This window comes from Malus sylvestris, chromosome 6, assembly GCF_916048215.2.
Source record: "Malus sylvestris chromosome 6, drMalSylv7.2, whole genome shotgun sequence".
NCBI lineage: Eukaryota > Viridiplantae > Streptophyta > Magnoliopsida > Rosales > Rosaceae > Malus > Malus sylvestris.
Window position 1 is genome coordinate 16,471,502 of NC_062265.1, and position 72,089 is coordinate 16,543,590.

General features: G+C 39.5%; 3 protein-coding genes and 1 pseudogene across 7 annotated transcripts; 1 reads left to right on the forward strand and 3 right to left on the reverse strand.

Moving 5' to 3' along the window:
- Window positions 1-11,032: 11,032 nt before the first annotated feature.
- LOC126625470 (subtilisin-like protease 4) lies at window positions 11,033-13,226 on the forward strand (annotated as a pseudogene).
- Window positions 13,227-18,628: 5,402 nt separating this feature from the next.
- LOC126624932 (uncharacterized) lies at window positions 18,629-20,637 on the reverse strand. The gene is made up of 3 exons (XM_050293977.1): window positions 20,472-20,637; window positions 19,878-19,993; window positions 18,629-19,593 (listed from the first exon to the last, which is right to left on the reverse strand). Exons 1-3 carry the CDS (start codon window positions 20,583-20,585, stop codon window positions 19,107-19,109), a joined length of 717 nt encoding a protein of 238 aa, XP_050149934.1. The 5' UTR covers window positions 20,586-20,637; the 3' UTR covers window positions 18,629-19,106.
- A 4,821-nt stretch (window positions 20,638-25,458) lies between these two features.
- On the reverse strand, window positions 25,459-36,545 carry LOC126624963 (uncharacterized). 5 transcript variants are annotated; one of them, XM_050294026.1, is made up of 11 exons: window positions 36,356-36,545; window positions 30,584-30,686; window positions 29,814-29,867; window positions 28,466-28,693; window positions 28,133-28,355; window positions 27,953-28,029; window positions 27,675-27,862; window positions 27,503-27,552; window positions 26,897-26,953; window positions 26,032-26,081; window positions 25,459-25,935 (listed from the first exon to the last, which is right to left on the reverse strand). In XM_050294026.1, exons 4-11 carry the CDS (start codon window positions 28,492-28,494, stop codon window positions 25,857-25,859), a joined length of 753 nt encoding a protein of 250 aa, XP_050149983.1. In that variant the 5' UTR covers window positions 28,495-28,693; window positions 29,814-29,867; window positions 30,584-30,686; window positions 36,356-36,545; the 3' UTR covers window positions 25,459-25,856. The 5 variants fall into 5 exon arrangements, with proteins under 5 accessions (XP_050149983.1, XP_050149978.1, XP_050149981.1 ...); XM_050294021.1 differs by having other exon boundaries at window positions 28,133-28,384; XM_050294024.1 differs by having other exon boundaries at window positions 28,133-28,384; window positions 29,641-29,867.
- Window positions 36,546-51,229: 14,684 nt separating this feature from the next.
- LOC126625471 (uncharacterized) lies at window positions 51,230-54,131 on the reverse strand. The gene is made up of 4 exons (XM_050294560.1): window positions 53,851-54,131; window positions 52,985-53,047; window positions 51,370-52,668; window positions 51,230-51,254 (listed from the first exon to the last, which is right to left on the reverse strand). The coding sequence occupies exons 3-4, from the start codon at window positions 52,662-52,664 to the stop codon at window positions 51,230-51,232; spliced, it is 1,320 nt and encodes a 439-aa protein (XP_050150517.1). The 5' UTR covers window positions 52,665-52,668; window positions 52,985-53,047; window positions 53,851-54,131.
- Between the last annotated feature and the right edge of the window lie 17,958 nt (window positions 54,132-72,089).

A 72,089-nucleotide genomic window follows, 5' to 3' on the forward strand; every position in this document is an offset into this window, starting at 1 on the left:
TCTTGCTTGTATCTCTATTATGCAATTCATGTAGGGAACTTGTGGGGAATGCTTTGGGTTGTTGTATGCAATCATCCAATTCCATAACTTTAGGAAACTCTGAGGGTTAATTAGTGCAATTCACGGTTAATCTGGGGCGTTGAGGATTCATAGTTTATTGAAAAGCAATTGGAAATCGTTTTGTATGCAAGTGTGACATGTGGAGAGAAGAACCTCCTAGCTAGCCAATCATCCATCTAATTCACCAAATTTCGTTTAAAATCTGTTCAAGTCTTTCTTGTTTAATTTCATTTAATTTTCGTCCAAAACCAAACCCCCTTTACTTTATAGTGTCTAACTAGTTAGAATATGTTTTAGATTGTGTTTTTAAGTGTTTTGAGTCAAGAAAACCCAAAAATTCGTCCAAAGGAGTGTTAGAGTTCAAATTTGCCCAGTTTGTGTTTTTAGGCAGATTTGAGTGTTTTTGGGCTGTTTTGAGTCTTTGGAGTTGTTTTAGTGTTTTCTAGTTTAGTTTTGCATTCTTTGAGTCTAGTTTAGTGTTTTAAACTTTGTTTTATGTTTTTGAGTCAGTTTTAAATGTTTTAGCAATCCCTCCCAATCGCCGGCCTAGAACGATCCCTACTTACATACTTTGCTACAATTGAGAAAAAGAGGGTTTAATTTGTGTGCTTATATATTTTGCACCAAATTTTTGGCGCCGTTTCCAGGGATTAGCAAAGTTGCTAATCCCTTGGATTTTTTATTTTGTTTTGTTTTAATTAATTCCAGATTCTAACCTTGTTTTTTTTTCTTGTTTTAAGGTACTAGTTTATGACTCGGAGTTCTCATCCAGTTCGTGAACATATCTTGGACTTTGACGACGATTTCGAGCGAGAGTTGAGACGAAAGAGGAAGAATCCAGAACCTAGTGCATCAAGTTCACATTTAGAGGTCGAATCTGAGTTTGAGGAGGAGGAACCCACGGCAAGAGTGGGTGAAGTAGTGCAAGACATGGCAACGGACAACCGAACGATCAAGGAGCTTTCCGCTTCAGGAGTAGATAATGTTGCACCCCTATGCATTCAATATCCCACGGCTACTCAAGGCAAGACCGAAGAGTTCGAGTTAAAGTCAAGCTTGCTGCACCATATTCCATATTCCGAAGTACCATGGGTTGTCCATGAAGGATCCCAACAAGCACTTGAAAGAGTTCGAGGTGGTGTGTTCAAGCATGACTCCCATCAACGTCGACGGGAGCATATTGAAGATGAAGGCTTTTCCCTTTTCTCTTATGGAAAAGGCAAAAGATTGGTTGTATAAATTAGCTCCCAGAACTGTCACATCTTGGGAAAACATGAAACGGGCCTTCTTGGAGAAGTTTTTCCCAACTTCTCGAGTCATTCTTCTACGAAAAAGGATAAGTGAAATACAACAAGATGAAGGTGAATCTTTTCCTACTTATTATGAACGTTTTAAATCTCTTGTTGCTTCTTCTACAATACTTTTACGAGGGGCTTCTACCAATTGAACGTCAAATGCTAGATGCCTCAGCGGGAGGAGCCTTGGTGGACAAGACCCCCACGGCTGCAAAGACATTGATTGCTAATCGAGCATTGAATGCTCAACAGTACGAAGGTGTTGGACAAAGGAGCACCCCACGGCAACACCAAGTGAATGAGGTAAGTGTTATTTCTGAACTTCAAAATCAAATGGCTAACCTTACTACTCTTCTTTCTCAGGTTGTGAAGGGACCAAAAGTACAAAATGTGGCTGCTTGTGGCGTGTGCTCTATGTAAGGACATCTCACGGACAAGTGCCCACAATTGATTGAGAACGGAGGGTGGGAGACACTCAATGCCGTGGGTTTTGGGCAGCAATACCAACAAAGAAATGATCCCTTTTCTAATACGTACAACCCGGGATTGAGGGATCATCCAAATTTCAAATGGAGAGAACCCTAACAAGGTCAACAACAAAGTGCATTTAGGCAACAACCCCCGGGTTTCTATCAAAAACCATTTGCACCCACACAACCTCAAGCACAACCCGCCCAAAACAAATTAGGTTCGTCTATTGATAATGATCAGATTTTTCAATTATTAACTTCTATGGCGCAAGGTATGCAAACTAGGGACAAAAAGGTGGACGAGTTGGAGAAACAAGTAGGGCAAATTGCGGAGTTCATGGGACAATTTCGAGGGCAAGGCAAGTTGCCTAGTTCAACCGTTGTGAATCCGAAATGAGGCTTTGAATCTGCCAAGGCAATCATGCTAAGGAGTGGAAAAGAAGTTGGAACTAATCCACAACCATCTAAATCAGCCCAAAGAGAGGACGAGAAGTTGCAATTCGAAGAGGAGGATCAAGCCAAGGCAACGGCAAGGAAGGAAGCACCCTTGCCGTAGCCTCCTACACCTCCTAATCCATCCAATCCGTCCACCATAGGTAACAAAGTTCCAATTCCAATTAATTCTAACGTTATTCCTCCAAATGTACCCTTTCCCAGCAGATTTTTGCAAGCCAAGAACTAAGAGGAGGAAAAAGATGTTCTGAAGACGTTTAGAAAGGTGCATGTCAATATCCCACTCCTTGATGCTATTAAGCAAATCCTTGAAGTATGCCAAGTTTTTTAAGAAGCTTTGTACAACAAGAAAACGTATTCGGGAGAAAGAAGTGGTACATGTAAGCGAGAATGTCTCTGCAATGTTACAAAGAAAGCTGCCACCTAAATGCAAAGACCCCGGTAGCTTTACAATTCCTTGTGTTATTGGCAATACTAGATTTGAGCATGCTATGCTAGATTTAGGTGCATCAATTAATGTCATGCCATATTCTGTTTATGCATCTATGAATCTAGGAGAGCTTAAAAATGATGGTGTGATTATTCAATTAGCCGATCGATCTAATGCATATCCAAAAGGAGTGTTGGAAGATGTTTTGGTGCAGGTAGACCACTTGATTTTTCCTGCAGATTTCTATGTGCTTGATATGGAGGATTCAGCCCACTCTTCACCATCACCACTTTTACTTGGATGACCTTTCATGAAAATGGCTCAAACCAAGATTGATGTGGCCAAGGGAGCAATAACTATGGCATTTGGTGGTGATATGATTAACTTTAAGATTTCTGAATATGTTGAGAATCCTAATGATGTTCATTCTTGTTGTGCCATTGATGTAATTGAAAATATAGGGCATGAATGTTCAACAATAATCAAGAAGGATGTTTCTCGCACCACAATCAAGGAAGGACTTGGAGTAAAGCACAAAGAGCACGCCCCTACCTTCAAATCACCAAATCTGGCCGAGAGTATCCCTTGTGCATCTGTTCAATGTGCTGCCACTTCATTGCAACACATGGGTGAGCCATTTTCTCCAATTTCAATTCCCATTTCAAATAATAGGTTGTTACCTTGTTTGGTGCAAGTACCTAGGTGCATTCAACGTAGTGGGAGAGTTCATGTTGATTTAGGGAAGCAAAACACCAAAATCAAGAAGGATCATTATCCCCTTCCATTCAAAGATCTAAAGCATGAAGTGGTTCGTATGACAAGTTGTAAAGGAAGCACCCCTCCATGTCGTGGGGTCCAATAAAGCTTCACAAGGAGTATCGTCCGGCTGCAAGACGTTAAAGCAAGCGCTACTTGGGAGGCAACCCATGCATTCAACAAAGGAAGACCTAGGAACCACTCCAATTCCAGATTTGCATTCCTCAACCCCTTCTCTTTGTTGTTATTTCGTTTATGTCCTGTGGAATTCTTTAGTTGCTGTTTGCTTATTTATGTTTTGTTTGTGTGAGTTTATGCTTGAAACATTGAGGACAATGTTTGATTTAAGTGTAGGGGGTAAATAAGTGCTTTTGATGCAAATTCGTAGGATTTTATCACCCATAACTTCCAATATTGTTCGTTGCTATTTTTAAGTGGTTTTTAAGCTGTTTTGATGCATTTTAGTGTGTTTTACATAAAAATCCGAAAATCCTAGAAAAAAATTGAAAAATTGTTTTGAAAAAAAAAAACAAAAAGAGTTGTTTTGATTTGTTTTTGTGTATTTGTTTGTGTCTTAGGGTACCTTCCAACACAATGATGAGGATTCGGTTTTTAATTGCATGAATGTTAAAGAGAGTTATAAATATGGATGAAAGTTTGATTTCCTCTTTGGTTTATGCTTGGTTGTGGTTATAACTTATGAATTCACATGCAATCATAAAGGAAAAAAATTAGTTTTTGTAACATGCTTGAAGGAAGGAACTCAAACTAACGCTACAACCTTGTGAGACTTGAGCCTAAACGTTTATTTGGAGAGTTAATAATCTGTGCATTGTTGTTTTTTAAAGTCGTTGCATGATCTCATTATTCTTTGCTTGGTTACTACTTAGAAGGCGTTTAATCATTTAGTTCCAAGTGCTAGAACTCATGCCCAATTCATTCAAAGCATGCTATTGATTTGCATAACACATATTCAAGATGAAGTTGTGTAGTGACCACCACCAAAGCCACATTGCCGTGTGCCCTAATTCATTATATGTTTAAGTTTAACCCCGTTGAGCCTTGTGTAGCCTATATTCTTTGTTAACCCACACTATCCTCACCTAGCCTAGATTAGGACCATCCATATCCTTGTTCTTGAAGCATAGTAAAGCACGACTCAAGATGAATTCCTTTTGATCAATGTATTGCAGAAAACAAGTGTGGGGGAAGGGATGTGTGTGTGCCAAAGATTTTCAGGTGGCACGGGTAGAAAAAGAAGAAAAAAAATTCGTGGAAAATAGAAAGAAGAAAAGAAAAGTTGTGAAAAGTATGGAAAAGAGTGAAAAAGATGTGAAAACAAGCTCTAAAGTGTGGTTGTTGAAGAAAGGGTCCAAAACGCTTGAATTTGGCCTTAAGTGTTGCATGAATCTTCCCTTTGTGTTTAAAAGTTGATTTCTGCATTCTAAAGTGAATTCTAAGTTTTAATTTCATTACTTTGCTTGCTATTGCTTTAAGAACATTTGTTATCCCTATCCTTTCTTTGTTAGCCATTACCCTTAGCCCCGTTACAACCCTTGACTTCTATTTTGAGTGTTATGTGTTTCAATTTGTGGAGTTTGAATTTGGTATGAACATATGGTGTCACTGGTTCTCTCATCTAAGTAGTAGCATTCCATTCATGAGATCATATCTAAATGCTTACTAACTCCGGAAATTGCTTTCTTTGTTATACATATATGTGAGCGTTCGTTTTCATGTCTACATCAATCTTCTCACATATAACTAGTATAGGGTGTGTAGTTAGAAAATCTGAGTGAAAATTAAGTGCATATCTTGTAAGGAATTGAGCAAATTCTCTAAGGCATGTTACTACATTCAAAACATCATTTTAATTGGTTAAATGTGAACTAGTAAGTGGTGACTATGATTAAGTATGTGCTCAAGTGTGAAGCTGACTAAAATCTGTAGGGATGATGATTTTTAACATGTCATGTGCGTTGGGAATCCCTGAGGCAAACGTTGGAAGGTTTAGGTTTTGTTTGTTTGTTTTGTTTCGTTTTGTTTTTCTTTTGTTTCTTTGTTTTGCTCGAGGACTAGCAAAAGCTAAGTGTGGGGGAATTTGATAGGAGCATATTTATGCGACTTAATGAGCTTGTTCTTGTGCATTTTAAGTTGTGTTTTCTTAGTTAAATTAGTCTTTTAAGCTATTTTCATGTGTTTTCAGGTTTTAAGGGCAAAGTATGCAAAGTAGTGCATTTTGGAGCCTTTTGGAGCAAAATTGAGCTTGGAATGGATATCACATGCTTGGAACGAAAGGAATGGACGAGATTGAAGGAGTCCTAATTGAAGAAGGATTCCTAATCAATAGAGGAGTCCTAGTCAAAGATGGATTCCTAGAAGAATGAGGATTCCTACTCAAACAAGGTTTCCTACTTGAAGTAGGAAAGTTAAGCCTAAAGTTTCCTATTTTGGGTTGATCTTTCCTAAACATAGATGGCCTGAAATTCCAGCAACATTGAAGGTTTCCTAAGCATTTTTGGACACAAAGAAAGGTTCTAGAACATTTTCCTATAAGTGCCACACCAATTTCAGCAAGGAGACCCTTTTTCCTTGCCTTGCAAGGCATTCTAGAAGCCTAATCCTTTCTTATCTAATATGCCGCACCTTTTGGCCTTTTCCCTTGGGGATTCTGATTGTTTAAGCCTTTTTCCTTGTGGATTTGGATATTACAAGTCCATATCTGATTTCCCTAGGGTTTTATGTGCCTATATATATTGTTATTTATGCCTTGGTTGAACTACCACCTTCCATACACATCAATTCACGCTAGAAACATCTCCCCATTCTCTGCCGCAGCCACCACCACCATTCTTCCATAATTCCTGACCAAAACCACCCCTTGCCGCACCACCCATCCATCCTAAACACCACCATACTATCCCCCATCCATTCAACACCATCCATAACCCCAAAACCTGTCCCCAGGCTTTATGCTGCAATAAGGAGGAAGGAGAAGTTCATGGATGCACCTGCTGTCCAAGTTGGCGCGTCTAGGTGTTGTCTTTCTTTGGATTTCAATGTTTAAATTTATTTATCTTTGCTTTGTGCGTATGAGGAACTAAACCCCCCTTGGCTAAGGGGGGATTCAAAACCATGTTCATGCTTGCTATATAATTTGATTACTTTCAGTTGCATTTCATAAGTTGTGAATTCAATTTGCTTATCTATATGAATTAAAACTGATTTGTGTGTGTTGGTTGAGAGTGCACACTTAATTTTCATGCATAAATCTGATGCTAGGATATAAGGGATTTTCACCTAATCGTTATGAATTTATATTCAAGAGTAGTAAAGGTTGCTAATCACAATCGTGTTTAGTAAATTCTTGGAATAAGTTTCATGCAATTCATAGTAACAAGTGCCTCGTCAATGCTTATGATTTTCATAGAACTTAATGATTCTTGCTTGTATCTCTATTATGCAATTCATGTAGGGAACTTGTGGGGAATGCTTTGGGTTGTTGTATGCAATCATCCAATTCAATAACTTTAGGAAAATCTTAGGGTTAATTAGTGCAATTCACGGTTAATCTGGGGCGTTGAGGATTCATAGTTTATTGAAAAGCAATTGGAAATCATTTTGTATGCAAGTGTGACATGTGTGGAGAAGAACCTCTTAGCTAGCCAATCATCCATCTAATTCACCAAATTTCATTTAAAATCTGTTTAAGTCTTTCTTGTTTAATTTCATTTAATTTTCGTCCAAAACCAAACCCCCTTTACTTTATAGTGTCTAACTAGTTAGAATATGTTTTAGATTGTGTTTTTAAGTGTTTTGAGTCAAGAAAACCCAAAAATTCGTCCAAATGAGTGTTAGAGTTCAAATATGCCCAGTTTGTGTTTTTAGGCAGATTTGAGTGTTTTTGGGCTGTTTTGAGTCTTTGGAGTTGTTTTAGTGTTTTCTAGTTTAGTTTTGCATTCTTTGAGTCTAGTTTAGTGTTTTAAACTTTGTTTTATGTTTTTGAGTCAGTTTTAAGTGTTTTAGCAATCCCTCCTAATCCCCGGCCTAGAACGATCCCTACTTACATACTTTGCTACAATTGATAAAAAGAGGGTTTAATTTGTGTGCTTATATATTTTGCACCAATATCTAAAGTGGGTTTCTTTTAAGCATGGTATACAAACCCAATATCTGTCAATGTTTAATTGACATGTTCGCAAAGGATCTAGAGATAATATTACAGTCTGAGAATAAGAGGTAAAATCAATTTTCCTAATATAAATATACCAGCCTCTTCTTAGCAAGGATCTTGTTCCATTGTAATGGGACTGTAAACACGAAAATTCTGTCTCGAATGAAACAAGAACACGTGTACAAAGTAGATTTGTATTGATTTGAATTTGTAGGTTACAATCTCTGTTTACAACTTTTCCTCTAACTCAATCTTCAAATTTGATGTAGATGCATGATTGTTGATCCAAGGGTAACGATGACTTGATCTCAGACGAATGGTTGAACGATTGCTTCAAGTTTTATGCTTGAAAACAACGCGTGGATGATCTTCACCTCAAGGGTGCGGCAAAGGTGGTGTTTGATGCGGGATTTCATTGCTTCAAGGGTCTTGGCGACTTGATCTTGAAACGAACGTTGTTACAAGTTTATAAGCTTGCAACAAAGTCTTGAAGGAATCGGCACAAGTGCTTGTTGATTCTTCAAGGGAGTGCTTCGGCTTTGGTTGGGAGAAAGCTTTGGCTTTGGTTGAATGTTATTCGAAAAGAGCTTTGGCAGCGTATTAGTCTTCAAAGGTTTTGCAGGTTCTTTTATGTAGAGATTTTTTCGACCCCAATGCTTGTGGGAGGACCTTGTATTTATAGGCTTCTCAAAGCTTGCCTTTGGGTGGATTTGACCTTGATTTGTGTCTTGATTCTTCCATGGGAGAATTTAGGCATGTTTTGTATCTTAATTTCAACCACTTTACTCCTTTGGCTAAAATTATAAGGCCTTGTTGCCTATTTTGTGAGTAATCTTCAATTCTTGCTTGTTTTATGAAGATGCCTTAACTTTCCGGTTTTAGGATCAATCTAGACCTTTTTGCCAAATTTAAGGGATTCTCCCTTGTTTGCTGAGTTTTTTGGGAAGTTTTCTACTTCGTTTGCTTGATTTATGTCACATGGAGCTTTGCGATGCATTCTTTGTATGCAACGAAAATTACATGTCTACAGGGACCATAGGGTCCTCATAGGGATCATGTACTTACTGAATAGAACCCCTATAATCTGGAGCAGAAAATGAGAGAAACAGTAAAATACATAAGAAGTCCTATATTATATATAGCACTACGATGGTATTATTCCTACGATGGTATTATTCCTATTTTGTTTTTGCTAAACGGGATCCCTACTAAGAACTCCCAATTATATATAGCATATGTAAAATATGTTTTATTATGATCTAACTATTTTGTGAATGCAACACGAATTCCTAACATTAGATTTGAGACTACTAGGTAGAACTGAAAACTTAAATAAAATCACAAAGTGTAGTATTGTACACTATGGAAAAATCCCATCTGCATAATTCCAAGAAATAGTTGGCAATTTGTGGAAGAATATGTACAAAATACGTACATAAATGTATAATAAAATACCCTGGGCCCTGGCTCAAAGAAAATGATCAAAGGTCTGTGAATGCTGTCAATTTCAATATTTTGAAAGGCGAGGTTTCATGGATAGCTCTGTCTAGACAAAAGTCTTCACCTCAAAAGATCTAAATAATTTTAATAAATATATATATATATATATATATATATATATATATAATATAAAAAAATGTAATACTTTATAAAACAAATGTTAATTGTCTTTTAAAAAAGCAATCAAATTAATCAACAATTTTCCTCAAAAAAAAAAAAAAATCAAAAATCAACCAAATAGAGTTATACATCCCGTTTGGTGGGTTGGATGAGATAGGTTGTTATCAATTAAATACACTTGAGTCCAGTTCATTGTTTGTTGTGTCAAAATGTGAGATGAACAATATTGGACATAATTGGTTATGAATCCACAATAAAGTCTGTTATTTAACCTATTTTTATACATAGGTTACAAGTTCCTGCTAACTCAATCATATCCCTAAGACTCAATCACGTCCAGCTCACCAAACGGAGCCCTAGAGTATTAAGTAAGTGTCTATTTATATGTATATGAGAGTAAAATTTGAGTGGGATACATAGTCTTAAAAAAGAGAAATGAGAATAATATAATGTTTTTTTAAGAAAAGAATAATATAAAGTTAAAATACAATAAAAACAAAAAGATGTTTTATCTTTTTTATTTCGTGGGTTGTCATGAGAATATCCAAAAAAAATGCTTATCTATTCTAAAAAAATAATAAAAACAAAAACAAAAAGATACTTATTTATCTATTTTGTATATGAGGAAAAAATAATATGAAAAAAAAAGGAGGAATAGAAAAAGATAGTGGGGTAATAAATGTCAGTGAAATGGGTCAATTTAAGTTTTAAGGAGAAAAAAATATAAAAAAATCAAAATAAAAAAACGAAAACCCTCACAAGTGGCCCTTTACCACAATAGTGGAAAGATGTTAAGCCTTGCATGACGGCATGAGTCAATTCCGTCAGTGGCTAATATAATATCTAATATAACAAAATCTATCGTTTGACTAAAAAAAAAAACCCCTCGTCTTCTTCATCTTGTTAGCTGGCCACCCCAGCTTTGCAACTTCATCTTTTTCTCGGCATCCCAACTCTGCAACTCAAAAAATTATGAATTATGCAAATTAAACAAGAAAAAGGGACGCTCTAATAGGCGTGCCTCAACCACGTCTAGGCAAGTTTTTGCCTACTCCCGATGGGCAGAGGTGATTTAATGGTCGCCCCGGCCTCCATAGCCGTCTAAGCACGCCCCATTTTAAAACACTGGTAAACTTTTATGTCAGTGAACCAAGCCCTTTGACCTAAGCTAATCCAGACAACACTGAAATTACAGTAACTTTGAGAATGCAGAGAAACCAGTAATTCATCAAGAAATGACTTCGAATGCAATGCATTTGGCATGTCTAATATCTATGAGATTGATGCTAGTGACAAAACATAACAAAACAGAAAAGGACAGCAACGTCTAAGTACCGTCCAGTTCACAACATAAAAGGTTAGGAAAAATGGACTCATTCAGTCAATCCTTGAACTGGTCAGACATGCAGTAGTAGCATAGAACTAAACAAGCTAGGCAAGATATGCAAATAAAGCATTACCACTTGAAGTAAAAATAAAACTTGCACAGATCCGTGTTGCCGCCTTGGGGAAAAGTAGAATCACTAAATAAAGTTCTCCAAATAAAGTTCTCCGTGGGACAGAAGACAATATTAAGGCAAGAATAGGAAAAAGTTTAAAGGGAGCCAAACCATAAAGCTCCAACATATATATTGCTAAGCTTCTGTGAAAATGCCGGCCAATTCTTTGCTTCCTTCAACCATATATGATGCTTTCCTGAGACTATCAACTCATAACAGAAACACATGCATCTTCTAATGTCCTTACGACTTCATTCAATAGAGATTTGTTCACCATGGCTGTGATCCCTTTTCTTACTCTCATTTTCATGGCTCAGAAAAATGAGCTCTCACTAGCAACCATTAAACCAAGCAATTTACAGACATACATTGTCAATGTAAGGCAACCAGAGGGCAGAGTTTTTGCTCAAATAGAAGACCTGAAGAGCTGGCATGAATCTTTTCTGCCCGTTACCACGGCAAGCGCAGATGAATAGCCACGCATGCCTACTCGTACCAAGAAGTGATTAGTGGTTTTGCTGCTAGACCAACTCAGGACGAAGTAAAAGCAATGCAGGAGATGGATGGCTTTGTGGCAGCACATCCTAAAAGAGTAGTTCATCGGAAAACTACACACACCCAACTTCTTGGGGCTGCACCAACAAACCAGAATACGGAAGGATTCAAATTTTGGGAAGGGAGTGATCTTGGAGTGCTGGATGGTGGAATTGAGCCCATCCATCCTTCATGTAGTGGTGCAGGAATTCCACCTCCACCCACTAAATGGAAGGGGAGGTGTGACTTTAATGCATCAGACTGCAACAACAAATTAATTGGTCCAAAGGCTTTCAATATTGCAGCTGAGGCCCTGAAAGAGAGAAGCCTGAGGAACCGATTGATATAGACAGACATGGGAAACACAAAGCAAGTATAGCTTCTGGTGCTTTTGTGCAGAATGCTGATGTTCTAGGACATGCCAAATGTATGGCAATTGGGACACACCTCATGCCTACCTAGCAATGTACAAGGGGTGCTTCAGAGGCTAATATACTAGCTGCACCTGAAGCAGCTGTTCAGGATGGTGTTGACATGATCTCAATCTCCCTTGGTGAAGATTCAGTTCCATTTTTCGAGGCAGCATTGCAATCAGCTCATTTGCGGCAATCCAAAAAGGAATATTTGTAAGTTGTGCAGTTGGAAATTCTGGCCCATTTAACGGCACAATATCTAATGAAGCCCCCTGGATCCTAACAGTTGGAGCAAGCACCATAGACAGGCATATTGTAGCCACAACAAAGCTTGGAAATGAAGAAGTATTTGATGGTGATCTCTCATTGAGCCAAGAGATTTCCCTTCAACATTAATGCCTCCTATTTATGCTGGATAAATGGTAATGATTCTGCACTGTGCGCTCAAGGATACCTGAAAGGTCTCCTTGTTAAAGGCAAGGTAGTTGTGTGAGCAAGGGGGAGGAATAAGAAGAATTGCTAAGGGAGAGGTGAAAAACGCTGGAGGGCTGCCATGATTCTTTTTAATGAAGAAACTGATGGTGTGAGTACTTCAGCTGATGTTCATGTTCTTCCCGCAACAGATGTGAGCGCAACACCAGCAGCAACAATCTTATTCAGAGGAACTGCAGTCAGAGACTCATCTACTCTGGCTGTTGCTTCCCTCTCTTCAAGAGTCCCTAAGCTGGCAAATCCAGGTATTCAGAAACCAGACTTTATTGGACCAGGTGTGAGCATTCTTGCTGCATGGCCATTCCCTGTTGACAATACCACAAACTCAAAGGTCAATTTCAACATAATTTCTGGAACTTCAATGTCATGTCCGCATCTCAGTTGAATTGCTGCTTTGCTTAAGAGCTCTCACCCTTGCTGGTCACCAGCTACCATTAAATCTGCTATAATGATTTCTACTTACCTTCTAAATTTGGAAGGCAAACCTATTCTTGATGAAACATTTAAGCCTGCAGATGTTTTAGCCACCAGTGCTGGCCATGTCAATCCATCAAAGGCAAATGATCCAGGATTAGTTTATGATATTCAACCAGATGATTATATCCCTTATCTTTGTGGCTTGGGCAACAAAGACGATGAAGTATCATTGCGCACCGACAAATACAGGGCTCAAAGGTATCGAGCATACCTGAAAGAGAGCTGAACTATCCTTCATTTTCTGTCACATTGGGACCATCTCAGACATTCACGAGAACTCTTACAAATGTTCGCGAGGCATATTCATCTTAAGCAGTCAAGGTTAATGCACCAGAAGGAGTATATGTGAGTGTCAAGCCCAAAAACACTTAACTTTGCAAAAGTGAACCAAAAGATGTTAGTTCTCAGTGACATTCATCCGTTTGGTTCAAAAGGCAAAGCTGGTGAATTCACTCGAGGATTTCTGGCATGGGTATGGGTTTCTGCTAAATATCTTGTTAGGAGTCCGGTTTCTGTTAAATTACAGTGTGATAGATCCCTCGATCAACCTTAACCCAGAGAGGCCATGAGAGGACTCGAAAAGAGAGAATGACAAAAGAACTTGGATATTATTTCATAAACTGTTTTCTGTTTCTTACAAACCCAACCATATAGCAACTTTCCCAACTACTTTCACCTAATTACAGCTATACTAACAACTGTATTACAAGTATTACAGCTTCATCACTCTGATGATGACATCTGGCACAATCACAATTGCTTTATAACCACTATTAGCTACTAGAAATCCCATCAGAATCCTAACATTACTCCTGTGTTAACCACTCTGCGGTCTAAAATAGCTTCTAGTACAGGTTCATCGGTCATTAAGCCAGCATCTTGAACTGTTGGTAAAGGAATAGTAGTAGTGATTGCAGTTCCCAGCTTCTTTTTGAGACATGAAACATGAAAAACTGGGTGGATCTTAGAATGACTTGGGAGTTTCAACCAATACGCCACAGGCCCAACTCGATCAAGAATCTCAAAGGGACCATAGAATCTAGGATGCAGCTTATGAAAGGGATGCAAGGCTAGTGACTTCCGCTGGTAGGGAACCAATCTGAGATAGACAAAGTCACCAATTGCAAATGATCTCTCAGTTCAATGTTTGTTTGCTTGAGTTGTCATTCGTTCCTGAGCAGCTGCTAAGTTGGTCTTTAACAAAGATAAAATTCGAGTCCTGTCTTTCAAGCACTGATCCACCACATCAATTTTTGTTGTACCAAGTTCATAGAGTGGAACATGTGGTGGTGGCTGTCCATACACTATTTCATAAGGTGTCATTTTAGCTGCAGAATGGTATGAGGTGTTATAGCTCCATTCTGCCCAAGGGAGCCATGTCAACCATTGCTTGGGTTGCAAGCTATATAAACACCTCAAATATGTTTCCAGACATCTATTTAGAACTTCAGTTTGTCCATCAGTTTGAGGATGGAAACCTGAACTGAGACAGAGCTTGGATCCTTGAAGTTTAAAAAATTCCTTCCAAAATGAGCTCATGAAGATTGGGTCTCTATCAGATACTATGGAAGTAGGCATTCCATGCAATTTAAACACCTGATCAATAAAGACTTGTGCCACTGAATGTGCAGTATATGGATGAGATAAGGGTAAAAAATGTGCAGCTTTTGAGAATCTGTCAACAATGACAAATATATCTGATTTACCCTTGCAGAGAGGGAGTCCAGTGATCAAATCCATAGCTACATCAGACCAAATTCTTTGTGGGATTGGTAGTGGATTAAGAAGTCCAGCAGGTGCAAGTGTCTCATACTTATTCTTCTGACAAACATCACATCCAGCAATCAGTTCTTTAATATTGTTTTTCATACCCTTCGTGGCCTGCAGATGGAGTACAATGGTGTTCTTCAAATATTCTTGTCTTCCATGGACTTGTAGGACTAACAACAATCCTATTCTTATACTTAAAAAATCCATTATCAAGCTGGTACTTAAGAAAATTTAATGGAATCAAATCTGAGGTTTTGTGTAAAACAGCTTGAGACTACTGTAAAATCCAGTCATCTTTTTCGACATGCCTCCGCAGATCGTCGAGCCAAGACATATAAGGATATGATAAGGCAAGTAAATCACTGTCAAAGTTTGTGCAGTTTAGTGTGACTGAAGCAACATTGCTTTGATCAGTACCCACAACCATGCTTGAAGCCATAGCAATTTCATTACCTGGACCAATAGCTGAATTATCCTGAGAATTGAACATTCTAGATAATGCATCAGCTGCTTTATTGTCACTACCCTTTCTATACTGGATTTCATAATCAAATCCCAGTAACTTGGAAGCCCACTTTTGCTGGAAAGAAGAATTAGCTCGGTTCTGGAGAAAATATTTGAGGCTGTGATGGTCTGTCTTTATAATGAAATGGTTTCCCAGTAAATAGGACTGCCACTTTTTAATTGCATGAACAACAGCTAACATTTCTCTTTCATATGCAGATGTTTCCCAGTAAATAGGACTGCCACTTTTTAATTGCATGAACCACAACTAACATTTCTCTTTCATATGCAGATAGTGCCTGATTCTTTGGTCCTAAAAGCTGACTAGTAAATGTTATAGGCCTGCCTCTTTGCTGCAAAACTGCCCCTATCCCAGTGCCTGAAGCATCACTTTCAATAACAAATGGTTTTGAAAAATCCGGTAGTGCTAAGACCTGAGGAGATAACATTGCGTTTTTCAGTTCTTGAAATGCACCAGTGGCTGCAGAACTCCATTTAAACCCATCCTTCTTAGTGAGTTGAGTCAGAGGTCCACTGATTCTTCCAAATTGAGGAATGAACTTCCTATAATAACCAGTTAAGCCCAGAAAACCCCGTAAAGCTTTCACAGATTTAGGTAAAGGCCAATCTGCAATGGCTTGCAATTTGGAAGGGTCAGCAGCTACTCCATTCTGAGAGACAATATGGCCTAGATATTCAATTTGCTGTTTCCCAAAAACACACTTAGATAGTTTCACAAACAAGTGGTGGAGTTCGAGTATACTGAGGGCAATGCTTACATGCTGCAGGTGCAATTCCCAAGAAGCACTATATATCAGAATATCATCAAAGAAAACTAAGATCAAGTTCCTCAAGTAAGGCCTAAATATCTCATTCATTAAGCTTTGGAAAGATGCAGGGGCATTTGTTAAGCCAAAAGGCATAACGAGGAATTCATAATGTCCCTCATGAGTTCTGAAAGCAGTCTTGTCAATATCTGTGGGGTGCATACGAATTTGATGATAATCGAACCTAAGATCTAGTTTAGAAAAATATTTTGCACCAAGGAGCTCATCCAATAACTCATCAATCAATGGTATAGGGATTGTGAGGAGATTAAGTGCCCTATAATCCAGGCACATCCTCCAAGTACCCTCATTTTTCTCCACCAAGAGCACTGGAGAAGAGAATGGACTATGGCTTGGCCTGATGAAACCTGATTCCAGTAACTCCTTCACACATTTCTTTATTTCAGTTTTCTGGAATGGACCATACTTGTAAGGTCGAGCACTAGGTGGTTTGCATCCTTCCAACAAGGGTATTCTGTGATCATGTGGTCTGGATGGAGGTAGCCCAGATGGGCTTTGAAAAATAGGTTGATACTTTGCTAAAAAAACTTGCAGATCATTATCTTGGTTAGAATTCAACTTAGAATGAGTAGATGGAACTGTGTTGTCTGCACCAACTTGCAAAACAAATAAGGCAGCTCCTAGGTAATGTTCATGGGTGAGTAACTTGTCCATTTGCAAGGAAGAAATGGATTGAGGTTCTTGGGGCTGAGGGCTTGATATGGAAAAAGTAGTGGTGCCAACTACAAACTGCATAATCATTTTATCAAAATCCCATAGTACTGGTCCTAATGTTCTCAACCATTGTATGCCCAAAACAATATCACAACCACCCAAGGGGAGAGCATAAAAATCAAGCACAGTTGCATAATTTTTGTATTTGAATGGAAACTTAAGCTAAACATCCAGTGCTAGTGAGGGATCCCCCATTTGCAATCTTCACAGTAAATGGGTGTGTGGTATCTAGATGACCCTTTAATTGTTTGACCAATGAGATATCAATGAAATTATGTGAACTACCTGAATCTACCAGGAAAATAGTAGGACAATTGAGTACTAACCCACTGATTTTCATTGTTCGGATGGACTTTGGAGCAAGCATTCCATAGAATGCACAAGCGGTTACCTCAGGCTCTTCATTGTCATCAGAGTGATGCTTGATAATGTCTCCATTTTCGTACACATCTATGAGGAGTATTTGTCGTTTGGGACCAGCACACACATGCTCTCTTGAAAACTTTTCATCACAGTTAAAACATAACCTATTCTTCCTTCAAAATTCAATTTCTGCTGCTGTTAAGCGCCTGAAATTCCCATTTCTTGAAGAATTCTCAGTCTTTGGCATGGTGGTGATATCAGATAACTGTGTTGGACTGAATTGAGATGCAGATGAAGTGTTTCTTGAAAAAGATCGAACCTTCAATTATGCCAGTTTGGCATCCACTTGTTGGGAGTAAGCAATGGCAAATTTCCGTCATGGCAAATTTCCGTCATGAACATCAAATGGTCGCAGGATCTTGACGTCATGGCAAATTTCCGGTTTCAAACCCCCGATGAAGTAGCTTTTCAAAAGTCCAGGGGTCATTTCCACCGTGCGATTTGCCAACCTCCTGAATTCCATGATATAGTTTCTGAGTAATCCAGATTGGCGAAGTTTCACCAAATTTTCAGTGCAGTCCATAAGGTCAGATGAACCAAATTCCCTGCAAAAGATCTTTGTAAAATCTTCCCATTTGGGGTAGTTCTTGACGCAGTTCACCCATTGAAACCATTGAAGGGCTTCATTTTCCATATGAAAGGAAGCCATACGAACTTTCTTGTCTACTGCTGGGATATCAAAGTAATGCTCCGCCTTGTAAATCCATCAAAGAGGATCATCCCCTTCCTGGAAGCGAGGAAAATCCAATTTTACTAGAGGTGGTCTTGGTTGAAATCCTGAATCGTGACGGTTGAGATTCTGGGTTCTTGAATCGTCAGGCAGATTGGGGTCAGAGCGAGTTGCATCTGATGAATCTCCTAGGCAACCCATTTCACATTTGTCTAGAAAATCACGATGAAGCTTCTCAATTCGAGCATTCGAAGAATCTTGACGCCCTTCCATGGCATCGAACCTTTGGAGTAGTGTGTTGACAGTGCTGTTTATCGCAGCAAGATGATTCTGCGATTCCATAGCTTTCTTTGTTGATGCACAAATCATACGGCAGCAGAGAAGGGATGGAGAAATCAGTACTGGCTTGATACCAATGATAGATCCCTCGATCAACCTTAACCCAGAGAGGCCATGAGAGGACTCGAAGAGAGAGAATGACAAAAGAACTTGGATATTATTTCATAAACTGTTTTTTGTTTCTCACAAACCCAACTATATAGCAACTTTCCCAACTACTTTCACCTAATTACAGCTATACTAACAACTTTATTACAAGTATTACCGCTACATCACTCAGATGATGACATCTGGCACAATCACAATTGCTTTATAACCACTAGTAGCTACTAGAAATCCCATCAGAATCCTAACACAGTGACTATTGGATGCATATCGTATGGTGGTCACATTGTGACTTCTTGTGTTATCAAACTTTATGGAGTTGTGTGTGATCAAACATTCATATACCTACTCATTTCCTTATGTTTCCTTCAGTAACATGGCAACATTTTAAAGCAGATGACTACTGAGAGAATTTAAGTCTAGGACAGAAATAAACCTCACATACAAGTTACCAGAGATGGAGAAATCTTGGATCTGCTTCTAGTCGAAAAAACAATTAAAAAGGTAATATAGTAATAAAGTTAACAATAATAAACAGGATCTTGAAAGAGACAAAAGCTGCAAAAAATAGATGCCAAAGAATAAAAGGTAAAGAATAATCGCATAACCCAGTGCACTCTCTCACATCTAACTTGGATTTTATGTTAGTTTTTCAGTAAAACAGTGCTGATAGAAATCTAATTACTAATTTAACTTCCACTGGGATGACTCTCCTTACCTAGATGTTGAACACTGTCAGCAAAGAATACATATAGGAAATGAGAAGAATCCTAGCTCAAGAATGATAAACATTAGATTTCCTGTTAACTCACACATCGAGTCATCAGGTCTACATCTAAGGAAGCTAATACTTGTGAATACACTAAATACCCAGGAGGCAGATGCCCACATGCAATACAATGTCAAGCATTCTACCAAGGGAATTGCAGAGAAACTTTCCCATTGTAGGGACTCAATATAAGATTCATTAAGCAGTTACCATAGATTGAACCTCGACTGCATTGTCTCTGAATTTGATGTTTAAATAGTAACGGTGAAAACTGAAATGCATGAAAACTCATCAACCAAAACCTGGAGGCACATCAGGGTCCTCATCACTACCATCACATGCCTGCTTGTGCTCCATGTCTGTAGAAATGCCAGGTGCCATTCTGTTATCAACAGAATCATCCATCCTATCTTGTAACTGGTGTGAACTTCCCTTCCATTCTTCAATGGCTCCTTTAACATGAGGTAGAGGTAGTTGTAACGCATCATTATCATTTTTCTGATAATTGCCAGAAAAACAAAATCCCGGTGGTATTTTTGGCTCATTGTCAGACAACTTATCATCAATTTCACTGGCGACAGCAACAACTAAGCCATTACTGTCAACTTTGTATTGAACTGGAACATCACGAGTGGAGGGTTCACCCTCAGCTTCCCCATTTGGGTTAGTCAATTTATTGTAGACGGATTGAACAGTTTCTGCTATTTCACTTTTCATGCCATCACTTGATCTGATTATACCCCACAACCCATCAGATACGTGGCTCATTACTTGGTCCCTAGCAATTGGAAGCACACCAAAGGAAAAAAATCCAGCATTATCAGCTCCCCCATAACTTTACATTTCTAATCCTCTGACGGTAACCATTCAAAGAGAGATTGAATAAAGTTTGTAACTACCACTTAGAAGTCCCGAAGGCTAAATATCACCCTTATTTAATCATTTAATTGTAAAATGCTCTTAGTATTTTAACAAAGAGATACAAAACAACCACCACATAAACCTACACAGTCACCAGTCACATTTTAATCATCAAGAGAAGGCGAAAAATTAGTTACGTACCCAACCTCCTGATAAATGTCATCGGAAAGCTGTCTGGGTTTCATATTCTCAGCACCTTCACGATTAAGCGTGGCCGATTGCTTCACAATAGAAGCAATATTTTCTCGCAATTCTTCCTGCGATTAATTGCCCCTCTTTGAGAAATCCCACTCATAAATTTGGTTCAAATTTTCAAAACGTACAAATAAATAATTTCCAACCGTCCAAACAAACTTTCAATCTACTCCAATCCAATCCAAAAGTCCAAACATTGGCCAAATTAAAAATCAAATCGAATATTATTGAGTAAAATACAAGGTTCCCATAATAATTCAATGAATTTAATTAGAAAATTCAGTGGAAATTAGTTTAAAAAAAAAAGAACAAATCAGTAGAAAAAGGCTTGATTTTTACAATTATTAACAAGCACTTTAGACAAATCTGTTCCAGCATTCCCAGCAACAGCAGCCCTAATCATAAGAATTTAGATACAAACAAATACAGAAACTAGCGAATAATCATAAGAATTTAGAAACAAACAAATACAGAAACTAGCGAAATTTGTTACCCTAAGAAAGATGAGAGAGAGAGAGAGAGAGAGAGAAGGGTACGGACATTGTTTTTTAGCTTGAGGATGATGCTGCGGCGGAGCCTGTCGAAGTCTCCGTCGTCCTTGAGCTTGGCGATCACCTCCTCTTTGCTGACCTTGTGGTCGTGCGAGCACTCCATTGGATTTTTGCTTTGCTTCTTTGCATCCAAAACCCCTTACTTATTTGCCGCCACAACTTATAAGTTATAGCCTTAAGAAAAAGAACTTGTTGTAAATTTATTGGGTAAATTACATAGGAGCACATTAGGTTTGAAGTTTATTACAACCTCATACAACGTTTTTAAAATATTTGACTTTCATACATCATGTACCATTTTTTTTCAAAATAATACCTCCATTAGATTTTCCGTCCATTGATCCGTTAAGTGCTGATGTGGCTCGTGGTAAATTTTTTTTATTTTTTATTTTTTTTAAATCTGAATCTTCTAAATTAAAAAAATAAAAAAAATAAAAAAAGCCTGAAACCCATCCCTCCCCGCAGCCCCCCACCCCCATCCCAACCTACCCACACCTACCTCCACCTCCCCTACAATCCCCCACCCCTCCCCTCACCTTCCCGAAACCCCCAACAACAACAAAGCATTTTCTCACTAAGTAGGGTCGGCTATATGAATCCTAGAAAGCCATTGCGCTCGGTTTTGTGTCATGTCCTCCGTTAGATCCAAGTACTCTAAGTCTTTTCTTAGGGTCTCTTCCAAAGTTTTCCTAGGTCTTCCTCTACCCCTTCGGCCCTGAACCTCTGTCCCGTAGTCACATATTCGAACCGGAGCGTCAGTAGGCCTTCTTTGCTCATGTCCAAACCACCGTAACCGATTTTCTCTCATCTTTCCTTCAATTTCGGCTACTCCTACTTTACCTCGGATATCCTCATTCCCAATCTTATCCTTTCTCGTGTGCCCACACATCCCGGCGAAGCATCCTCATCTCCGCTACACCCATTTTGTGTACGTGTTGATGTTTCACCGCCCAACATTCTGTGCCATACAACATCGCTGGCCTTATTGTCGTCCTATAAAATTTTTCCTTGAGCTTCAGTGGCCTACGACGGTCACACAACACGCCAGATGCACTCCTCCACTTCATCCATCCAACTTGTATTCTATGGTTGAGATCTCCATCTAATTCTCCGTTCTTTTGCAAGATAGATCCTAGGTAGCGAAAACGGTCGCTTTTTGTGATCTTCGCTAGATTGCTCCAGTCATTAGTGTGGATAAGTATATAAATGGATAGAGATAGGAAAGTAAACACAAGATGTACGTGGTTCACCCAGATTGGCTACGTCTACGGAATAGAGGAGTTCTCATTAATTGTGAAGAGTTTACACAAGTACATAGGTTCAAGCTCTCCTTTAGTGAGTACAAGTGAATGATTTAGTACAAATGACATTAGGAAATATTGTACCGAAGTGTGGTATCGTCTTCACTTGCCTTATCTGTCTCATAGGTAGATGTGGCATCTTCTCTAGAAGTACTCTTCCTCTATCCAGGGGTGGCATCTTTAACTGGTGGTGATGCACAAGGTAATGTATCAATTTCACTTGAAGTTTACTTGTAGTTTCAGAGCGCGATACAAACCATATAGTAGGAGTCCCCCAAGTCGCCGAACTAGGGGATCTGCTAAAAGAGGTGACAGACAAGGTAAGCAATCAGAGCTCCAAGCAATCAGTCCCAGATCAGAAGTTTGATTTCGAGTTCCGGCTGATTGCTCTCATTCTCCCTATCTTGCAGGCAGCATGAAGGATAAAGAGAAGAAAAATGAGAAGGGATGATATGAGATACTTTTGCTTTTGAAGAAGTAACTTTCTACATGCTTATTCTTGAACTGGGCTAGAGGGTTTTCTGGTTTCCTCCGGAGTATAAGGCCGACTGAAGAATTTGATGGACAAAACAAGTCCATCAAATCTAGAGTACGTTCGACCCTGCTGATATGAGATACTTTTGCTTTTGACAGAGTAGTGGATGTATCGGCTCATGTGCTGTTACGCTTGTCTCCACATGCTTCCTTGTATCCTTCTCACTTGCCCTATCCGTTTCTCAGGCAGATGCGGTATCTTCCCTGAAAGCATAAGATGTTGAAGATGAGTACTCGAGAGCAATGCCAGGTAAGTAATCAGGTAAGGGGTTCCAGGCAGTCAGTTCTTGACTGGAAGCTTGATTCCAAGTGCTGACTGATTGCTCTCTTTCTCCTTGTCTTGCAGGTAAGAAAAAGGTCAAAGGAAAAGACAGGGAAAAAGCATGATATGGGATACTCTTGCTTTTAACCCTGATGATATGAGATATTCTTGCTCTGGTATAGCTTGTTTACAGAGATATTATCGGGGGGAAAGAAAGCTGAATATTTTGAAAGGCTTCGTTGGGAGTGCCCTATCAGATATGAGGAAGGGTTGAGCATTTTTGCAGGTCTGCCTGTCCGTTGGGGATGGAGGTCGACATATATAGGAGTCTCCCTAACAACAAGTAGTAATGTTATTCCTTTACCCTGCTGGGTCATAGCACGGTAGTGGGAGCTGCCAGCTTCACATATTTTAACTCTGTCAGAGCACTTTGAAAAAGTGGTATGTGGTATCTGGAAAACTGATGTTGCGTGTGAAGATTACAGACAAGTTTTATCCAAGGAGATCTGGCTCTCGAAGTTGGGAAAGTGGTGCCTCTTCGATTTTCGAACAAGCAATCCTGTCAGGGATCTGGCTCTCGAGATTCGGAGAACGATGCCTCTTCGATTTTTGAGAAAGCAATCCTGCGGGGGTCTGGCTCTCGAGATTCGAAGAGCGGTGTCTCTTCGATTTTTGAGAAAGTAATCATGTTGGGAGTCTAGCTTTCGAGATTCGGAGGGCGGTGCCTCTTCGATTTTGGAGCAAGCAATCTTGTGGGGAGTGTTTTCTTGAATGTGAGTAAAGGTTGGGTATGTTTGCTAATCTACCTTGCCACGGAGCACAGAGGTTGACACACAGGAACTTTCCAATTATCCAGCAGTGGTACTGTTCCTTTACCTTTGTGGGTAATAATATGGTAGCTAGACCTTCAAATTTTATGTGTCTAAACTTTGTTACTGTTGTTTCTTTGCTATTCTTTTACCCTTCTTGGTCAGAGCGATGTAGTGGGAGCTGCAAGCTTCACGTGTCTCAACTTTGTCAGAGAACTTTGGCAAAGTTATCTGTGGTACCCATGAGCTAATGTTGCGTGTGGGAAGTGGATGATTGAACAGTAAGATTCATGTGCTTTCTACTTCACCAGAAATCTTCGACAGAATGCCCGTAATTTCCGCAAAGTTGAATGTGCGTGTGACAGGTGCTGAGAAGGCTGAAATAGTAGGTGCCTCTTCGATTTCTGAGATCGGCCCTCGTGGTCTCTGAGCAGCCCAGCTTTTGAGAAAGCAAGCGCCTCTTCGATTTCTGAGATCGGCCTTCGTGGTTTGTGAGCAGCCCATCTTTTGAGAAAGCAAACGCCTCTTCGATTTCTGAGATCGACCCTCGTGGTCTCTGAGCAGCCCAGCTTTTGAGAAAGCAAACGCCTCTTCGATTTCTGATCAGGCGCCTCTTCGATTTTTGAAGCTTCGTCGAGTGCAGATTTTTATAGAGGCTGACATTAAGTTCCAAAGCACACTTGAATCTCCACCAGTAGAAGCTCCATTCTTGCACTTCTAAGATCTTGATTTGTCCAACCTCTTCTCTTTTCAACACCTTTGAAAATGTCTGGCCCCTCCGACCGTCGTTTTGACTTGAACCTTGTTGAAGAGGCAGCCACGCCTTCCCCAGACAACATATGGTGCCCATCCTTCGTCTCCCATACTGGTCCTCTTACCGTTGGGGATTCCGTGATGAAGAATGATATGACCGCTGCGGTGGTGGCCAGGAACCTTCTCACTCCCAAAGATAACAGACTACTTTCCAAACGGTCTGATGAGTTGGCTGTTAAGGATTCTCTGGCTCTTAGTGTTCAGTGTGCAGGTTCTGTGTCTAATATGGCCCAACGCCTATTTGCTCGAACCCGCCAAGTTGAATCATTGGCGGCTGAAGTGATGAGTCTCAAACAGGAGATTAGAGGGCTCAAGCATGAGAATAAACAGTTGCACCAGCTCGCACATGACTATGCTACAAACATGAAGAAGAAGCTTGACCAGATGAAGGAATCTGATGGTCAGGTTTTACTTGATCATCAGAGGTTTGTGGGTTTGTTCCAAATGCATTTATTGCCTTTGTCTTCTGGGGCTGTACCGCGTAATGAAGCTCCAAATGATCAACCTCTGATGCCTCCTCCTTCTAGGGTTCTGTCCAGTACTGAGGCTCCGAATGATCCCCCTCCGGTGCCTTCTCTTTCTGGGGCTCTACCGACTGCTGAGACTTCTCCTAAGCAACCTTTGTGAAGGCTCCCTCTTGTTTGTTTATTTTGACTCATGTATATGTACATATTTGTAACTTATCGGGTTATTGGATGACCCTGCAAGTCCAACCATATAACACCTGTACTAAAGACTCCCCGTATTCGCAGTTGTTTTGCCCTTTTTTAAAGACATACCAAAGTTATATGCACTAAACCATATGCCCGAGGGAGTTTGAGAGGTAAGTGGGAGATTTTTTTTTTTTTTTTTTTACTGTTCTCAGAACACGAGTTGGTACACCACGTGTTTTATTATAAGTGTACCAACCCGTAGTCTCGGTACACTATCTCTCCATATGGAGATGGATAAGGCTTTTGAAACCCCATGAGAGCTGGAGATAAAGACCATTGGTATTCATGCCGTTGTGTGTGTTATGTGTTTAATGAAAAACTCTTAAATTTCCCTGCCAGTACGGGATTCTATAGAACCAGCCCAACAATCGACATAGCTAAGCGTCCCAGTTCTCAAAGCCAAGCCCTTGCCTTGTGCACATAGAAACTCTATGAGTAGGCTCGTCGAATCAGAAAACAAGCAATACCACCTGCTTCTCCAAGACAGTTCCTTGAAAACATAGTAAACCCGAGGGCCCTTTCAACCCGACAAAAATTTAACTACCAAGAATTTTCTTCAATGTGAAGCCTAAAAACATCACACAGAGAATCAGAATACAGACATCGATGGATAAAAACAATTTTACATCAGAACAAACTAGGCTGCTAAATTGGTGACCGTAAAAAACTGCACCGTTGAATCCATAACATTCATTCATCTAATCTAGGTCAATATGAAGGAGTGGTCGGGGCTCAGTTGCCGATTCAATAACTGTACAATTTAGTAACTAGCCCCAAGAACAGTCCCATCTGGGAAAAAAAACAGTATACATGTACACAACAGGACACAAGGGTTTACGAAAGTTTGAAATGACTTCACTGGATGTTTTGCCACCATGGAAATGCAAAACTCCGTCAGATGACAAAGCTATTATCCAAAAAGACCAAGGGAGGTTGGCTACATCAGTATTGTGATTGCCTGTGGGATGAATGATGAGGCCTTTTCCTTGAGCAGCTGCGGTAGCTTGCATAGCTTAAGTTTCTGCACAGAACGATATATGCCAATGAGCTAGCTACACAAGCATTAACCTGAAACTCAACTTTTAGTTCATCGTTTAAGCATTACAATTGTACTTACGAATCATGTTCCTGCATTCTACTTCTTGATGATTCCTCTGATCTAGAACCCTGCCAAATATGAGTTACTTTAGAGAGACTGCAGTTAAACTGGATAAAAGGACTCGACATTAAGGTCAAAATTCCAGCACAGGGGAATGTTCTACTGTGTTCGCCCAGATCTGTTTCACGGAAAACAAAGTATCTATATTTCACAACAGGTTGTAATTTAAGGTCAAATATTTTGTCGTTTGAGATTTTATTTTACGATATTTTATTATGGATTATGGAATTGCCGGTATAAACTAGCATTTATATCAATGAGAGCAGAGAACAAGCATGCATTCAGGCTTGGTAATCTTTTAACCCCTCATGAATTCCACTTTAACTTGCATTAGCCCAAAGCAGCATAATGTTTGACCGATGCCACGCAGTCCAGTTGGACCTGGAAAAAGGTGACAGCTCAACAGTGCCCTACAAATGGTGACACCTCAAATGTCCCCCCCCCCCCACCCAAAAAAAAAGGAATAAAAAGAAAAACCCATCCCACCCTTGAGGTAAGACAAATATCTTTGATCCCGACACCGTTCATGGCCCCAAGAGGATTGCTCTCTAACCCTCCACACATAAGGTTAATTCCTATGAAGAATTGATAGGGTTTCATAGATTTCTAGGTTTCAAATAAAAAATTAAACACATATGGAGCTATTACCGGTAACTCCCATGAAAAATTTGTTCTTTAATACGTAAACTTGAAAACAAGAAAAAAGAAATATACAACTTTGGCTACGAGAGCTTTTCCAAAATCATAAATCGTGAGCAAGATATGCATCAACTGGTAATAAATTTTAAATATGATATACTACAAGTTTAGATAGTATACTGACAGGCAGACATAATTCCTTGCAACTTCTGCTTTGGGCCTCCAGGTATTCTTCATAAGACTGGTTAAGAAGAAAAGGAAAATTATCAGAGCGGAAATTTCGTTGCATAAGAAACAGAATTATTTTATAATATCAGTAATAAGCTTGAAAAGTAATGTACAATGTGAACTTTCCTTGACAGAGCATTCAGCATGCCAAACAACATCACTCTTACCAAAGATACAGTAAATTAGTTCAGCTTTTCTTGAGAGAGAGAGAGAGTAGAAAACACGATTGGGAACTATCAGACAATTTAAACCGAAATAAATCAAGACAAAGTTATGTTGGTTAGATCTTTTACCCTCAACATCTTTCCTAAGATGTTTACAAAAGCCTTTGACCAAGAAAAAAACAAAGATGATGCAAAAAGCCGTAAATTCTAACATATACGACAAGTCTACAACAACAAAGTCATAAGTTTAGATTCAAATTATTTTCAACAAGAGTCATCAATAACCTTTCATGTAGAGCTCTACATCTGCAAGGAAGATTTCAAACAGCCCTTCGGTATAAAATGAAGAAATGTGAAACAAAGAAGATAAGTCGAGAAAAGAAAATTGGAAATAATACCATTTCCAAAAAATCATCTTCAGTCAGAAGAAAGCTAGCTAGACGACTTTCTGCAGACAAACCCCAAACAACAAATTGAGATGACAAATTCCAGTCCACTCGTATATATAAGAATCGTATCCATTAATGCAAATGCAACAAAATAACAGACAAATTTCAGGAAGAATAATACCAGTAGATCTCTGATTTGCTAAAGGATATCTATTTGCTTCAGCCTGCTGCTGGTAAAGAAACGAAGGATACATCATGGGTGTCTGGGACCACGATAGATGCATGGGACCCACATTATACTCTTCCTCCCCTAATGAACATGGAGGCTCTAAACAAGGCCTTTTTGAAGGAAAATCATCCATGGGAATACTGCTACACAATAAAATCGAAACTAAACCCTCATGACCAGATTTATAAATAAATAAATACATGCATCTGCCAGTGTTCAGAAATTATTACCCGTTCGGTAAGCCGTGCACATCATCCGTCCCATCAAGAAGCTCACAAAGAACTTCTCCAACATCTGGAGACAACTCCTGAAATAAGACCGAATATCAAGTTAAATTTTAAATCATTCTTCCAAGAAGGTAATGCAACAAAAGGAAATCAGAAAGCACTTGATATAATAATTAAAAAAACCTGGCAGTCTCTGCTAATTTTAACGGGTTTGTACTCATTCAATGGATTTTTGAGATGAAGAGTCTTTTGGAAAGGAAGATCATTTAGCCGAAGCCATTTGACCTTAAAACTTCGTCCCCATGGATTACTTCTACTACTTCCTTGACTCCATACATTGTCTCGTCTCCATCCAACAGAAGATATCATTTGAGCATACCCTTGGAAGGCACCACTCATGTTGACACTGAATATTAAAATTACTTTACCAGAGTTCTGCAACACAACCATATGCTACCCTATAAAGTATCTAGATTGGAAAGGAAAAACACGATATTAAAACATAGACGATCTTACATGAAAGGCTTCTTCCAAAATTGGTTCATTCATGACTTGAGTAGCCCAAATTCCTTTCTCAATTGATAGTTGGATATTTTGATGATTCAAACTCTTAATGATGAAATATCTAGTATCATGCACTGTACTTTTTTTGTGAGGTGGAATTCCCGACCTGATCACGAGAATGCTCTACTTCTTCTGATTTAGGTGGATCAACCCCCTCATTAACTTTGTGACTTGAACTCTCTGACAACAAAACATCATATTATTCACGCATCAAAGTTAGAAACGAAAACTGCAAAATGCCTATCTAAGTAATTGGAAAATGTCATTTTTTGGTTAGAATGATGATATTTGGAGACTAAAATTAAACTCCTAGAGTTCAGCTAAACCTGATATAACAATTCAAACTACCAACCTATATACTACTACAAATTCACGTCTTCCAAGAACAACATATTACATATTATATATCAGTGCCAAACATCTACAAAGAGGTCCAGCATGAAAATCATTAGGTGCAACTTCCAACATCAGGTCATAAACTGGAAATATCCTGAACGCATTAAACACAAACATATGATTATCCGAGTATATCTACTACACATGCACAAATGTTAAAGCAGTGTAGATGCGCAACATATATTTTGTACATTCCACCAAAGAACTTTGAAAGCAACAGTTTCACAACAGAGATCTGAAAATTCAGTTGTAGCTTCAAAGCTTGAATCACTTTGCATCCATCACATCGATAATCGTATACTTGCTTGTGAGAAAAAATGGGTCAGTTTACAGTTAACGAGATGCAAATGAATAAAGTAAAAATCTGATTTTAAAAAATTCTGAGAAAAGACAGCACTTAACGAGGATTAGGGAAGGCAAAAAAGCACCGAAGTGACGGATGGCAGGTTCAACAATTATAAATCAAACTGCTCTAATGGACTAGCTCTGAAAAGACACTAACCACAATTATAGCACTTTAATTTATCACTTCCAAACTATACATTGCTTTCCATATCGCCAGTCAACCAAATCCTTATAGTCCGCAATAAATATATTATTTTTTTATTTTATTTTATTTTATTTTATTTTTTGTAAAAACAATCTGCAATTACTTTTATTATGCATGCACTCATCAAAACATTGGTTAGGGCAAAGCATTGTCAACAAAGAGACAAATTTTCAGTAATTACAAATATAAAAGGCATGCTTCAAACTGTTCTTGAACAAAATTCTTCGTTCACAATTTGAGAAGTTCCTGAGATGCAAAGCAAGTGGGGCTTCTACCCACTACATATTTTCCCTAAAGCTTCAAATGGCTTATAAATGAAATAAAATTGCACGAGGAGTTGGTCAATTCTCTCACTACTTGGGTTAACAGCATTAGACACTTCCATTACCACCCCACAACTTGGCAACCCTGTCAAAAGAAGGAAAACACAAAAACTCTATTACCTATCAGGCAAGAGGAAAGATGCCCGCATTTTCTAGTTTATAGGAAACAAAATTTCATTAAGAAGATGTCCAATTTTTTCAACACCAACAATGACTACAGAGCAACAATGAGAACCTCAAAAGAGGAAACTTACCCACTGATGTGAAACTATATAGTATAAAGTTTAAACATATAAAAACATCACACTAGAGATTATAACGGCAATGCCATAAACGTTTTACGACAATTCCCAGGCAAGACGTGGGATTCTCTATTCCAAACAGAACTAAGTTACTGTCTTACTGAAGACATTATTATCATATATGAATGTCCAATGACAGAGAAATGCAAAAGCCAGATATTTACTGCCACCCACCACAGAGCAATGGAGAACATATGCAATTGAAGTTTGAAATATTTTTGATACACACTGGGAAACATGTTCAAGTACAAAGAGAAGAACTAAGAGCTTTTCAGTATGCAAAACGTAGATACATGGAAATGATAATTTCCATACTCATCATCCATCTCCGAGGTAGCATTAGGCCAACGACTATTACTCTTTGAACATGGGTTACAGCCACAATACCAGATACAGTACGCATAAATTAAATTCATTTGAAACAGCTACTCTATATCAAACAAGGTAAATTTTATCAAGTTAAATGATAAAAAAAAGAACAAACTCGCACTCTTGTTACCTGGATCATCTGAATTGCCTATGTCTTGTTTCCAGTCAGTAACAGATGAATCGACTACAGATGCATTTTCCTTCGTAGTATCACACGACATATCCGTATCAGCCTAATTTGTCATAAACCAGGTGAAATGTAAGCACAAACTAACTCTATGGCGTTCAAATGGTAAGGTCAAATAAAATTCAATGAATAACTTTACAAAGAAACCAAATAAACTAAATCCTCAATGAATAACTTTACTAAAGAAAACAAATAAACTAAATCCATTTGTTTAAGCAGAAACTACCAACTTTTTTAACAATTATTTTCTTTTCATTTTCTCATTAGCAAGAATTTCCTTTGTAGTATCACAAATGCATCATTATTGTCTTTTGGTACGGCTTCAACTCAACATAAGGAATGGTAAAACTTATCCTTTCTTTTTTGCTCAGAAGGCATTTCCACACTTTCAATAAGGTCGTACCCAGTGCACAAGGCTCCCGCTTTACGCAGGGTCTGCTCCTGTATCTTAAAAACCATTTCCATAATTCTTATCACTTCAGCCGCCAATGATTCAACTTGGCGGGTTCGAGCAAATAGGCGTTGGGCCATATTAGACACAGAACCTGCACACTGAATACTGAGAGCCAGAGAATCCTTAACAGCCAACTCATCAGACCGTTTGGAAAGTAGTTTGTTATCTTTGGGAGTGAGAAGGTTCCTGGCCACCACCGCAGTGGTCATATCATTCTTCATCACAGAATCCCCAACGGTAAGAGGACCAGTAGGGGATAAGAAGGATAGGCGCCATATGTTGTCTGGAGAAGGCGTGGCTGCCTCTTCAACAAGGTTCAAGTCAAAACGACAGTCGGAGGGGCCAGACATTTTCAAAGGTGTTAAAGAGAGAAGAGGTCGGACAAATCAAGATCTTAGAAGTGCAAGAAAGGAGCTTCTACTGGTGGAGATTCAAGTGTGCTTTGGAACTTAATGCCAGCCTCTATAAAAATCTGCACTCGACGGAGCTTCAGAAATCGAAGAGGCGTTTGCTTTCTCAAAAACTGGGCTGCTCAGAGACCACGAGGGCCGATCTCAAAAATCGACGAGGCGTTTGCTTTCTCAAAAGCTGGGCTGCTCAAAGACCACGAAGGCCGATCTCAGAAATCGAAGAGGCGCTTGCTTTCTCATAAGCTGGGCTGCTCAGAGACCACGAGGGCCGATCTCAGAAATCGAAGAGGCACCTGCTTTTTCAGACTTGTCAGCACCTGTCACATGCACAATCAGCTTTATGGAAATTACGGGCATTCTGTCGAAGATTTCTGGTGAAGTATAAAGCACGTGAATCTTACTATTCAATCATCCATTTTCCACACGCAACATCAGCTCATGGGTACCACAGATAACTTTGTCAAAGATCTCTGACAAAATTTAGACATGTGAAGCTTGCAGCTCCCACTATATCGTTATGACTAAGAAGGGTAAAAGAATAGCAAAGAAACAGCACTAACAAAGTTTAGACACATAAATTTCGAAGGTCTAGCTACCATATTATTACCCACAAGGGTAAAGGAACAGCACCACTGCTGGATAATTGGAAAGTCCCTGTGTGTCAACCTCTGTGCTCCGTGGCAAGGTAGACTAGCAAACATGCCCAACCTTTACTCACATTCGAGAAAACACTCCCAACAAGATTGCTTGCTCCAAAATCGAAGAGGCACCGCCCTCCGAATCTCGAGAGCCAGACTCCCAACATGATTACTTTCTCAAAAATCGAAGAGACACCACTCTCCTAATCTCGAGAGCCACTAGCAGGATTGCTTTCTCAAAAACCAAAGAGGCACCGTTCTCCGAATCTCGAGAGCCAGATCCCTGACAGGATTGCTTGTTCGAAAACTGAAGAGGCACCGCTTTCTCAACTTCGAGAGCCAGATCTCCTTGGATAAAGCTTGTCTGTAATCTTCACACGCAACATCAGCTTTCCAGATACCACAGACCGCTTTTTCAAAATGCTCTGACAGAGTTAAAACACGTGAAGCTGGCAGCTCCCACTACAGTGCTATGACCAAGCAGGGTAAAGGAATAGCATTACTACTTGTTGTTAGGGAGACTCCTATATATGTCGATCTCCATCCTCAACGGACATGCAGACTTGCAAAAATGCTCAACCCTTCCTCATATCTGAGAGGGCACTCCCAACGAAGCTTCTCGAAATACTCAGCTTTCTTTCCCACCGATAATACCTCTGCAAACAAGCTACACCAGAGCAAGAATATCTCATATCATCAGGGTCAAAAGAAAGAGTATCCCATATCATGCTTTTTCCTTGTCTTTTCCTTTGGCCTTGTTCTTACCTGCAAGACAAAGAGAAAGAGAGCAATTCAGTCAGCACTTGGAATCGAGCTTCCAGTCAGTAACTGATTGCCTGGAACCCCTTACCTGATTACCTACCTGGCATTGCTCTCGAGTATTCATCTTCAACATCTTATGCTTCCAGAGAAGATACCACATCTGTCTGAGGAACAGATAGGGCAAGTGAGAAGGATACAAGGAAGCACGTGGTGACTAGCGTAACAGAACACGTGCCGATACATCCACTACTTTGTCAACAGCAAAAGTATCCCATATCAGCAGGGTCGAACGTACTCTAGATTTGATGGACTTGTTTTGACCCTCAAATTCTTCAGTCGGCCTTATACTCTGGAGGAAACCAGAAAACCCTCCAGCCTAGTTCAAGAATAAGCCTGTGGAAAGTTACTTCTTCAAAAGCAAAAGTATCTCATATCATCTCTTCTCCTTTTCTTCTCTTTATCCTTCATGTTGCCTGCAAGATAGGGAGAATGAGAACAATCAACCGGAACTCGAAATCAAACTTCTGATATGGGATTGATTGCTTGGAGCTCTGATTGCGTACCTTGTCTGTCACCTCTTTCAGCAGATCCCCTAACTTGGCGACTTGGGGGACTCCTACTACATGGTTTGTATCGCGCTTGACCAAGCCTGAAACTACAAGTAAGCTTCAAGTGAAATTGATACATTACCTTGTGCATCTCCACCAGTTAAAGATACCACCCCTGGATGGAGGAAGAGTACTTCCAGAGAAGATGCCACATCTACCTATGAGACAGATAAGGCAAGTGAAGACGATACTACACTTCGGTACTTAGAAGTTTCGTGATTACTCAGCGGCTTGGATCTTGCAAGTCCCCAACCGAGGAGCTTCCCTCACTCGGGAACTTAGGGGAGCATTGTTTGTACCATACTTGACCAATACCGAAACTACCGAGCACCGGTCAACGTTACACCGTCAAGGACCCAAAAGAGTTTCTCTCCAACCAGGAGGCCAATCACAGAGCGACAAGTGTCGACATCAGAAGCCAATCATAGCGCGACATGTGCCAACATCGGAAGCCAATCACAACACGATACGGGTCAATGTCAGAACAAGGCTAGAAACTCTCTTCTATAAAAGGAGATCATTCTCCCACAATATTTCCTAATGTCATTTGTACTAAATCATTTACTTGTACTCACTAAAGGAGAGCTTGAACCTATATACTTGTGTAAACCCTTCACAATTAATGAGAACTTCTCTACTCCGTGGACGTAGCCAATCTGGGTGAACCACGTACATCTTGTGTTTGCTTTCCTGTCTCTATCCATTTACATACTTATCCACATTAATGACCGGAGCAATCTAGCGAAGATCACAAACTTAATACTTTCTGTTGTACCAAAGTCCTCACTGATTTTGTGCATCAACAATCCTTAAATCCTTACCTTTTTGCGTTGGTAATGGATGAGTTAACAGGACATATTCAAGATGATATTCCTTGGTGTATGCTTTTCGCAAACGATACAGTGTTGATAGATGAAACTCAGGAAGGGGTAAATGCGAAGCTCAACCTTTGGAGAGAAGTGTTGGAATCTAAAGGTCTTCGCCTAAGCCGATCAAAGACAGAATAAATGGAGTGCAAGTTCAGTACAAATGGAAGCCAAAATGAGTTAAGGGTGAGGATCAAAGATCAGGAAATACCAAAGAGTGACCGTTTTCGCTACCTAGGATCTATCTTGCAAAAGAACAAAGAATTAGATAGAGACCTCAACCATAGAATACAAGCTGGATGGATGAAGTGGAAGAGTGCATCCGGCGTGTTGTGTGACCGTCGTATACCACTGAAGCTCAAGGGAAAATTTTATAGGACGACAATAAGGCCGGCGATGCTGTATGGCACAGAATGTTGGGCAGTGAAGCATCAACACGTACACAAAATGAGTGTAGCGGAGATGAGGATGCTTCGTTGGATGTGTGGGCACACGAGATAGGATAAGATTAGGAATGAGGATATCCGAGATAAAGTAGAAGTAGCCGAAATTGAAGGAAAGATGAGAGAAAATCGGTTACGGTGGTTTGGACATGTGCAAAGAAGGCCTACTGACGCTCCGGTTCAAAGATGTGACTACGGGACAGAGGTTCAGGGCCGAAAGGGTAGAGGAAGACCTAGGAAAACTTTGGAAGAGACTCTAAGAAAAGACTTAGAGTACTTGGATCTAACGGAGGACATGACACAAAACCGAGCGCAATGGCGCTCTAGGATTCATATAGCCGACCCTACTTAGTGGGAAAAGGCTTTGTTGTTGTTTGTTGTTGTTTGTAACTTCTTCTCACTAAAATAAACAGAGCCTACTGAAAAAAGTATAATTTTCATTCATTCTGAATAGCCAAGAACAAAAAATAAGTACAAATAGCCACATAGGCAAGACTAAAGAAAAATATGGTAGAGGGATTTCAACGTGCAATTAAACAAGAAGTCTGCTACTAGTTCTCTGTAGCATAAATAAATAGTGACGAAGCAACCAATAAACCGTAAAAATAAAAACCTCATTAGCACTTGCAGCACCTAACATGCACCGTGTTTCTTATTTGTATGTACTATAAAGGTGTACACTCCACCATAAGACGTCCAAACTGATCAAATACAGGTAGTCCTTAACTATATTTTTAGTATTTCTCATAAACAGAAAAATTAGCTTGTTTATAGTTTAGATAAGTTCTAAGAACCGATTAAAAGCATAATCTAATCCTCTCAACTATCTATAGATGAGGCATGCTCCACAACTTCATAGTAGTGTTTTTCTTCGATAACATTCCAGAAATGAAAAAGACGGCTTCCAACAAAACTCACATTTCAAACTGTCATTGTCAATTACCGAAACTGAAACCAAATTCTAAAGCACAACCAATAGACGAGGGAAATTCTAACATTTCAGTTTGTACTAACACTAATTTGTATTAGCTCATCAATTTTGTTTACCACATCCCGCAATTCAAATTAACATCTAACATTCAAATATGTCTATCAAAACCTATTTTAAGACAGCCCAAGCAATGATTCAAAACACTCTCTAAGATCACTAAACCTCAACAATTAGTCAGTTCACAAAACTAAATTAATACAAATTAAATAAATTAAATTAACTTCCAGCACAATTTTTATCTGAACTCGTTCCAATCATACACAGATACATAACAATTGTAAAAGAAAAGATATGGAAAAATAATTTTCTTCATTTACTTCCAACATTTCTCTCAAAAATCAATAAAAATACAAAAAATAAAGATTAACTCAGTTACGGATGAACTCAAACAAAATTACCCCAACCCAATACAAAAGCTCAATGAATTATCTTAAATCAAATTTCCCTCCATTGCGAAAGGCACAAAACACGAGCTAACAAGGTCAGAACAGTATACCCATTCAAGCAAAACATCAACAGAAGCAGAAGCAGAAGCACTCATACCTTTTAAGAGAGAGACGGAGATGAAGAAGTTGAGGAGAGAGAGTTGGGGAGGGGGGGGGGGAAGAGGAGTGAAAAGAGTACAGGAGGAGTGTGTGTGTGTGTTGCCGTGAAGTGTGGTGTAATCTTCCTCCTCGAAGGAGCCCTAGTTTTCGAAAAGTACTTGGTAGTTGTAACCGACAGTTTCACGGCTTCCCCCGAACTCAGTTCTGCTAGCATTACAGAACCCAAGACCTTATGGATTCTACTGCCACGTGTCAGATACTATTGAGATCTGACTTCTTCATATTTTTTTTTTTCGGTTTTAGGTTGGTCGGGCCAGGCTTTGCTTGGTAACCAACGGGCCGAACAACCCCAATAGTTCATTTCTTACTATTCAGTATTATGGTTGTAAACACGAATATTCTACCACAAATGACAAGAGAACATGTATATAAAATAATTGTTTGTATTAATGAATTTGTAGGGTTACAATCTCTTTACAACTTGATCCTCTGGTTCAATCTTCGAAATGTGTAGATGTGTAGTGTTGTTGATCCAAATGTCGCTATGACTTGATCTTTGATGAACGAATGTTGCAAGGTTTTGGCTCTTGGCAATGGAGAAACCGGCACGTGTAGGGGTGCTTGGTGGTAACAAAGAACATGAAGGGTTTTCTAAGTCTTCTTGAGTGTTTAAGTGTTTGAGTGCTTGAGAGTTTCAGAGTTTCAAAGCTTCAGCGTCTAGGAGTGAAATGATTTCTGAACCTTTTTCTTTGTCTTGGAGCCTCCTATTTATAGACTTTCCAAGCCTTGCCCACATATGGATTTGGCCTTGATTGTGGGCTTGATTAATTGATGAAATAACCAGGACTCTATTTATGGGCATTAGGGGTGGGTTCAAAAAATCGAAAATAAAAAAAAACTGAAAACTGAACCGAACCGAAACCGAAAAAACCAAACCGAATTGAAAAAACTGAACCGAACCGAACTCTTTTGGTTCGGTTCAGTTTTGGTGGTCTAGAAACCGAACCGAACCAAACCGAACCAAAATAATTAAATTAATATTTTTTAAATTTTATTTATTTAATTATTTGATTTTATCATATTAGAATATGATACTTCAGACTGCTGCTTTCGTAGGACTTGTTTGCTTTCCAATTCAAATTGTCTTCTCAGCTTCTCCATCTACAACAAAAATTAGAAATTATACCATTACATGCAATATTTCTAGTTTATATCATTAAGTGCAACACATATATAAGAACACATATCTCAACTGCATTGCAGTTGATTAGGGAAAGCAAACAGTGTATAAAAGTCTCATGAGTTTATTAAACACTACGAGATCAAAAACAAAATTCAAACTTTCTCACCTATGGCCAAGTATAGTAGCTTCTGTGGCCTAACAATTTTGAAAAGTATATCAATATATTCAAAAATATTGATGAACACCTCTTCAAAATTTGCTGGTGGTAGAAACTGAACACAGAATGTAGAAATTATATTATGTAACCACATATATGGATAAAAAAAATCGGACCATAAAGATAAAGAAAATATCAAAAATTGTTACCTAGACAATAATCAAAATAAATAGTATATTATAAAATGTTTATCTTATTGCTAGTGAAGAATACATGTATATATATATATATATATATATATATATATATATATATATATATATAGAGAGAGAGAGAGAGAGAGAGAGAGAGAGAGAGAGAGAGAGAGAGAGAGAGAGAGAGAGAGATTGAGAGAAAGAGAGGAATGAATAAAGTCGTACTCCATCATCATCGTCTAAAAAGAAATCTATTTACAGTTAAACTTTAAACCCAAAATATTTTAAAAAAACCTTTATGTTATAATTATAGTTGAACTTTAAATGTTTATTTTCATTATCTTTATGTCTAGTCGGAATATTTATTTTATGATTGTGTTGGATATGTTAAAATTTAAGATTTCAATTTTTTTCATTTAAAAAAAAAACCGAAACCGAACCGAAAAAAACCCAAAAAAATTTGAACCGAACCGAACCGAAATTTTGATTTGGTTTCGGTTTTGGCAAAAAACCGAACCCACCCCTAATGGGCATGTTCGTAATTTGACTCTATCAATTAATATTTGATGACTAGTCCGATTTTGATGAGTCACATCCATGTGTATGATTTGTGAGACACATGGCGTATGCCCTGGCCTGTCAAAACTATAATGCATTGGTGAACATTTATTTCACCTAAATCTCGATGTCTAAAAATTCGGCCACTTCAAAGCTTGTCATATACATGTGCTTGTCACGTGTAAAATATGTGTTTTGAAGTCCCTCCGCATAGTGAATGTACTTTGACTACTGTGCTTTGAAGTCCTTCAATGTAGATGTCAATTCAAGGCCCGTTGAGGCTTGATCTTGAATTGGGCTGGAAATTTCTTTTAGGGCTGTCGGGGCTTGGTCTTGAATTGGGCTGGAAGTTTATTCAAGGGTCGTTAAGGCTTGGTCCTGAATTGGGCTGTCAATTTCTTCAAGGGCCGTAGAGACTTGGTCTAGAATGAAACGGGACCACGAGCATTTTTCGTGTGGCTGGTGATCTTCAATTTTGGTAGTGGATTGTGCTTGTTGATTCTCCATGAGCTTGATGAAGAACACTGAGTGTTAGCTTTGGCCAAAGAGCTTTCTGGCTTTCCTCCAAAGGTTCATATTTACTTCATTTCTCTCAAGTCGACTTTGATTCAAGGGTAGTGGACACTGGACCTTGAATCGGACTTTTGATTTCTTCAAGAGCAGTCAAGGCTTGATCTTGAATGAAATGAGACCACGAAAAGCTTCACATGGCTGGTGGTCTTCGACTTTGATGATGGATGAATTGGCTTGTGTTTGTTGTGCTTGTTGATTCTTCATGAGCTTGATGAAGAACACAATTATTTGGGTGTTTGAGAGATTTCTAGATGTCCGGGCTTCGACTTGCTTCCTTTTCGCCCTCCCCTACTTATGAATGAGTGCCTAGTATTTATAGGCAAAGAATTGGGCTTGATTTGAATACGAGCATTAGGCTGGCCTGCTGCTTTGTGTCCTCACCTCACATATACATAAGGATAATACATATGTAAATATATACACACGGCACCATCACTTCTTTTTTCCTTTTTTTTTATTTTTTTTATATTCTTTCCTGATTTTTTTTAATTATATTTGTTTTATCTGGTATTTCTCTGAACAGGTCTTCTTTCTCTTTTTGGAGACTAAAATTTGGCACCCAATTCACTCCTTATTTTCCAAAACAAATCCCTGCAAATGGGAAAAATTAATCCCTAGTGAATGAGGGATAATATTTGACTTTCATCAGAATTTCCTTCCTTTTTAAAGCAAACTTAAGCCAATAAATTGGACAAGCCATGCCCTGCTTCAATCCAATTGTGGCATTGTATTTCTTTTTGTCTTTCAGTGGGCAACATGTTACCCACCTTTGACGTGCCTCTTTCTGCATATTTTTTATTTATTTTTATTTTGCTGCATAATCTTCTGTAGTTGATGGTACATGTTGTCCTCCCCCGCATCTCGCTGCTGCTCTCCGCATACACCACTGTTTTCCGCATTCGGGGTACGTTTCATTTAGCATGCTTCTGTATACGTTCGCTTGGATTCGAGCCTGCATTGTTGCGTTCTACTGCTGTCGGCCGCCCGCTTTGCTGCCGCTGTGAATTGCTTGCTGTTTTACTGTACATTGCCTGTTGTGTAATGCCGCTCGCTGTTTGCAGCGTACTGCTTGCCGCTGACCGTGACTTCTTGCTTTGCCGTGCACTGCCTTCTGCCTTGCCTTCATAAATTTAGGCCCCAATGCAATGAAAGGATTTGGTCTCACACTGATTGCTGCACGGACTATATAATATTATATATATTTGTCTTTTATGGGGTTTTTGTATTTTTTTTTTAATTTTGCTCCTTCTTCTGATGGCACATCCCGACCAGGAATGTCCACTAGGATTCCGAATCAAGCTATGCTAGCCGACACCTGAAATGTGACGAAGCCATTGTTGGAAGTATGTTTAATGACGAAGCCAATCATTTGATGTAATAGCTTTTGGAATACTTATTGTATTAAACTTTTATATGTTTAATGAAGGGCAAAGCTTATTGTTAATCACTATTTATTGTATCATGTGTTTAAGCAATAAGGGAATCCAAGGAATGTATTTGATCTAAGAGACAAGTAATTTAAGTAAGTTAGGTTAACGAGACCTTTCTCTTATGTTCATTCTTAAAACGTTCCTAGCCATAGGATTGCCAATTGGGTATTGACAATCCGCTAAGGTTAGTATGTGTTATGTCGACTCAAGCATGAGTATGACTAGTCTCAAGTCATTTAGTGTTGGACACTAAGACAAACACATAGGTGCTCGAAAGAGTAATCGAGTACACTGAACTACGATCAAAAGAGAGTTCGAACATACATGTCATGTAAGAACTCGATAGTTGCAATATGCAAAGTAGTCCTTTGACCTGAGGCATCATAGATGTCTAATAGTTAGGTCCTTCACCTTTGATCATGTCAAAGGCATTCCATTGGAGTGTCCACGGCATTGTTGGGGTCAAGCTATCTAGTCATGTAGGCATATGAATGCACAACAAGGGATCTCTAACCTTCCATGGTGGAAGGAGAATACTCTAAGATATGATTTGAGAGTCTTTGGCCAAAGCATATGAATATGACTTAGGAAGTTTGTTCCAAATCTTATTTAATAGAATCATATGGAGAAGTATCACATTGGATAGTAGACATGAAACAAACTATCACTTAAACAATGTGATTAAGAGTATTGTATTAGAGAAGGACCGTATTGCATTGTAGTTGTAACTGGATAGATTCTCCAACCAATTCTACTTAGCTTGAGTAACCATGACATGCTGCTAGGTGTCACTCATGGTTTATGGAAGCCCTAATGATTAGCAAACACTAATTTTAAGGGAGAATTGAAATGTGGTTTCAATTCACAATCGATCGTTAAGAGTAACAATCGCCCACTACCTCGCTAAATGGAACCTAATGGATTGTACACCGAGTAAGGATGAAAGTGAAGAAATTAAATGAAATGGATATGCAATTAAATGGTTTAATTAAAGAATGGTCAAAGTTAATTAATTAGTTAATTAATTATACGAAATGTTCGTATTGGGCTTTTAAGTTGGTTTTGGGCTTCGGGGCCCAAAAGCGTTTTGGTCCACAAGGCCCATTATGTTTAAGTTGTATGACAACTAAAACAAAATGGGCAATTAGCCCAATAACATCAACATGGCCGGCCATAGGGTGAGTGGATGCAAACTTGGATTAATTACAAGTTTGCCACTCACATGTGATGAAGTATAAATTCAACTTTATAGCTTTATTTTCATTTAGGGTTTTCTTTGAGGCAAAGAGGTGAAACATTTTCTCTCTTTTCTCTACAAGGAGGCCGGCCACTTAGAGAGGATTTAGCTAGCAATCTTTTCTTCTCTAAGTCATCCATTTCATCTGCACACCTCATCCTTGGTGTGGAGACTTAGAGACACCAAACCTTTGGTGTTTTTGGAGATCCTTTCCTTACATCCTCAAGGAGCAAAGGAGCACAAAAGGGAAGGAAATCACAAGGAAGATCCAAGGAACTAGGAGGTGACTTGAAGGCTCTCCACTTGGGTGAATCCCTTGTGTAAACAAGGATGAGCTTCAAAGGTAATAAATCTCTAAATCTTACCTTCTCTTTAATGTTGTTAAAGAGTCTTATGGTTCACCATTCACTAGGCTTTGAAAGTCATGGGTTTTAGAATTGTTTTTGAATGCATGCCTACTTTAATGTGTTAATAGTTTGCATATGTGTTCAAATATTCTCACATGTTCTTAGCTAGGACAAAATTTTTCCTTCAGCCATAAAGTGCGATGATGTGGAAAAATGTGAATAAATTTAAACCTAAGAGTGCCTACATACCAGAGTGCACCGGTGAGCGAGAATGAATCCACTTCATACGTGACGTTAGAGCATAAGCAAGTACAGAAGAGTGAATTAAGAATCGTACCCTTGAAATAATCTCCAATACTAAGAATCGCCACAAATCTTTGACGATAAGAAAACTCAGCTAATAAAACGTGGAGGGTGAAGACAAGACAAGGGTGAGTGACCTTATAAATAAAATTTTAATAGAAACCATATAAAACATTATAACCTCTCGCTACAACACCTGTATAATTTTCAGAAAAATCATAAATATACCACAACACAACATCTCGTCAGCAATATCAAATAATCATGTGATTAATAACTCATACTAGTACGTAAGTCGGAGTCACCTATGGTGACCTGTATGACTTAGCCATATCTCATCACATATACTAGTTCATCACATATTTCATCACATATGCTAGATTATCGCATATCTCATCACATATGCTAGCTCATCACATATTCATCACATATGCTAGCTTATCACATATTCATCACATATGCTAGCTCATCACATATTCAACATATATGCTACTCATCACATATTCATCACATATGCTAGCTTATCATATATATACTAGCTCATCACATATTCATCACATATGCTAGCTTATCACATATTTCATCATATATGCTAGCTCATCACATATTCATCACATATGCTAGCTTATCACATATTCATCACATATGCTAGCTCATAAGTCGAAGTCACCTCTAGTGATCTGTATGACTTATCCATAACTCAATAAGTATACCTGCACATGAGTTGGAACCACCTAAAGTGGTTTATACGACAGGACTGGGTGTAAATAAATACGCTCAAGTGCTATGATCACATAAAGACTGTGCGAATAATCACGGGTCACCTACGAGTTGAAACCACCTATAGTGGTCTGTACGACAGGATTGTGCACCTACCTTGGATCCAAGGTGAGCGTAAGGTGCGGGAGGTGAACATCACGTGAAGGATTGTGCCCTAGCCACGGGCGGGAGCACTAACACTGGGGTGCAGGTTTATGAGATCTCAATGCATCTAAACATAACATGTACGATTCATGAGCAACCCGTACGACAGTGTCGGGTTTGCTTAAGACATAATATAGTCATGCCATAACCCCATCATGTCAACTAATACCATAAACTCACCTGAATTTACTTGGGTGTCCTGAGTTCACTTTCGCGCTTCCAAGCATTTACAATGATTATGTGCAGGTAATATACATATGAATATGCCATGATGCAATCAAAATTCGACCATAACACAGTATTACTAAATATATATATAATATGGCATAAAATGCATAATCCGTAAAGCCCTACTCCCAAACTACTTATTTTCGGAAATAATTATTGATGATAAGCCCAACTAGATACTAGTTTAATTAACTTTCATTACTTACGTTTCCTTACTTCAAATTCCTAATTCTTCATACATTGATTTATGACCAAAATTTAACCACCAAATCATAAGGTTAAATCTTATATTTTCGACCAAAGTCTCTCACATTACTCAATTCCCAAAACAAGGCTATTGTCTCAATTATTTAGTCTCATTTATTGTATGACTGCATCTAACGTCTTGTCAGACTGCCTATGTACCCTATATAGGGATCAAGCAATTCTTAGTTCACAATAATTACTTCAAAGCATTCACAGTAATTGTAGGCCATAATCAATTTATAAACGTTTATGGAATTATCAATTATATATATATATACGATGGAAAAGAAAAAACCCACTGACCTAAGGTCCGCTTTACGACTTCCTAGCATGTATATCGAGACATCACGAACCATTGTCGCCTATGACCAATTATCAAACCACATCTTAGAGTTCTGACCGATAAAAATACATAATTTACATAAAACACACCCCTAAGATTTGATCTGGAAGATCCGCATTTTAGATTTGTGATCTGTTACTTCCAAAGATGCACATTATGCTTCTAGAACAACATTCTACAATTTCATTACGATCTAATGGTTGGATCTCTGCCAATTGCCAAAAACCAAGTGGCGGTCAACATTTTATTTTATGAAATTACAAATCCAATTCAAGAAGATCCGTGAGTCGGATTCTCGGTCCATAAGTTTCTATGTTCCTTAAATATTATATACTATAACATACTAAAATTTGGTGACGATCCAACGGTCGGATCGTCAATTTATATCTTTACCAAGTAACGTATCCTAATGAGTTTAGGTCCAAATGATCAATCTACGATATAAAATTGCCAAAATTGAACTCCAGACATCTAATTTAGCCTAAGGATAACATTGACGGTCCCCTGGCCATGCACCGCCACATGCACCGCTGCGGGTGGCGGTCGGCCACCTCGACTCATCGAAAAAATCCAACCATTTCCAAAAATTATAAAAAATTTACAAGAATGAAGATCTCAATGAGTAGAGTAAACTTTATACCTGTGGCCAAGTCCAATTTGGCCGGGAAACACCTAATTACATGAGAATCCACCGGAAACCCTATAAAAGGTGTGCCTTGATTCATTCTCAATTAAACTCTGATGCTTTAACCACTGATTGGGCATTGTTCTAGGCCTCAAGGGAAGTTGTTTGATGGTGTGGATCGAAGGTAAACATTTCAAAAAAGGGGGTGGATCTCTCACGAAGGGTCTTCGGACTCATGGGTTGTTCTTTATAGAATCATGAAGAAATTTTGTTGATTATTGGCTATAATTGGATGCTAGCACAATATGGTGATGTTTAGGGATGATGGGAGGCTTCAACTTGCAGGAGAAAATGGTGTAATTAAGTCGGAAAATCACAAGGAGAGGTCGGATCCTAACCGGGTCACGAAAGATGAACGGGTGGAAGGGAAGGGACCGGTTTTCCCCTCCTTCTCCCCTTCCCTCTTTTCCCTCCTTTCTCTCCTCTTTGGTTGGTTAGTCTCATCTCCTTCCTCTCCTCCAATTAGGCAGTGGCCCTCTTTCCCTTTTCCCTGATTTCTTTTCCTGCTTCTTTCTCCGCCAGCCATACCCACACACCCAATACATATATTTCACTTTGTTTTAATAATAATAAAAACATAGTGTAAAAAAAATTAAAATAATATTTCATTCCAAATACCCTCAGGTTCGTAACTCAATAAAACTTTAACCGTAACTCCAAACTCACTTCTACCTGTGCCTACGCATCCGTAAGATCGAGCTCTATCCGAATATGTCAATAAACATGACAAAATATATGAGAATCACACACGTCCTCGAAAAATCACACTTTGCCCATAGGGCATTTGACACACCCTGATCCGGAGGATCCAGGTGTGCTGGCCGTCACGAGGGCGTGACGTAACCATAAGCACGACACGGAAGCGTAATAACAACATATAACAACAGAAATTCAAACCGAACTCAACATAACCACATACGGACATAACCGGACGAGTTTACAAGTAAACACATAAGTTCAGAGCATAGGTTATCTGCAGTCAAGTAGGACTAAAATAAGAATACATCACCCTCAGGTGAGTCCTACATGTCCCAAATCTGTCAGAAAGCCGGAAAGGACCTCGTGAGCCAACCACCGTTAAACTAGAACCTGGAGGGGCGCAAAACAAAATGAGTGGGTCAGTAAAACAAATTAGTTTTCCAAAACATTTCATTAAAACAGTTATATCCCCTCGCCGTAAAAACCTGTATACTTTCCCAGAATTATATAACCATATAAAATCTCAACATTTAAATCTCAAATCTTTAACATTTTCAAGAAACATGCCATGACATAAATCAAAATATAAATCAGGTGAAATAAGGAATCAATCGGAGACCCTGCAGTTGGTCCTATACGATTAATTCAATAGCTCAAAATCCCACTAAGCCGGAGTCACCACAGTGACCTATACGGCCCTACTCTGCACATCACTCGGAACTACGTAAGGTAGTCTATACGATGAAAGGTGTAAAAATACGCTCTAGTGCTTCTCTCATCATATCATCAGCGCGCATAACTAAGGTCACCCACTAGTCGGAATCACGCCTAGTGATCTGTACGACTAGCATGTCGGAACCCTCACATGGTCTGTACGACATCCACCTACTTGGATCCAAGGCGAGCGTGCGGTGTGGTGAATAATATAAGCACTAACACCTAGGGTGCAGATTATGAGCTCAACACATCTCAACAACAACAATTCAATGAATAAATGAACTCACCTGACTTACCTGTGCCTCCACAGCACCATGCAACATGTATGCATCATATATCAATCATATAACTCATGTGAAATTCACCTTTTCCAAATAATTCTATGCATGGCATTTTAAAAACGTTTTCTCATATAAATGCATTTTCTGGGAAAACAATAGCATATAGGTAATACGAAAACAAAACTGCCCACTCACTGATAAGTCGACGGGTCGTAACCCCCGTGGCGTCCCTGGATGCGGTCGTCCTCGGGATACGTCTCACCTATATGCGAAACAACTATAAAATCATTAATTTTAAGCATATCACCAATAATTCGAAATAACTTCTCATACAATGCTCAATTTTGGTATATGAATATACCACATCGACCTACTCGACGTCACGAGCGTCGAGAAATTTTCAGAAAAAATTTTGGAAGCCCCACGCGCCCCCACGCGCCACACGTGGCACGGGTCCACGCGCTGGCCACGCGCAGCACGTGCAGCGCACGTGTCGTCTTCTTCGCAGGGCCTCGCCGGACTGGTTCTCCGGTGGCCGGACTCCGGCCGAACTCCGGCCGATTTTCAAACTCACTGTTCTCCTTCGTTTTTCACCCATTTTCTTCGTATTTTATACCAAATTAAAGCCCTAAGAGTGTACTATCACGTTGGACTAGTTTTAGGGCCTAAAAACTACGAAATCTCACCTTGCAAAAACCAAAGATTTCGGCCAAACTTGAAATCTACGATCCCGACGTCCAAAACTCTCCAACGAACGTCCCCGAGCTTCCTTAGGACCTCCTAAAGCTCACCACAAGCTTGAAATCTCCTGAAACACAACATTTTACGTTCGCATGAACAGTACCTCAAAAATGGAGGTTCGGGATCTACGTGAAATCGAAGGTTTCACTTCCTAAAACTAGCACCAATGAACTCAGGACGTCAAAACGATGAAGATACATACCTTATTTGCCCCGATCCGTTGAGTTTCGAAGGGTTTTGGGTGAAGGTCCGTACGATATGGGTGTGTTTGGGTGTGAGGTCGGGAGAGAGAGAGAGAGAGAGAGAGAGAGACTGAGAGAGTGATCGAGAGGGAGGAGAGAAAGGGACTGATCTTGTGTGGTCAAACCAATCCACACCATCCAAAATCTCTCTTAAGTCCCTAACCACAAAAATATAAAATCAACTTCCAAAATATTTCTAACTTAAACAACTTCTTAAAAGTTTAGGGACCAAACATTTTCAAAACGTAATACACCCATACCTTGATACCTGACAAGGGCATTTTTGTCCTTTCACATTCCCGCCAAAAGTACCTCCGGGACGGGCTGTGACAATCTCCCCTCCTTATAGAATTTCGTCCCCGAAATTCCCATAACCAAATCAATCAATTAATACTCGTAAAATAACCTTGGGTACACCTCTCTCATCCGGTCTTCCGTCTCCCAAGTAGCTTCCTCCACAGAATGATTTCTCCACAACACCTTCACCAAACTCACCGTCTTGTTCCTTAGAACCTTGTCCTTCCAATCCAATATTGTGATTGGTTCCTCATCATACGTCAAATCCGGATTAATCTCTAACGGTTGAGGAGGAATCACATGAGAAGGATCAGAAATATAATGCCGAAGCATAGAGACATGGAACACATTATGGACCTTAGATAACTCCGGAGGCAGTTCCAACCGGTAGGCAACTTCACCAACTCTTTCAATGATCACATAAGGTCCAATATATCTCGGACTTAGCTTCCCTCTTTTCCCAAATCGTACCACACCTCTCCAAGGCGACAATTTCAAGAATACCCAATCACCCACATCATACACTCGATCAGTAGTATGCCGATCCGCTAAACTCTTATGTCGATCCTGGGCTGCTTTCAGGTTTGACTTAATTACCTGAACATTTTGAGTCGTCTCATCCACGATCTCAGGGCCTTCTAATACCCGTTCACCAACCTCAGACCAACATAATGGCGTTCGACACGCCCTACCATAAAGTGCCTCGAATGGGGACATACCAATGCTCGAGTGAAAACTGTTATTATAAGCAAACTCCATTAAGTCCAGACGATCATGCCAAGAATCACCAAATTGTAATACCGAAGATCTCAACATATCTTCCAACGTCTGAATGGTCCTCTCTGATTGCCCATCAGTTTGAGGATGATAAGCTGTGCTATACAGTAATTGAGTACCCAGAGCTTCCTGAAAAGCCACCCAAAATTTAGAAGTAAATCTCGGGTCTCGATCGGAGATAATATTTACTGGGACTCCATGATACTTGACAATCTTCGAAATAAACAACTTAGCCAATTTATTCAGAGGGTATTTCTCCCTCACTGGAATGAAATGCGCCGACTTGGTGAGTCGATCCACAATCACCCAAATACCATCAAATCCATTTCGCGTACGAGGAAGTTTATACACGAAATCCATGGTTATTTTTCCCATTTCCACTGGGGAACAGGAAGGGGTTGCATTCGCCCAAAGGGCTTCTTCCTTTCTGCTTTCACTTGCTGGCAAATAATACACCTGCTCACATATTCTGCAATTTCTCTTTTCATACCCGGCCAATAATAAAATGGTCGAATGGTATGATACATTTTTGTTCCTCCCGGATGCATCGCATAAGCTGAACAATGTGCTTCATCCAGAATTTCCTTCTTCAATTCCTCATTATTCGGAACATACATTCTGTCTTCTTGCATGAGCATACCATCTGATTCCCGAATTCTGAGGTCTTTCTTTTTCCCTTCACTTCTTAACTGAACCAACTCCTGAATTTCTTCATCCACCATTTGAGATGCAAGTATACGCTCCACCAAAACTGGCCTGACTTGAAAACTAGCAAGAAATGCTCCACCTTGATTCTCCCACTCCAATCTTACTCCAGTTGCCCTCAGTTCAGCAAGAAGAGGAACACGACTAGCATATAGGGCATTAAGTCTACCTTGTGGTTTCCTACTCAGTGCATCCGCTACTACATTAGCACGACCTGGATGGTATTCAATAGAACAATCATAATCACTTAGCAATTCCATCCACCTTCGCTGACGAAGATTAAGATCATGCTGGGTGAATAAGTACTGAAGACTCTTATGATCAGTGAAGATCTTACACTTCTCACCATACAAATAATGTCTCCAAATTTTCAAAGCAAAAACAATTGCTGCCAATTCAAGATCGTGAGTAGGATAGTTCATTTCATGATTTTTCAACTGTCTAGAAGCATAGGCAATCACCTTATTATGCTGCATCAAAACACATCCCAAACCATTTAATGAAGCATCACTATATATCTCAAAATTACTGCTATCGTCGGGAAGTACCAACACCGGTGCATGAGTGAGGCAATACTTCAATTGTTGAAAACTCCGCTCACAATTCTCATCCCACTCAAATTTAACATCCTTCCTGGTCAACTTTGTCAACGGTAAAGCAATCATAGAGAAATCCTGAACGAACCGTCGATAATAACCTGCTAAGCCAAGAAAGCTTCGTACCTCCGTGACGGTTCGAGGTTGCTCCCAATTCTCCACTGCTGCAATCTTTTGAGGATCAACTTGAATACCTTGAGCTGATACCACATGCCCCAAAAATGCCACTTCAGTCAACCAAAACTGACATTTACTGAACTTGGCATACAACTGATGCTCCCTTAATTTCCTTAACACCAAATTAAGGTGTCGGATATGATCTGCTTGGGACTTAGAGTATACCAGAATATCGTCAATAAAAACAATAACGAATTTATCAAGATATTTCTGGAATACCTCATTCATTAATCTCATAAAAGCTGTAGGCGCATTAGTCAACCCAAACGGCATAACCGAAAATTCATAATGTCCGTACCGAGTTCGGAAAGCCGTCTTAGGTACATCATCTTCTTTAATCTTCAATTGATAATATCCAGATCTCAAATCAATCTTAGAAAATACACATGCACCTTTCAGCTGATCGAACAAATCATCAATGAGAGGCAATGGATAACGGTTTTTAATCGTTACCCGGTTCAATTGTCTATAATCAATATACAATCGAAAAGTTCCATCCTTCTTTCTCACAAATAATACTGGGGCACCCCAAGGTGAAGAACTAGGTTGAATAAAACCTTTATCAAGTAATTCTTGCAACTGGATTTTTAATTCCCTCAACTCAGCAGGAGCCATTCTATAAGGAGTCAGAGATATAGGGTCCGTACCTGGAAGCAAATCAATAGAGAATTCCACCTCCCTGTCTGGTGGTAATCCCGGCAAATCATCAGGGAATACATCCGGATAATGTCTGACCACACCAACTTCTTCTATACTAGTAGGAGCAACATCATTTAATACCACATGTGCCAAATATCCCTGACAACCCTTCGATAATAATTTCCTCGCCCTTATGGCAGAAATAACTCCATGTCTCACCCCACTTCTCTCGCCCACAAAAGTAACCTCGGGTAATCCAGGACGATAAAAAGTAACTGATTTACCATAACAATCAATATGGGCACGATTATGGTGTAACCAATCGGCCCCTAAAATCACATCAAAATCCACAATATCTAACGGAATAAGATCAGCGGACATAATCACGCCCTCAACCATCACTGGACACCCCAGATACACACTATCCACATAACATTTATCTCCTCTAGGCATGGCAAACTCTAAATCAAATCCTAGAGGTGAAGGGTGAGGTTGGGTTATTTGAGCAAACGTATGAGAAATCACAGAGTGCGTAGCACCACAATCAATCAAAACCTTAGCAAAATGACCAAGAACATTCAACGTACCCATAATCAAGTCTGGATGGTTCTGAGCCTCCTGCAAGGAAATATGATTAATTCGCCCCTGAGCCTGCTGTCGTCCACCTCGGCCTCTATTGCCCTGATTACCTCGTCCCCGAGGATTACGTCCCTGGCCTGGCTGACTAGGCTGCCTGGATGATCCTGCACCACCAGTAGCAACTTCCCCCTGACGGGGCTGGCCTCCCTGATGCCACTGCGATTCACCAGCTGGCATAGAGGAATAAGATGAATAACCTCCAAAATCCTGAGAATATCCAGCCTGAGAGTAAGGCTCCTGGGAATACTGATAAGGTCCGGGAGCATACGGAGCAGCATCCCCCTGATAGTGGTAAGCACCACCACGACTCGGCTGGCCATAACCACCCGGTCCCAAATTCTGCTGAACTGGTGCTGGAGGTGGTATAGTGGTCTGCTGTGGTCTCTGTTGACCCTGGGGGCACTGAGAAGCCCGATGTCCCATCTGCCCACACGTAAAGCAGGCACCAGTACCTCTCCTACACTCACCATGGTGACGGAAGTTACAACGGCGGCACCATGGAGCGCCAGATCCACCAGCATCCCTCTGACCCTGAAATCTGGGTCCACCAGAAAATCTTCCACCACCTCTCCTCGGGCTAGTAAAACTATATCCCCCACTAGAAGAGCTCGAACTCGCTCCACTCTTCTTAAAACTCTGTGTCTGTCGAGGTCCCGGAATAGAAATACCCTTACCTTTGTCATTCTTCTTCTGACTCTCATTCTTGTCCTCGTCATCCTCACTGTCAGGAAGATTATCAGAGTCCTCCATCCTAACCAGAATCTCGAAATACTCATGATAATCAGCGCAGGGGAGTGCATTGGCAAAGGTACGCCACTTCTTCTTAGATCCCAACTTGAAACGTCGAAGCATCTCTCCCTGATTACCAGCTGTATCAGTGTCATAACGAGACAAATCAGTAAACTTTCTATAATACTCATGTGCCGACATATTTCTCTGTTTCAACCTGGTGAATTCCTGCTTCTTACGGTCAATATACTCAGGAGGAACGAATCTCTTCATAAAATGCTCCTTGAATACTTTCCAGTCGGCTGCCGTCTCAGGTGACATATACCTAGCCTGATTTATCCACCATGCTGCTGGTTCACGACCCAGAAACCAAGTGGTGGTCTCCACCCACCTATTAGCAGGGAGATTCCCCTGACTCTGCATCACCTGGAAAGTTTTCTCAATATGATCTAGCCATTTCTCTGCCCCCTCATGACTTTCATTACCCATAAACCGATCTAACTTCAAGTTGTACATGGTCTCCAGAGGTGTCCTCGGAGGAGGGGGAGGACGAATCACATTCTGTAAAGCCTGGGCCATCGCTTCCCCTAACTGAGTAATATCCGGGAAATTAGGTTCAGAAGTACGGCGGGACTCCCTACGCTCTCTACGAGGCGGCATGATTCTGACAGAAAACATCAAAAGATCGTTAAGACATTAACAAATTTACAGGACTGCAACCTAGGCTCTGATACCAAACTGACACACCCTGATCCGGAGGATCCAGGTGTGCTGGCCGTCACGAGGGCGTGACGTAACCATAAGCACGACACGGAAGCGTAATAACAACATATAACAACAGAAATTCAAACCGAACTCAACATAACCACATACGGACATAACCGGACGAGTTTACAAGTAAACACATAAGTTCAGAGCATAGGTTATCTGCAGTCAAGTAGGACTAAAATAAGAATACATCACCCTCAGGTGAGTCCTACATGTCCCAAATCTGTCAGAAAGCCGGAAAGGACCTCGTGAGCCAACCACCGTTAAACTAGAACCTGGAGGGGCGCAAAACAAAATGAGTGGGTCAGTAAAACAAATTAGTTTTCCAAAACATTTCATTAAAACAGTTATATCCCCTCGCCGTAAAAACCTGTATACTTTCCCAGAATTATATAACCATATAAAATCTCAACATTTAAATCTCAAATCTTTAACATTTTCAAGAAACATGCCATGACATAAATCAAAATATAAATCAGGTGAAATAAGGAATCAATCGGAGACCCTGCAGTTGGTCCTATACGATTAATTCAATAGCTCAAAATCCCACTAAGCCGGAGTCACCACAGTGACCTATACGGCCCTACTCTGCACATCACTCGGAACTACGTAAGGTAGTCTATACGATGAAAGGTGTAAAAATACGCTCTAGTGCTTCTCTCATCATATCATCAGCGCGCATAACTAAGGTCACCCACTAGTCGGAATCACGCCTAGTGATCTGTACGACTAGCATGTCGGAACCCTCACATGGTCTGTACGACATCCACCTACTTGGATCCAAGGCGAGCGTGCGGTGTGGTGAATAATATAAGCACTAACACCTAGGGTGCAGATTATGAGCTCAACACATCTCAACAACAACAATTCAATGAATAAATGAACTCACCTGACTTACCTGTGCCTCCACAGCACCATGCAACATGTATGCATCATATATCAATCATATAACTCATGTGAAATTCACCTTTTCCAAATAATTCTATGCATGGCATTTTAAAAACGTTTTCTCATATAAATGCATTTTCTGGGAAAACAATAGCATATAGGTAATACGAAAACAAAACTGCCCACTCACTGATAAGTCGACGGGTCGTAACCCCCGTGGCGTCCCTGGATGCGGTCGTCCTCGGGATACGTCTCACCTATATGCGAAACAACTATAAAATCATTAATTTTAAGCATATCACCAATAATTCGAAATAACTTCTCATACGATGCTCAATTTTGGTATATGAATATACCACATCGACCTACTCGACGTCACGAGCGTCGAGAAATTTTCAGAAAAAATTTTGGAAGCCCCACGCGCCCCCACGCGCCACACGTGGCACGGGTCCACGCGCTGGCCACGCGCAGCACGTGCAGCGCACGTGTCGTCTTCTTCGCAGGGCCTCGCCGGACTGGTTCTCCGGTGGCCGGACTCCGGCCGAACTCCGGCCGATTTTCAAACTCACTGTTCTCCTTCGTTTTTCACCCATTTTCTTCGTATTTTATACCAAATTAAAGCCCTAAGAGTGTACTATCACGTTGGACTAGTTTTAGGGCCTAAAAACTACGAAATCTCACCTTGCAAAAACCAAAGATTTCGGCCAAACTTGAAATCTACGATCCCGACGTCCAAAACTCTCCAACGAACGTCCCCGAGCTTCCTTAGGACCTCCTAAAGCTCACCACAAGCTTGAAATCTCCTGAAACACAACATTTTACGTTCGCATGAACAGTACCTCAAAAATGGAGGTTCGGGATCTACGTGAAATCGAAGGTTTCACTTCCTAAAACTAGCACCAATGAACTCAGGACGTCAAAACGATGAAGATACATACCTTATTTGCCCCGATCCGTTGAGTTTTGAAGGGTTTTGGGTGAAGGTCCGTACGATATGGGTGTGTTTGGGTGTGAGGTCGGGAGAGAGAGAGAGAGAGAGAGAGAGAGACTGAGAGAGTGATCGAGAGGGAGGAGAGAAAGGGACTGATCTTGTGTGGTCAAACCAATCCACACCATCCAAAATCTCTCTTAAGTCCCTAACCACAAAAATATAAAATCAACTTCCAAAATATTTCTAACTTAAACAACTTCTTAAAAGTTTAGGGACCAAACATTTTCAAAACGTAATACACCCATACCTTGATACCTGACAAGGGCATTTTTGTCCTTTCACATTCCCGCCAAAAGTACCTCCGGGACGGGCTGTGACAGCATTTCCGTCTTTTCACGTATTAAAATCATAAAAACCATAATTTTTTAGGGACGAGTTGTTACAATCTACCCTCCTTAAAAAATTTCGTCCCCGAAATTTGAAATCATTAGCTAAACGTAATGTACTCCAGAAGATAGGAAACAATATATATATACATACATGGAAAGAGGAAATCAAGCTAGAGCGGTAGCATAACAAAGAATGTCATTTTGTTGCGATCGGAATGTAATTATTCCTCTTTCATGCTTCCAAGCTCAAACTTTCCTTCTCTTTATAGGTATAATAATGCTATATAATAGATGGTAAAATGATTTTCCTAAAAAATAATCGACACCCAAAACACTGCTTTCATGGCCATATAGTGTTATTTTCGGGAAACTGAAGTGACCAACATACCCAAAAAGGCTCGACAGATTCGTAAGCCCAAATCTCTCTTTCATAAAACAGATAAATAACCGTTGCACTTGTCTGGAAAGGTTGCTGCTCACTCATGGGGTTTTGATCACTAACGCATGCGCCCGCCAAATCAATCTATTATAAATGCCTCACTAATCAAGTGTGAAATCATGTCGATAAGGCTAACAGGACACCCAAGAATTTGAGTGTCAAAACAAGTTTAAGAAATCTAGAGCATACCGTATCTGAATTAATTCTGCAATGTCAATATTTAAACGGTCCTTCTGGATAGCTTACCAACCTCCTAAATAACATGAGGAATATACTAGTGACTCAAAGTCAACCCAATTACCTTTAATAGAATGAGGTAAGACTGAGAGTACAACCATAACTAACGCAGACTAAAATATCAAAGGGTCGAATAATTCCAAAATAGAATAATATAAAAATATGATGAATTATGCCGGAATACTAAACAATTCCGTTATTGCCTCAGACCAAGAAGTAGAAAGGTCGAATTCAAGAATGAACTAACAAGATTTCTTGATAATCGAGAAGTAACATCACGAATTATTAAAACTACCATGGATCAAAAACAATTTCCCCAAAATGTTCTTCCGTCGATTGCTACCACTTTAGAACCATTGTTGCGCAAGATAGTTCTAGAGTTTTGCCAAAAATAATTTCGCAGGAATTCTAATAGATGATATTCTAATAGATACTACCAAGAAATCAAAACTAGTTGAAATTTCCAATCTCAAAAGGATCAATATTAACGGTGGAAGAATAATGATAGAATTATTTGATAAGAAGTGAAACACGTAACACGATGTAGTATAAATACACCAAGATAATAATCTTGTTGGGTTTCTGATTGCCTGAACTTGTATAAAGATCTAGAAGCAACTTTCTCATAATGCCATCATCCTCCAAAGGTCATTAAAAAGAAACTGTGGTTATTCAGTTTGTTTGGACCTTCTTTCCTTTACATTCTTCCGCTCTAACCTAAGGCAAGACGCCTAGACTGAAAATTCTCCTCCATCACCTCATGTGGAGTCTCAATTTTAATTTCTATTTTATTTCCACATTTGATCATGTCACGAACGAGGACTTTTAGATCACGTCCCACGGGTAAGTTAACAACATCACACTTCTATCTTAGTTGTTTTCACAAGTGTCTCGTTGTTGAAACTTCAACGCCCATTTTAAGAAAAGAAATCATCATCAACACTTTAAGCTTTGAGACCGAAAGAATACGGTTTTCCACTTAAGTAAAGCTACCACCAATTGAACAATACATGAGCATAGCATTGGTTCAGTATCCTGATTATTGGTTTTCACATTCTCAACACGTACAAAATATTTCGTACTGAAAGTTGTATAATGGTACTTCCCAACTCCATTCATATAACAAAATGATTATAATCATTCAAACCATTTCTAGATAGGTTAAAGATAATTCCATATCGACACTCGTATTTTCCATCTGAAATAGAATAGGATAAATTGAAAGTGTTCAAAAGTAAATATGTCCTTTTCGTTCACCCGGAAGATACACTATAGTGTACTCCTAGTTGCTGATTAAATTCTTCTACTGCCACTGTCCAAACTTAGTCCGTTCCAAAAAGTGAGTGTATTTAAGAAGTTCTAAGTTTGATAAACATTTTTGGACACGTTCTTCATAGAGAAATGTTATTCGATTTCCGAGCAAAGATGATAATTGCTAACTTTAAATCACGGATAAAACAGTTCATTCCAAATGGTTCTATACATTGATGAGACTACTATGGATTTAACATGCTTCACGAGAATACTCTGAGTTTCAAAAGTTTATTACATAGACCACCAATTTAAAATAGGGTTTGTGCGAAAAAAAATTTGCAAGAAAACTATTGTAGTACGAAAAATAGAGTGGTGGTATTCTCCCGGATATCGCCAAGGAATCAAAACTATTTTTTATCTCTATTCTCAACAGGTTTAATAATGACGGTTAACAATAGTAATGAGATTGACCATAAATTTCTGACGATACACCAATAATGATACATTAACTCCACGTTAGGGCCATCAACTAGTCTCAATTCCACACCTTTCCTTGGTAGACAAGTTCATTGATTATAATCTAGAGACACTCGCCCAAAATGATCTTCTAAAGATCGACAAGCCATCAATTTTGCCCAAAACTTAGGAACAACTAACATATTTTCCGTATTCAACGAGGTGGCAAGATTCAAACATTAGACTTGAGAACAAAGAATGCTCACATCATTGTGTGATGGACGCAATACTGCCCAACTTATGCTCTGATACCAAACTAACACACCCCGACCCGGAATGTTCACTAGGATTTCGAATTGAGCTGTGCTGGCCGACACCTGGAAGGTGACGAAGCCATAAAGTGTGATGATATGGAAAAATGTGAATAAATTTAAACCTAAGAGTACCTAAATACCAGAGTGCATCAGTGAGCGGGAATGATCCACTTCACACGGGACGTTAAAGCATAAGCAAGTACAAAAGAGTGAATTAAGAATCATACCCTCGAAATAATATCCCATACTAAGAATCGCCACGAATCTTCGATGATAAGAAAGCACATCTAATAAAACCTGGAGGGTGAAGACAAGACAAGGGTGAGTGGCCCTGTAAATAAAATTTTAATAGAAACCATATAAAACATTATAACCCCTCGCTACAACACTTGTATAATTTCCAGAAAAATCATAAATATACCACAACACAACATCTCGTCAGCAATATCAAATAATCATGTGATTAATAACTCATACTAGTACGTAAGTCGGAGTCACCTATGGTGACCTGTATGACTTAGCCATATCTCATCACATATACTAGTTCATCACATATTTCATCACATATGCTAGATTATCGCATATCTCATCACATATGCTAGCTCATCACATATTCATCACATATGCTAGCTTATCACATATTCATCACATATGCTAGCTCATCACATATTCAACTTATATGCTAGCTTATCACATATTTCATCATATATGCTAGCTCATCACATATTCATCACATATGCTAGCTTATCACATATTTCATCATATGTGCTAGCTCATCACATATTCATCACATATCTAGCTCATCACTTATTCATCACATATGCTAACTTATCACATATTTCATAATATATACTAGCTCATCACATATTCATCACATATGCTAGCTTATCACATATTTCATCACATACGCTCGCTCATCACATATTCATCACATATGCTAGCTTATCACATATTCATCACATATGCTAGCTCATAAGTCGGAGTCACCTCTAGTGACCTATACGACTTATCCATAGCTTAATAAGTATACCTGCACACGAGTCGGAACCACCTAAAGTGGTCTGTACGACAGGACTGGGTGTAAATAAATACGCTCAAGTCCTTCGATCACATGAAGACTGTGCGAATAATTATGGGTCACCTATGAGTCAGAACCACCTATAGTGGTCTGCACGACAGGACTGTGCACCTACCTTGGATCTAAGGTAAGTGTAAAGTGCGGGAGATGAACATGACATGAAGGATTTTGCCCTAGCCACAGGTGGGAGCACTAACACCGGGGTGCAGATTTATGAGCTCTCAATGCATCTAAACATAACATGTACGATTCATGAGCAACTCGTACGATAGTGTCGGGTTTGCTTAAGACATAATATAGTCATGCCATAACCCCATCATGTCAACTAATACCATAAAATCACCTGAACTTACCTGGGTGTCCTGAGTTCACCTTCGTGCTTCCAAGCATTTACAATGATTATGTGCAGGTAATATACATATATATGGCATAAAATGCATAATCCGTAAAGCCCTACTCCCGAACTACTTATTTTCGGAAATAATTATCTATAATAAGCCCAACTAGATACTAGTTTAATTAACTTTCATTACTTACGTTTCCTTACTTCAAATTCCTGATTCTTTATACATTGATTTATGACCAAAGTTTGACCACCAAATCATAAGGTTAAATCTTATATTTTCCACCAATGTCCCTCACATTACTCAATTCCCAAAACAAGGCTATTGTCTCAATTATTGAGTCTCATTTATTGTATGGCTGTATCTAATGTCTCGTTAGACTGCCTACGTACCCTAAATAGGGATCAAGCCATTCGTATTTCACAATAATTACTTCAAAGCATTCACAGTAATCGTAAGCCATAATCAATTTATAAACGTTTAGGGAATTATCAATCATATATATATATATATATAATATACGATGGAAAGGAAAAGACCCACTCACCTAAGGTTCATGCTATGACTCCCTAGAACGCATATCGAGACATCACGAAGCATTGTCGCCTATGACCAATTATCAAATCACATCTCAGAGTTTTGACTGATAAAAATACATAATTTACATAAAACACACCCCTAAGATTTGATCCGGAAGATCTGCATTACGGATTTCTGATCCATTACTTCCAAAGATACACATTATGCTTCTAGAACAACATCTTAAAATTTCATTGCGATCCAACGGTTTGATCCCTACCAATTGCCAAAAACCAAGTGGCGGTCAACATTTTATTATATGAACTTACAATTCAAATTCGGGAAGATCTGATTGTTGGATTCATGATCTGTAAGTTTCTATGTTCCTTAAATATTATATACTATAATATACTAAAGTTTGGTGACGATCCAACGGTCGGATCGTCGATTCATATTTTTACCAAGTAACGTATTCTAATGAGTTTAGGTCCAAACGATCAATCTACGATATAAAATTGCCAAAAATGAACTCCAGACATCTAATTTAGCCTAAGGATAACATCAATGGTCCCCTGGCTATGCGCTGCTGCAGGCACCGGCACGGGTGGCGGTAGGCCATCTCGATTCGCCGGAAAATCCAACTATGTCAAAAAATTATCAAAATTTACAAGAATGAAGATCTCAATGAGTAGAGTAAAATTTATACCTGTGGCCAAGTCCAATTTGTCCGGGAAACACATCAATTACATGAAAATCCGTCGGAAACCCTAAAAAATGTGTGCCTTGATTCGTCCTAAATTCGACTCTGCGCTCTAACCACTAATTGGGCATTGTTCTTGGCCTCAAGGGAATTTTTTTGATGGTGTGGATCGAAGGTAAACATTTCAGAAAAAAAGGGGTGGATCTCTCACGAAGGGTCTTCGGACCCGTGGGTTGTACTTCATGGAATCATGAAGAAATTTCCTTGATTATTGGCTATAATTGGATGCTAGCACAATATGGTGATGTTTAGGGATGATCGAAGGCTTCAACTTGCCGGAGAAAATGGTGTAATTCAGTCAGAAAATCACATCTAGAGGCCAGATCCTAACTCGGTCATGAAAGACTTACAAGTGGAAGGGAAGGGACCGGTTTTCCCCTCATTCTCCCTTTCCCTACTTTCCTTCCTTTCTCTACTCTTTGGTTGGTCAATCTCATCTCCTTCCTCTCCTCCAATTGGGCAGTGGCCCTCTTTACCTTTTCCCTTATTTCTTTTCCTGCTTCTTTCTCTGCCAACCACACCCACACACCAAATACATATATTTCACTTTGTTTTAATAATAATAAAAACATAGTGTAAAAATAATTAAAATAATATTTCATTCTAAAGACCCTCGGGTTCGTAACTCAATAAAACTTTAACCGTAACTCCAAAATCACTTCTACATGTGCCTACGCATCCGTAAAATCCAGCTCTATTCAAATATGCCAATAAACATGACAAAATATACGAGAATCACACACGTCCCCGAAAAATCACTCTTTGCCCATAGGGCATTTGTGTCCTTTCACATATTAAAATTATAAAAACCATAATTTTTTAGGGACGAGCTGTTACATCTGATACTTTTTTTTTACTTTGCAGGTAACAACGCTCGTGGAGTTTTGCGTCACTTTTCTATGCCGTCCTTAATTTTTAGCGCAGTTTCCAACAATAGGCGGCTTTCTGCAAAAATTTTCAATTAGTGGCTGGTTTCTGCAAGTTTTTGCAGTTAGTGGCGACTCTTTGCAAGTTTGTAGTTAATGGTGGTTTTCTACAAGTTTCTGCGGTTAGTGGTGACTCTTTGCAAGTTTCTGCCTTTTAGGAATCAAGTTTGCGTGTCGTCCTCAAGCACAATTTCCAACCGTAGGTGGCGGCTCATTTTTTTTTGGTTTGCTATGACTTTTAGCATTGGTTCTGTGACGCCCACTATTGTTATCACTAGGGATGGGCAACGGTTATGGCGAGCTGTTAACCGCGGTTATTTACCCATAACCATTAATGCCTACCCGCATAGCCGTTTATCCGTTGGGTAATTGCCTAAATGGTTATACTCATACCCATAACCGTTTATAAACGGTTAACCATACCTATAACCGCATACCCATTTAACCGTAACCGTTTAATACCCGTTTACCCATTTACCCTTTTTAATCCGTTTATCTTCTTTTTTACCATTACCGCTTTTTCACTCGTCTACATGTTTTTTAACAACTTGAAAATTAAAAAAAAATGTCATAATTTACTTTTTTTTGACAATTAAACACCGTTATAGGTACATTCATCATACATTTTCGTATTTTAATTTTTTAAGTCCTTATACCATTCCAATAATTGAAATAATAGTTTACGGACAATATTTTTAACTGTTACCAATGAAGGTAAATATAATATTTGCTAATTATTATTCGGTTACAAAAATTGTTTAGAAGACATTTCTGTCAATTTCATGGTTACCCGCAAGGAATTTAAATTAATTTGGCGAATTCCTTGATGATGAGAATCATCATTCCTGTAGCAATGTTATTGAGAGAATGACTGATGAATTCCTTGCTAATTTATTGGGTGCTAAGTATTATTGGATCGAGAACATGGTTTGTGTTAGTTTTACATATATAAAATAAATGGGTAAACGGTTACCCGTTTATAACCGCGGTTAATACCCATAACCGCCCATTTAAATTTCCCGGGTAAACGGTTATACCCATAACCATTTATTTATGTAAACGGTTACCCATAACCGTAACCATTTAAATTAAATGGGCGGGTAACCGCGGTTACCCATAACCAATGGGTATTTACCCATCCCTAGTTATCACAAAGGAAGTTGCTTGCCATAAGGGAGTGTGATCACCGCAAGGGAGATTGCTTGCCACAAGGGAGGTTGTTCCCCGACAAGAAGGCTGCTCACCGCAGAGGAGTTACTTGCTGCAATGCAGGCTTCTCGCCGTAAGGGAGTGTGCTCACCACAAGGGAGTGTTACTCATCACAATGGAGGCTGCTTGTTGCAAGGCAGTCTGATTACCGCAAGGAAGTTTCTCACCTTAAGGTAGGGTTACTCACCGCAAGGGAGGTGTGCTTGACACAAGGAAGTGTGCTCGCTGCAAAGGAGGTGTGCTTGTCGCAAGGGATGTGTGCTCGCCATAAGGAAGTGTGATCGTCGTAAGGGAGTGTGCTCGTTGCAAGGGAAATGTGCTCGGCCCAAGGGAGTTGCTGGACTGTACATATTGTCGTTGCTGCAAAGGATTCACTGGACTACACATATTGCCTTTGCCTGTGAAGACGAGGACACACTGTTGCCTGTGACGATGAGCCGTTGTGATGACAAATTGTGATGTCATTGTGAAGACAAGCTGTGATGCCACTTTGACGACAAGCTTTGATGTTGTTGTGACAACAAGCTGTAACATCACTGCTGGTTACCACTGCTGTAGGTGTCGCTTCTGCGTCCGCACTGCTTCTGGGACAACACTACCTTTGGTGCACATTGCTTTTGTGGTTGCACCGCCCCTGTGACTTTTTGCTTCACATTGCTCTTGCTGCTTGCTCGTTCGTGGAAGACATTGATGAATTGAAGACATTTGAAGGCTTGCTCATGATTCAGCTGCACAACTTCAAAGACTTAGTCTCAAAGTGATGGCTTGATCGTGCATCTTCGTCTTAAAGGTTGGAACATTTATTTTTTTTCATTTTTATTTGACTGAACTCGACTTTCGTTTTTGAGTTGCTTACATACCCTTCCAAAAAAAAGATCAAGTCACAACGTAGGTCAAATTTGTTTGTTTTTTTGTTTTTTTTGTTTTTTCTTTTTTTTGTGTCTTAACTTTTTCTTGAGCTGCCTTTTCTAGTTTTCAACTCAACAAACTTTTTTTTTTCTTTTTTTTTTGTGTCCTAACTTTTGATTGAGCTGCCTTTTAGGGTTTTCAACTCAACGAACATTTTTTTTTTCATTTTTTTTGTGTTGTACGCAATTTAGGCTTTTGCGAGTTAACAACATGTCTTATTCTCAAGCGTAGCATTGCTTCAAACATGGTGAAGCTTTCTTCAAGTCGTTAATGGTTGCTTACCCCCCGTTCTCAAGTGGTGGAACTTCCTTAACATCTTCTCCGACTACGACATGGTAGATGGCTCGTTAGCTCAATCATTGACCAATGTGTATGATTATGAGTCGTTTCACTTTAAGCTGACCATTTGAACTCACGTCTAATGTTGAACGATGTTTCATGTATGAAGGGATTAGACTATAAATTCCATCATCCTTGGCTAGGTCAATGAGTCTCTTTCATTTTGATATCATTTGCTTTTCCCTATAAGGCTCATTTACAACTTTGAGTATCTCCAAAGCTGACCTTTGTAGGGGATAACTGGTTGCGCTTTCCTGTCCAACAAGGTTGGTCAACCTAGGTGCATCGAGTTGATTGAAGATGAGATTCCAGGCTTGACCATCGATGCGATCAAATACAAAAGTTTGCAGCTTTTGAACCTTAAAGGCTTGTTTACCAAACCGGAATGGAGGTAGAAGAAAGGGAATTGAATTCCTCTCAAAGTGATTCCAGCGTTTACCAAATTTTGGAAATGAAAAAAAATTAGTGAGCTCCACCCAAAATCAATAATCATATTCCTGATATCCTCATAATCCAAATACTGACTTGAAGGTGGTAATTGAATTCCGAAAGAAATCCAACATCAGGAATCAAACTTTTTTCCAAAATTGCCCTGTTCCTCCCATCTGCCTCTTACGATTCAACCACCCAAAGCACACCCATCCCCACCCTTAACCAACACGGACCACTACACCACCTCCCAGACTGCCAAGGCCTATCACCAACCCACCCTAACAGTTCTACAAACAAACTCCGAACACCCTAGATCCAAATTCGGATAAGGAAAGAGAGATGCATATGAGTATAGATAAATGAAAAACCTTGTGACTTACCCATTACGAATCGCATTTCGATTGCAGACTTTTTTACAAAAAACATAACATAAAGCATTAAGCGGCTGGCAAATGGTTCAGAAATTCGAGAATAGCCGTAGGCAAGGAGTTCATGATTTACTGCCAAAAGGAGGTCTTCAGGCCGATAGAACTCAATAAGGTCAGGATGGGCAAGAGTTGGCGCTTGGGGATGATCACAAAAACAATATGTGGATACAGATGGGGAAAGTAGAGAGAGTTGTGGTGGAACTGTAGAGGTTCCCGAACCCTTTTTTTTTTTAGTTTTTTTAATTCTTTTCCTTGTTGAGTTAGGTTTTTACCCTTTAAGAAATAAATTCCAAGTTTTATCAAAAATAATATATGATAATTGTTAAGATTTAATAAAACTATATATGTGTGTGTGAAATTGTATTAAAAGTTATGAATTTTCTATTATTAAGATTAAGGGTATTTCAGTAATCATATTAATTTTCATTCCGATTAAGGTGAACTAGTAAACAACTTATATCATTTCAACTCCGATTCTAGGATCTTATAGTAAACAACTTTGACAGGAATTCGATTTTGACTCATCCCCATTCCAATTCCCCTTAAATTTAATTCATTCTCAATTCAATTCCTCTTATTTTGATTATGGATTAGTAAACGAGCCATAAACTTTTTCTTGTGCACCTACTGTGTCACCTTCCTGGCTAATTTGGGGTGGGTTTTCTCAGTGTTGTAGTGAGAACTTCCTTTTTGTCTCTCCTTTCATGCTCGACCAACTTGTGATTATGGCTTACCCACATTCCTTAGGGTTACCAGCGTCCGTCCTTTGTTGCCATTGACTGAAAGGTCATCAATGTAGGTTTCCATTGAGATAACTTGCTCTGTCAATGATGCTCGCTTTATTTGCATTAACCATGCATTAACCACTTTGTGCTTTACCTTTGGCGACTGCAGCCATGTCATGATTGGTGATACAAGGAGAGCCACATGATCAAGGGGTTTAAGTACGACACTTGTTGTATTTGTTGTTGCCGCTTTTTCAAAGTCTGGCTCAATCTTTCCTTCTTGGGCGAGCTTCATGATTAATTCCTTAAGAACAAAGCACTTTCCCACTGGATGACTAACGACGTGGTGGTACTTGCAATACTTTGGATCATTTACTCGATTCATTTATTCCGACCGCTTGTACTTGGGCAACTTGATCACTTTCTTGTCAAGCAAATCCTTCAACATGGCAGCCATATCGGCATCGGGGAATAGGTAAGTCTTCTCCTTAAGCTCCTTCAAAGTGCGTTTGTACCTCTCTTGATCATGAAAAGGTTCATTCCGCTTCACCTCATTCTTTTTGTCTCTTGGGGAGATTCTATCGAGAATCGTGTTAACCACCATTGCTTCATTGGAAGGTTCCTTCACAGATTTGTCCATTTTATGCCCAAAGAATTTGTCTTTCTTATATTCGGTGATCGTCTCTTTCTTTCCATGATTGGCAATGTTCAACTCCATGTCATGGGCGTGGGTAGCCAACTCTTCAAAGGTTCGAGGCTTAATGCCTTGGAGGATGTAATGTAATCCCCAATGCATGCCTTGTACGCATATCTTGATTGATGAGATCTCTGAAAGTCTGTTTTTACAATCGAGACTCAGTGAACGCCATCGATTAATATAGTCGACGATTGGCTCGTCCTTTCACTGCTTTGTATTTGTAAGCTCCATCATGCTGATGGTATGATGGGTGCTGTAAAAGTGGTTCAAAATTCTCACTCTATCTGCACCCAATTTCTCCATCATGTTGACTGTGTGATGGGTGCTGTAAAAGTGGTTCAAAATTCTCACTTTATTTGCACCCAATTGTTTATGGACTCAGGCTTTAAGTTTATGTACCAATTGAATGCGTTTCCCTTCAAAGAACGGACAAACTGCTTTACAAGGTAGTCTCCCTCCGTCCTAGCGTTTTTTACAAATTTCGACGCAATGAGTAATGTGTTGCTTTGGGTTTTCCTTTTCGTCAAATTGCGTGAACTTTAGTGGTTGGTACCCTGTCAGCATCCATAAGCTATCAATCCTCTTGGTGTATGGCTTCGAGTACATCAGTGCATCTTTTTAAATGCCTACATATTGTGCCTTGATGGTATTTGTGATCATGTCTTGAAGTTATTGGATGGAAAGAGAGCCCATTGATGTAGCTTCGGACTCTGGCTTTTGTTTCCCTCTAGCTTTGTCAATATGATGCTTTTCTTCCTCGCCAGACTCCTCGTCATGCTGATTTTTCTTTGGGTCAGGGTCAACTTTTTTATCATGCTGTAATTCCAACCTATTCATGAGCGTAGCGATCTGCACATCTTTCTTCTCGACGATTTTTGTCAGCTTTGCGATTACCTTGTTCATCTATGCAAGTTGCTCCTCAATGGAGGTGGCGATGGTGGTCATGACTTGTGCAACCAAAGAATGTGACTCTCCTACAGACATCGAGGGTGCTGATGAAGTCTCTGTGTGATGGTTGCTAGTTAGTGATCTGTGGTAAGATCCTGCGCTTGAGTCTGTGTCTGAACCCAGTGACAAGGAGTGCTCCCTGGAGTTCTTCGAAGACAAAGAATCTTGCTGGCCATTTTGGGATGCCATCCTGCATGCCACAACAGCATGTTTCGGTGCCCCCAGCGAGGCTAGGTTGATGATGGGCGTGCGTCTCTGACGCTCTTCCTGCTTCTATAACGGCACCAACTTGGAAGTTGAGCATTGAATGGACACCACCTTTGATTTGCTTCGAGTTTTGACATCGACGGAGTCTCCACTTGTAGCCGAGGCGCTAACGCTCTTTGCCTTGGTGGCGATAACAACTTGACTTATTTTGGAAGCCATCGATTTCGAAGTGTCTTTGAATTTCTTGAACGGAGAAAGAAATGAGAGGCAGGGATGATTGTTGTCCACAAAGAACGCTGCATTCTCCAAATTGTTAGCTCAAGGCTCACCACCTTCATTATCCGATCAAATCTATTTGATTGGATAATCCTGGAGAATTCACATCTAAAACTTTTTATGACTATTGCATGTCCGTTGGGGTTGAAGTTGAACATCATGTACCCATGTTCACACCCAGAACGGCCTGGCAGATGTATTCATTAAGTGGTTACAAATGATTGCTTGATCGTTAATCATACATATTATGCTCTCGATCGCTGCTTAGGGCCGTGTAATATTGCATGCAACCATGTTGGTCTACTTGAGGCTTGTTGTGACCTAACCATATAGAAGTGCCCTTCAGTTGGTTACTAGATACAAACCCGACATATCACATTTGTGCGTTTTTGGTTGTGTAGTCTATGTGTCGATTTCGCCACCCTTACGTACAAAAATGGGGCTTCAATGAAAGATGGGAATCTATGTCGGATATGATTCTCCTTTGATTATTTGTTACTTAGAACCTTTGACAGGCGACCTGTTTACTGCTCATTTCATGGATTGTCATTACTATGAGACAATCTTCCCGTCATTAGGGGGAGCTAAGAACGTCAGTGTTCTTAAAGAATGATGCGAATTATCATGAAGGACTCCCACTTTGTCTTATTTAGATCCATCACCACCCAGTGTTCCTAAAGAATGATACAAATTCCAGCTGCGAATGTGTTTGTAAAGATGGATATACCAAATGTACGAAAAACTTCCCTCTTGGAGGCCTGGGACACCAACTTTAGTGATCCACGTACATTAGCGGCTAGCCCATCATCTGCCCCTACACAAAAGCGTGGCAAATCACTTGGTTCAAAGGATTCACACATCCGAAAGAGGAAACCAACGACACAGGCACCTGAAAAGCTTACTTATTCTATCAAACTCATGAGGAAATTCTAGATTACAAAATCATCCTTGAAGAGACAAATCCATCTCCCAATAATTGTGAGATTTTAGTATATTATGCTAGCTTAAATGATGTGTGGTGTAGAAATGAGATGATCATCGATGATGCTTTAGCATATGTAGTAACTACTGCGATCATGTTGACCGATGACATTGAACCGTGTTCCGTTGATGAATGTCGACGTTGAACTGATTGGTCAAACTGGAAACAAGCAATCCAAGTTGAACTCGATTTATTTGCGAAACGTAAGGTGTTTGGACCTGTAGCTCATACTCCTCCACATGTGAAGTCTATTGGCTACAAATGGGTTTTCATTCGGAAAAGTAATGAGAAGAATGAAATTGTGCGTTACAAAGCTCATCTTGTTGAGCAAGGCTTCTCACAACACCCCATGATTGACTATGACGAAACTTATTCACTCGTTATGGATGTGATTTTCGCTACCTTATCAATTTGGTAGTTTCCGAAAAATTGAATATGCAGCTTGTTGGTACCACACATATTGGGCCTCAGACTTTGACACATTGGGCCTCATTACCCATCCTGAAGGAAAAATTTTGTCCTAGCTAAGAACAAGTAAGAACATTTGAATACATATGCAAGCTATTAACACTTTAAAGTAGGCATGCATTAAAAAACAATTCATAAAACCCATGACTTTCAAAGCCTAGTATATGGTGAACCAATAAACTCTTTAACAACATTAAAGAGATGTAAAGATTTAGAGTTTCTTTACCCTTGAAGCTCATCCCTGTTTACATAAGGGATTCACCCAAGTGGAGGGCCTTCAAGTCACCTCCAAGCTCCTTGGATATTCCTTGTGATTTTCCTCCTTTTAGTGCTCCTTTGCTTCTTTGAGGATTTGAGGATTTGTTCTCCAAAACACCAAAATTTGATGTCTCTAAGTCTCCACACCAAGGATGTATCTTGTGAAGATAAAATGGATGACTTAGAGAAGAAAAGATTGCTAGCTAAATCTTCCCTAAGTGGCCGGCCTCTTTGTAGAGAGAAAGAGAGAAAATGTTTCACCTCTTTGCCTCAAAGAAAACCCTAATGAAAATAAAGCTATAAAGTTGCTTTTATACTTCATTACATTTGGTGAGTGGCAAACTTGCAATTAAAACCCAAAACCAACTTAAAAGCCCAATACGAACCTTTCGTAAAATTAATTAACTAATTAATTAATATTGACCATTCTTCAATTAAACCATTTAATTGCATATCCATTTCATTTAATTTCTTCACTATCACCCTTACTCGGTGTACGATCCATTACGTTCCATTTAGCGAGGCAGTGGGCGATTGTTACTCTTAACGATCGATTGTGAATTGAAACCACATTTCAATTCTCCCTTTCTTGATTAGTGTTTGCTAGTCATTAGGGCTTCCACAAACCATGAGTAACACCTAGCAGTATGTCATGGTTACCCAAGCTAAGTAGAATTGGTTGGAGAACCTATCCAGTTACAACTACAACGCAATACGGTCATTCTCTAATACAATACTCTTAATCACATTGTTTAAGTGATAGTTTGTTTCATGTCTACTATCCAATGTGATACATATCTATATGATTCCCTTGAATATGATTTGGAACAAACTTCCTAAGTCATATTCATATGCTTTGGCCAAAAACTTTAGAATCATATCTTAGAGTATTCTCCTTCCACCATGGAAGGTTAGAGATCCCTTGTTGTGCATTCATATGCCTACACGACTAGATAGCTTGACCCCAACAATGTCGTGGACACTCCGATGGAATGCCGTTGACATGATCAAAGATCAAGGACTTAACCATTAGACATCTATGATGCCTCAGGTCAAAGGACTACTTTGCATATTGCAACTTTAGAGTTCATACATGACATGTATGTTCGAACTCTCTTTTAATCGTTGTTCAGTGTACTCGATTACTCTTTCGAGCACCTATGTGTTTGTCTTAGTGTACAACACTAAATGACTTGAGACTAGTCATACTCATGCTTGAGTCAACATAACACATACTAACCTTAGCGGATTGTGAATGCCCAATTGGCAATCCTATGGCTAGGAACGTTTTAGGAATGAACATAAGAGAATGGTCTCGATAATCTAACTCACTTAGATCACTTGTCTCTTAGATCAAATACATCCCTTGGATTCCCTTATTGCTTAAACACATGATACAATAAATAGTGATTAACAATAAGCTTTGCCCTTTATTAAACATATAAAAGTTTAATACATTAAGTATTCCAAAAGCTATTACATCAAATGAGTGGCTTTGTGGGCATACTTCCAACAATCTTCCACTTGCACTCAAAGCTATCTTCCCATGTATCTAATACCCATCTTTTCCATATGACGGTCAAGCTGGATTTGAGACATTGGCTTTGTCAGTGGATCTGCTACGTTATCGGTTGAAGCAACTTTGAGGATGTTGACTTTCCCCTTGGCAGCATATCTTCTAATGATATTAAAGTGCCTGTCAAAATGCTTGTTCTTTTGATGTGCCCTGGGTTCCTTGGCTTGAGCTATCGTCCCACTATTATCATAGTACAAAGTTACTGGTGATGTAATGGTTGGAACCACTCCAAGTTCAGTGATGAACTTCTTCATCCAGAACGTTTCTTTGCCGGCTTCAGCTGCAACGACATATTCAGCCTCTGTCGTGGAATCAGCAATTACACTTTGTTTCTTGCTTTTCCAACTGACAGCCCCACCATTCAGAGTGAATACATATCCGGAGTTGGAACTCTTATCATCGACGTCAGATTGGAAATCTGCGTCTGTATAAGCTTCCACTCGCAACTCTGTTGCTCCTCCATAAACGAGAAACATGTCCTTAGTTCTTCTTAAGTACTTAAGGACCGTCTTGACAGCTGCCCAGTGTTCTGATCCTGGGTTAGATTGATATCGACTAGTAATGCTCACAGCATATGCGATATCAGGCCTTGTGCATATCATGGCATACATGAGACTCCCTATGGCGGAAGCATAAGGAATAACATTCATTTGCCGTATCTCTTCAGGAGTCTTAGGTTCCATGGACTTAGAAAGGTGAATTCCATGTCTAACAGGAAGAAAACCTTTCTTAGACTGTTCCATCTGGAACCTACTTAGCACCTTATCAATGTACATAGATTGGGATAATCCAATTAATTTTCTGGATCTATCACGATAGAGCTTTATCCCAAGTACATAAGATGCATCTCCTAAATCTTTCATGTGGAAGGTTTTGGACAACCACACTTTTACAGAAGAAAGTACTGCAGTGTCATTCCCGAATAGTAATATGTCATCTACATATAACACTAGGAATACAACTGCATCCCCAACAACCTTTTGATAAACACAATTGTCGTCTTCGTTTTGAGTAAAACCAAACGATTTGATTTCAGTATCAAAACGAATGTTCCAGCTCCTGGAGGCTTGCTTAAGTCCATAAATGGACCTCTGAAGCTTGCATACTTTAGTCTTTTCAGACTTGGACACGAAACCTTCGGGTTGAGCCATGTAAAGCTCTTCCTCTAGGTAGCCGTTCAGAAAGGCCGTCTTCATGTCCATTTGCCAGATTTCATAATCATAGTACGCAGCTATAGCAAGCAAAATCCGAATGGACTTAATCATGGCTACAGGAGAGAAAGTTTCTTCATAGTCAATCCCTTCTCTTTGCCTGTAACCCTTGGCTAC

Coding starts and splice junctions, on each gene's coding strand:
- LOC126624963 (XM_050294022.1), bottom strand. CDS start 28,498: ATGAATGAACCAATTTTGGAAGAAGCCTTTCAT. Junction 28,385..28,465: donor TTTTGGAAGAAGCCTTTCAT/GTAAGATCGTCT, acceptor GTTGTGTTGCAG/AACTCTGGTAAAGTAATTTT. Junction 28,030..28,132: donor AAATTAGCAGAGACTGCCAG/GTTTTTTTAATT, acceptor GTCTTATTTCAG/GAGTTGTCTCCAGATGTTGG.
- LOC126624932 (XM_050293977.1), bottom strand. CDS start 20,585: ATGGAGTGCTCGCACGACCACAAGGTCAGCAAAGAGGAGGTGATCGCC. Junction 19,994..20,471: donor TCCTCAAGCTAAAAAACAAT/GTCCGTACCCTT, acceptor AATTAATCGCAG/GAAGAATTGCGAGAAAATAT. Junction 19,594..19,877: donor GACATTTATCAGGAGGTTGG/GTACGTAACTAA, acceptor TCCAATTGCTAG/GGACCAAGTAATGAGCCACG.
- LOC126625471 (XM_050294560.1), bottom strand. CDS start 52,664: ATGCCGCCTCGTAGAGAGCGTAGGGAGTCCCGCCGTACTTCTGAACCT. Junction 51,255..51,369: donor GGTGGTGCAGGATCATCCAG/GCAGCCTAGTCA, acceptor ATTTCCTTGCAG/GAGGCTCAGAACCATCCAGA.